The following is a 72,089-nucleotide window of genomic DNA, read 5'->3' as shown; positions in this document are numbered from 1 at the left end:
ACGTTTCCAGGTTGTTTATAATAAGCGGGTGCTTTTGTCTGATTATACAACAGTCCCCTACGGCTACTGATGACCTCCAGATAGTTGTCTTTTTTTTTAAAAAAAAAAGACTAGTCCTATGGATAATCTGAAAGAGATCAGCGAATGGAGTATGAAATTAGAACACCCATTTGGTATGATGATATCGGGACCATCCAGTTGTGGAAAGACCTTTTTCGTGAAAGAGTTAATTACACATTTGGACAGTGTGATCAGCAAACCTATTGAAAATATTGTATATGTCTATGATTGTTGGCAAAACCTCTATGATGAGTTGTTGAAACTTAGACCTATCACATTCATACAGGGTATTCCTAATAATTTAGCCGATGATGAACTGTTGCCTGTGAACAAAAATAATTTATTGATTGTGGATGATTTGATGAACGACGCATGTAAAAACACTGAAATGGAAAATGTCTTTACAAAATATATCCATCATCGCAATCTTAGTGCTGTATACCTGGTTCAGAATCTTTTTTGCCAGGGTAAGTCCAGTAGGTCTATAGCCTTAAATGCCAGTTACCTTGTGCTCTTTAAATCACCCCGTGATAATAACCAAATAACTGTTTTAGCACGTCAGATGTATCCTGGGAGAAGAAGTAAATATTTCTTAGAGGCTTTCAAAAATGCCACTGAAAAACCCTACGGGTACCTTTTGGTAGACTACAAAGCCAGAACTCCTGATGCTTATCGACTCAGAACTGAAATATTTTCCCTGAATCAGGTCGTCTATTTACAGAAAAGATATTGAAGAGTGACATTAGTCTACAAACTAATTAAAACAATGTCAGACAGGATTTACAACGCATTGCCTCGCTTGAAACTACTACTAAAAGCAAAGTCGACTCAAAGAAGAAACATTTTACACACGGCACCAGATGAACTAATTCAGGCTCTGTGTGAAATAGCCTTGAACGTTTTGAGGGGTAACATACCATTAACGGGTAAACAGATTACCAAATTGAAAAAACAAAAAACTTTAATTAAACTCTTAGCACGCAAATCTGTCAGTATACCCAAGAAAAGACGGGCGATTAATCAGAGAGGCGGCGCATTTTTGCTACCTTTATTATCTGCTGCACTACCTCTCATTACAAGTTTGTTCACATCAAGACCGAATTAAACAGTTTACTATGGAATATACCGAGAAAATGTATCTGGTACCACAAAGACAACTTGATAAGATAAAAAGTGACTCAAGACCCTTGCCACTGCGTCAGAGAGTGGAAAATACCCTAGACTCTTCCATGAGAACTCTGCTGGACCGAACTGATTTACACCCCAACGCTAAGGTGAAAGAGTACACCGCTCTATTGCAGAGGTTTTTGACATTGGCTAAATTGGGTGATAGCGAGACTAACACACTGACGTTAAGTTTACCCCCTGAGACACACACAACTACGAATGAAAGCGTCGAACAAAAGGATGTACTATCCACTAATGTGATGGCTTCTGAAGTTGTAAATAATCTACCACCAAGAAGTAAGAAAAACGCCAACTATATACTGAATAAAATGCAAGGAATGTGGGATGAAAATACAGGAGCTTTTATTTATGAGGGAAAACCCCTTGCTGGCACTCATATCTATGACTTGGTGAAAGTAGCCACTGGAAACCACTATGTCGGTTCACGTCAAACACCTACAGGATGGCACGAGTTTATGACAACTGTCTCTCAACTGAATATACCCATGTCGTTCTTCCCTAATAAAAAATTACAGGGGGAACTAAGGACCATGAAATCACCTTACACTACACCGCGTGGCACTGACACAATGACTCCCCGTAGTTCTAGGCCTACTCCACACACACCACATTCGCACAGATCTAAATATAGGATGGACAGAACAGACTGGGATGAATTTTAACAGATTACTATCACTGTTATCATTATTAGTTCTACACTATGCAGTCTATTCTATCTCTCTTTTACTCAAGTCATGGTGGTTTTTTGTTTTTTGTTTTTTTTTTGTTTTGTTTGTTTGTTTGTTTGATGGTTATGTTTTTTTGTTTGTTTGTTTGTTTTTATCTTTTCTCTCTAGTTTTGAATTATGATTGTTGTAGACTATTAGTCTACTGTTAGACCTGGTGTGTTATTATTCATTAGTATTTCTATTCTTTAGCTTTGTTTAAGTAATGTGATGATGATGATGTAAAATGTTGATGGAAAATGTTGATGTTGATGATGATGATGCATTTCTATGTATGTAATCTATTCCATGATTACTCAATGAATAAAAACAATGAAGTCACACACTGATGTCTTTTGTTCAGTCTTTATTATCTTATTATTACCTTATTACACACACACACACACACCCATTTAGTTTAGTGTTTTAGAAATCTTGTATTAGGATGTGCACACTGCACACATGTCAATGCATTATAACCCTTCTTATAACAACGTATTTTTTTCACAAATAGTGACACCATTTTATCATTTTTAGAGAAGTTACTAGAATATCTTAACATCACATCAGAGTAACTCATTCCTTTTAACATGTGAAATAGGAAAAACACACAATGTTCTCCACAAGTGATGGCCATAGGATCCTGCACTTGTCGATTTGAATAGATCACACGATGTCCAGCAGTCTTTAAAAATGAATATATTTCTGAGGGAAACAACTGTGAGCGTGGACTGTTCCCGAAACTATCAAAGAAATGTACATCACCTCCTCTAGATATAAAAAAACCCAGCCAGTGTTCGCCAGGAAGAGATGAATTATGTGTGTTTATTATTCCACACACAGCTCTACCATTATAAAATGGTGTTTCAGGAAGATGGTCACAGGGGAGCGCACCAATAAAAAGGGTATTTCCAGATATACATTCCATGATTCTTGTCAGCTGACCGGTATTCATGATTATGATTAGACCTATTATTTTAATAATAGTCTAGTAAGACCTGTCTTCTACCTGAAACTTCAATCAGTGAATCATAAACTGCATACACAAGTAGACAGCATGTTCTTGGTAGAGGAATTCGAAATCTTGTTTCCAAACTAATAGAACCACTGCGCATAGGAGAAAGGTGTTGAGTGTCCGCTTCCTCAGGACTCAGGTTGAATGTGAAGAATGTATAACCGCTGAGGTAGTCCTGCCGGTCGAAGAGTATGGACTTATTTTTCAGATGTCTACCAGTAGTCAAAATGGTTTGATAATATTCTCTTATGGCGTTTGAGTTTTGAAAATCGGGGCAGAAAGGTTTACCCGGACAAGGCTGGCCATCTCTCATCAAAGACATATACTCTATATTAAAATGTTTAAAATCGAAGGGATTGCGCCCGTAGCCGCCAACATAGCTTTCATTTTCCAGTAGGCCTATAACCAGTCTCTTTGGAAGCGTCCCTAGAAACAGGTTTTCTAGATTGCTAGTCCGGGTCCCCGTCGGCAATGAATAAGTTTTAATAACAATCCTGTCAAAATTATATTTCGCTGTAGCCGTCTGCAACGTGTGTTCATGGGCCAAACGTATCTCAGGCGCAACGCTGACCTTTTTCACGAGGAGGCTGACAGACTCCAAACGGAGTTTGTAGTTTATTGCGTCACTACGCAGTAAACAGAACGCTGATTTGGCTCTAATCATACGGATCTTCAGATCGATATTTGGAATGAGTAGCTTTTCCTGTACACCAAGATCCCAGTCCAAACTTGAGATCATATCCAGAGTGGACGACAGAGCTGTTAATTTTGCCCTTTGACAGAGTGCCGTATTAGCTCCGTCATGAGCATTGTTATCATCCATATGACCTCCCACATCTTTGACAAAGAGACCGGCACTGAATTGTGACTCCAAAGTGTCACGGTCATAATTTAAAATGGCATTGAGATACGCTCGATAGGGGTACGTGTTGCTACCTTGGGATATTAGACGGTCACCCAAGGTAATGTCCACTTGCGAGAATATAGTAGCCCCCGGATAATTGATCAAGCCTACAGGAGCATTCGCTGGTATGTTTGTACCATCAGGCAAAGTAATTTTCACCTTGGTGTACACTAATATACTGTTCAAATCCAAATATTCAGTCCCTGTTCCAGCAATCAAAAATTCAATTGGACCGTCTTGTGTAATGGCTGCTAGGGGTTGAATCTCGACATATTCCGATTTTTCCACCGATCTTTGGTACATTGGCAAGTTGAATAAATCTAACTCTGTTTTCATACATTCTTGGAGATTATGAGCCAAAGCCATGATTAAAATATGGATAAACGACGTCTTTTAGTGGACCTGGGTCGAACTTGATACCGTTTAGGTCTACGTTTCCTACTGACTGAACGTCTCGATGTTTTAACACGTCTTTTCTTTTGCTTGCTTCGGCGTGTTGTGCGCCTGCGCAACTGTGGATACTCTGTAGCATGCATGCCAAAGGATGGTGGATTTATGACCGCAAGTCCTGAACCCCCCTGATGTTCATTAGACCCACGCGACGCCATGGCGTTGTGAATCACGTCCCCAACAATAGCCTTGGCTGCATGTTTCAAATGAGGCTTGGCAATGGATACACCCCTTCGTATCAAGGGCATGGCCATACGATATAACCCCTTAAATAGTGAGGCTATATTAAAGCCACCGTACTGTGAAGCCAATCCCTGATAGCCATCTATCCCCGATCCAGCTTGATGATTATAATAATTGATGTATCTATGTGAATCTCCGTGGGGTGCGTACGAATGCATGATGATAAGAATTAGGCCTAGTAATTGTTTGTATGCTTGATAGGTCGAAAATGTAGTTTTGCTACTACTTTACCGAATCTAAAAGGAACACTGTTATTTTGATCCGTCTTAATGTCTATTGTAATCTCATCAAACTCTGTCTTGCTGACTGGTACGTAATGCGGTCTCGAAAACTCAGTTGTGACAATCTCTTGCGGTCCCCCGGTTATTTGAACACATCTCAGAAGTGGTACATAATAATCACCCACTAGTTGGTGCTGAATCACGTCAGAATAAACAAAGAGAGAATAATCACCTCCGCTTATATCAGTGGGGTGAGGTGCATATTTCAATAAATTTTTTAACAACGTTAGAGCGACTCCGTCATCAAACCCCAGAATGCGGGCCAGTTTCCCCTTAAACGTCAGCGCCACCGCTGCCCCCGTAGCATAACTCAAAACCCCCACTTTACAAAGTGTCTTATCATACACAAATTTTAGAAAATGGTCCTGTGGGCCACCCATAAGATGATTTAATTCATCCAGAATGGATTCGATGCTGGGGTAGAATCCTTCTTTAATCTCCCAATCTAGGACGTTTTGTTTCTTCTTATCATATTCTACTATGTTAAAAGATGACCTTTCAAAGGTTAACCAAGAACGAGGATATTGTATCTGAATCAAGGCCACCTCCCAGGGACCGCGTAATGTAACCGGTCTGGCCAATTTTGTCCGATAACATGATATCTTATTATCTGGGAAGTATCGGGAACTCGAATTTGACGGCAAAATCAGATGAAAACCACCTGAGCCATTACCTCCAACACCACCTACGTCCATGACCTGACTAGTGGATGCGTGTGTGCACACACACACACGCACTTAAATAGGACTGTAGACCTACTACAGCCTGTCTGTGTTTTTAAAGAACCGTTAGACCCAGATAGACTAGACTAAATGTCAAACACGTCTTTCGCTGGCAACCAACGGTCGAACTTCGGAGGCCAGCCTAAAAAACGCACTAAAACCATGCGGCGTTGTCCTACATTCTTTCTGGCTAGTATCTTTTCTACCTTGAAGACATTATCCTTGGTCATTCTTATTTTTTGTAACTCTTCTTCGTAAAAAGCACCCTCAATTATTTCATTGTCGTAGTCTTTGAGAATATAGACAGGGGGTCTTCGTGGCAGACACTCCATCACCGTGAAATACTCGTGTGTAAAATTTTGTTGATACCCCTTGTCAAATACCCCACGAAGTTTGGAGATCCTAACGGTGTCACCTACTTTATATTTCATCTTAATTTTATCATTAGACCTATTAGGACTATCATCCACACCCCCGTAGAGGTTTTTAAAGACCATGTTTTCATTGTCTTTTGTCACATCCACCGGTCGCATTTTAATGGATCTGTGTTTGCTGTGGTTGTAGGAGTCAACTAGATCGGCCAAGATGTCGTAATAACGTTTAGTATTTTTAGCTGTTAAAAATCTCCACATCCGTGTTTTAAGCGTGCGGTTGAAACGTTCTACCACCGAACTTTTGAGGTTAGAGCCCGTTGCAAAGTGATGAATGTTGTATCTTTTGATCAACTTTTTAAAATGAGAATTGAAAAATTCAGATCCGCGGTCGCTTTGCAATTTCACTGGTGTACGTCCTTCTTTCAAAATATGTTCGAAGGCCTTAGTCACAGTTTGTGCAGTTTTGTTTTTTAAGACACGGACCCACGCATACTTGCTAAAAAGGTCAATGCATGTTAACAGAAACGTGATGCCCTTGTTCTCTTTTTTAAATTGACTCATGTCAACTAGATCAATCTGCCATTGAGAATCACTTTTGTAAACAATCACCCGGTTTCTTTGGAAATGAATACGAGCTGGTTTGTGAAGCGTATAGGTCTCTTCACCCTCCAGGAAATTATCAATTTCCTTATTAGTGACAGCATGTCCAGTTTCTTCCAATACAGCTTCTTTTAATCTGTTTTTTCCACCGTAACTCCCAGGATTTGCAGGATCATAATATACACGTCTTATAACACCATCCATGTTTAACACCACAAATGAAATGAGTCAATGTTGTATAGTTTTATGAATTTTTATTAACAAGAACACACCAATGATGATAATAATAATAATAACATCTTTATGCAGCGTAGGCTACTAGTAGACTAGTAGCATCTGTAAAACAAAAAGACAAGGGAAAAACAAACACGCGCACACTCTCACACACACACACCCACACACCTATTCAAATCAGATAGCGCCTATAGTCTAGTAGGCTAATACATGTAGTCCTAACACAACAACTTCTCTTATAGGCTAATAATTATAATAAAGCTATTAGACTAATAGTAGACTAATATAGTAGTCACTAAAACATGGTAGGATATATATAGGCCTATATATATATATATATCAGTAGTGTGTAGGCCTAATCACCTCTGGCTGACTTCATATTTCTGTCGTATCCAAAAGTTTTATAAATTCAATACATGCCATCAAATGTTTCTCGACTAGAAGATTCACCATAATAGATACAGTGGCCTGTACGTCCACAGGCTCATTTCTACACAATTTGGATAGACATACATCGGTGAGAAATGTGAAAAGAGCAACCACATGTCCTCTGTGGAGTCTGTGTTTCAGAGTAGAACTAATGCATTCTGTTACATGTTGAATGGTTACATGTGTTGGTTGCATCGCAGACGTACGTTCAAGTTGCATGAGTGCGTCCCAATCGGTACTGTTTGTGTGAACGTTGTTCATACATTTTTTCATAGCTGACAACCTACAGTGTGGTGGTGGTTCACAGTCTGTGTCATATTTTGTTGTTTCAGTGGCTATGTGATGATTCAGTAAACTCAATAGATCACACTTCACTGCTCCACAATCGTTGGTGACGGTAGACCTACGGCTTCCGTAGCTTCCCATAGCAGATTTTCCTCCTTTTTCAGAACAAGGGTTTCCAAGATAGTGCTCGAGTCTTTGTCGCTGATATGCGCTTGTCGGTAGTTTTCCAGATAAGCACAGATATACGGCTCCGTTAGAAGCTCATGAGCGTAACATTCCACAGCACCCCAGATTTTGTGTAGGTTTGGATACTGTCCATGACCCCCCAAAAAATGGCTGATGGTGTGCAGTAGGGTTGGTTTGTACAGTTCACGCGAAATTTTCTGGAAATTAGTCTGATAGAAATATGCATCCGCTTCATAGATACAACTGTGTCGTCGTTGACTGGGGTGATTCACATGACAGCCTGTGCAGTCCTCGCGCATAAGTCGCTCAATGATCTGTTGCAGCGTTATACACACACAGGCTTTGATTCTTGCAATGGGGAGTTGATTCTCCTGCGGTATTGTCACAGATGCTTCGTCCGTGGGCTCTGTTTTGTGAGAATAAATGAGACAGAATGAATGATAGAAATAATTAGTATCATGTCCAACAACTACATTTAAAATAAAAGACCATAAGTCTAATACTAAAACCTTTACATATATTATAATAATAGTAATAATAACCTTCAAAACGACCACATACATCAGACATTTCCACGTCTGTAGGTACCGTTATATCTCCCTGATCAGACATTTCAATATCTGTAGCCATGGTAAGTCAGTGTGTAAACACTCGCATACAAACTTTAACAGAATGGACTGAGGCCTACCTTTTTAAAGAGAGAGGTCTTATTCTTCTTTTTGGATCCCGCCCATATCCTCCCCAACCATTTTTTCTGCATCATCGCCATCATTCAGGGTGCATCTCTCCATCATATAGACTATGCGGTCCATCTCGTCAGAAACCATCTTGCCAGACGGGTAGCTCTGTTCAGTAGAGTCTCCAGGGCCCTCATGAGGTTTCTCAGAAACTCCATCACAGTCGCATGTGAGCAGTCCATCTTGACTCTCTGTTGATTTCAGTGTTGAATCTGAACACTGTACAAACTGTGATTCCCTGATGATTGATGTAGTATTCTCATCACCACTGATGGGTCTGAGTCTCTGCAACTTGTTATATACATTAGTGTGTGAGCCGTCAACCTGCATGTTGTCAGCATCAGTTTCAACACCAGTATCATCGTCACCATCACACACCCAGGCCGGTTTTCCAAATGCATTGTACGGCCTCATGCGTTTTCTCTGCTTCATTCTGCTTCCATCTGCTGCACGGCCTGTAAAGCCGTTGGTGTGATACCCCTCCACACTTGGCATGAACAATCGGTTTTTAATTCTATGAAAGTCAGAAAGTTGCTTGGTCCATGTAAACAGACGATTTATCATCCCAAACACTTTGTTTAGTGTCGATATGTCAGGTTTTTTGAACACCACATGTTGTGAGCCGACATATATTTCAGGCACATGCAAAATGGAGCCTGAATAGCTGGGGTTGCATATGAAAATACATTCATCATGAGTACATGGAACACGTTCTCCAAAAACTGCAAAAATGTTGAAGAATTTGTCCCCGGGAAAACAGGCCTTGTAGCCATTCACTTCACCTGTGGCAAACAAAGGAGCCCAGGCCCTCTGAGCAAATTTCCACCACTCGCCAGCACTGAAACGAACCCGGGGTATATCATCATACTCCAAAGAGCGGATATCATCATCATCTTGGAACAAGGTGTACAAACACACACTGTCTTCATGTTTATCAAACATGTAGCCTCCTATGCGACCATCAGACAGCATCCACTCAAACTGTTCAGGTACGGGATTTTTCTGGATGCGTTCCAACAGACTGCTTGGCATGTCTTTTCTCGGTCTCTGCAACAGCTCTTCATACATTCTAGATGTGAGGGGAGTTGTAGCCACACGTCTAGCCATTGTAGATTCTTGCACTGATATTTTACCCGAGAGCCAGAAAACTGTAGTTCTACAAGGACCCAACACCGCATATATAGCCTAGTCTACCTAAAACAAGAAGGGGTGTAACCACGAAAGGGTATCACTCATTGCTGACATGTTAGAGGTAGCTCTGTGCGATTTTGTGTAATTTTCAGCAAACTTAGAGTGAAAAGAACCATATGTCATGGCACCCCACTAGTCACTGCACCGTCTTACCAACTGTAGCATTTACTATTGAATAGCCACAGTCTGGCCATGCTGAAACTTCCACCACACCAGGTCTCAGGATGATCACGTTGCCCCGTGTGTGTCTGAGAGAGACAGGGGTAGTACTAGTCACACTTGACTGATTTCGATTGATTTACATAGTCACTCCCACCACACCAGGTCTCAGGATGGTCACACTGCCCCGTGTGTGTCTGAGAGAGAGACAGGGGTAGTACTAGTCACACTTGACTGAATTCGATTGATTTACATTGTCACTTTCACCCCCTGAATTGTTTTCCCGGCACAGCAGAGGAAATGTTATGTGTGTGAACGCGAGAGAGAGAGAGCGCGAGAGAGAGAGAAAGACAGACAGAGGAAAAGAGTGGAAAAACGCCCAGACAATCACCAGACGTTGTCACCATACACTGACCTTTACAAAACAACAACTTCCTGATAGGCTACAGCATGCCTGGAATCGGTCAAATCCTAAATGGTTGACCAACACTTTTTACAATTAGTATTACAGACCAACACATTCTCAATTAGGACCCCATCCGTGAAAGGAAGTACACTTTCACCCCATTAGCTTTTTTCACACACCCCCTCACAGGCCTGCTTAAAAACAACAACAAACAATATCACCACACACTCTAACACACACACGCACTCACACCCCCTCACACAGGCAGACCCTAAACTCCACCCACCAGTGAATGGAATACACCGTGTAGGCCTCTTTGGCCCACAGAATCGCTGGACTCTTCACCGATTCACATCGTACAGACGCAGCAACTGCATTCACACACAGATGCGCTCACACACAACACACTTACACTCATCTGATTAATTACTTACACACTTGACACACCGTTTCCTCTTTGACCAACAGAAACAATACACACACCATAACTTCACATGCCATCTACATATCATGAATACTTGACATCTACAAGTTGACACAACGTTTCCTCTTTGACCAACAGACACACTACACACCTGGCCTAACCTGTCACACTACATCATACACTCATAATACATCTTCCTACACTCAATCAAACCATCAAACTCAGCTGTCATAAAAAGTCCGTCCTACTACTACTACTGGCTTCCTGTAAACGGATTTATGCAAAACTCCTAGTTCATCTTTTCAAATGTTCAGGTCAAGGAAGTTAATTTCATCTTTACTGAACTCCAAAGACAGCTTAATGTTCGGGTTGATATCATTCAGAAATGTATGAAATTCTTTTAGTTCCATTTCTGACCCAGACCACAGTAGACATATACAGTATCATCAATATAATGACAATACCAGACTATGTACTTCAAAAAGGCATTTTTGTTATCATTAAGAACAAAGTCTTCTTCCCATTTACCCAGGAAAAGGCCAGCATATTAGGTTAGGTTTCTTTATTAGTCTCCACGAAGGAGAAATTTGCTTTGGAGACAGGGAGGTTGCAGCATCATAAGGAACACATACAACACATAGGACACATGACACCAACACAGGAAAACAAACAAAAACTTCGTACAGTTCTTAGCAGCAGGTACGTTTTAAACTATTTCTGAAGACAGCTTACACCGATAGACAGCGGCTTCCCTATCGCGCTCACTCTCATCAATGACCTTTTTTTCCCAGAATTCTCACGCTCATAGGCAACGCAACACTTTCAACAGGTCATGGCCACTCAGAGTGGACAGTAAATGCTGCTTGAACTGATAACTGAAATTACGCACGAGAATTAATAAAACATAGCCTATCGGGATGCTTGTCATTTTCCAGTCTGCACGTCTTTACGCACAACGTAACATAAGGTGGAGCTGCCATTATTGCCGTTGTACATAAAGACCCACAGGAAGGGATGGAAGGATGGATGATTGAAGCGGCCATGGATGCCCATTAACAAAGAACATTCTTGTGTGCTTTAAACGCAATTCTCTGCAATATCTCTAACAACGATGCAATGGGAACTCTGCCCTTTTGTATGACAGTGGTTTCTCTTATGGATGTGGAGTGGGGGTGTAATCCACTACTGTCTCTCCATTCAGTCAGCGAATGTCTGATGTCACACACAGGACGTGAACCTCAGCCGTCATGGTAACGTGCACAAGAAAATAATTAGGTCTACTTTTTTTAGTTTGAGGAACAAAAGAAAACCGGTATTAACTGGTTACCATTAGTCTTCAATAAGTGTTCCTGTTCCAGAACATAAAAAATAATAACGTTCCCGGTTTCGTTTCTGTTCCCTGTAAAATAAAAAAAGTACCCGGTTTTCGTTTTCGTTCCTTGAACCGGTTCAAAGCCCTGAAAGAAAGGGATGGAATCGAGTTCCCTAGCTGTCCTTATAAACAATGATGATGACATCAGAACTTATTTTAAATGCAGGCCAATAAAACAGTATTTTATGTTATCTGCAGGGGTTTTAGTTTCAATCAGACAAAAAACAGGACATTTTAATAATTTCATGAAATGTCCCGGGACGCCCAGGACAGGTCACAAAATCAGGATATGTCCCGAATCACCATAGCAACGAATGCAAGACGGCAGGGCTGGACTGGGATCTGAAAAGGGCCCGGGCACTTTTTGACGCCTGAGGGCCCGACACCGATGCCTATCGGTATTTATGACATCGTATATAATATAGCCTATTAAAAAGCTCACACGAAAAAATGCTTCATCACTACTCACAATAACCTTCTTGGGGAGATGGTCACAGTGTACCCTCATGTTCCCTTCATCCATGTTTGAGGGTAGGAGATAGAGAGAGGTGGACAACTAACTATTTTCCTGATTATTTTCCTGGCCAGTGAATCTCAATATAAAAGTATTCATACCATTTCCCTGAAGCAAAAACTGAAAACAGGTCCTACAGACAAAAACACCTTAACATTGATAAGCAAAGCCATATTTCACACACACACACAAACACACACACACACACACACACACACACACACACACACACACACACACACACACACACACACACACACACACACACACACACACACACACACACACGCACACACACACACACACACACACACTAAAATTGACACCATAATAATTATAAAATGTAATAAAAATAATAATTTCCTAGATGTCCACAGATACTTACTAAATGGCAACACCACCCCTCCCCTTTCCCAACGCACACCAAAATGGTTCTAGTTGTTGTCTTGGCATAAACTGTATGCAGCTTGACACTGATCAAAATAGCCCAAGGCTGTCATTATATCAGTGGGGGTTTTCTTCCCTACACTCGTCATTTTTTTCATCACAACAAAACCAAGTGACAGCTTATTATTATTGCTTAGTCTTCCAACAGAGGTTGATAACGTTATGTACAATAAGCCTACGCATTGAAGCACTGTATACTATAACAAGTCGGTGCATTGAAGCGTCCAAACCGCGTCGCCTCAACCATTAAGATAGGCCTATTAAACATCCATCCAATGATTAAATGCTTTCCAGAACAAAACGTGTTTGCATGGATAAAAAAGCCAATCCGACCACCACAAGAAATTTCAACTTATGAAGGCCCTATAAAATATCACATTGCCAACAACAAAGTTAAGCTACATGTTTCAGCTATTACAATAAATGGACCGCGTAGGCGTAGCAGCGTCAGCGACTCACAAACAGCACGGAAAGACGGCTTTCTTCATCTACCATGCAAAGAGGCAGATAATGACGTGACATGCCATTAGGAAAAGATTGCAAAAAATACATTTAGTTTAAAATCATAGTTGCAAAAGACACGACAAGCAATAGACTAAAACAAGATATTTGAGAAAGTGAACGTGGGGATGCGCCGTAATTAACATGTAATACAAGACACATAGCACAGGTGGTTGTGACTGGCAGCTCACACTCGTAAAGAGATATGGAAGATTTCTCGCGCAACAATACAAAAAAGTTCAAGAAAATAAATCAATATTTGTGACTGATTTGAGCGAGTGGGGAGGGACGACATCTTCAGTTTCAGGCAATAGACTAAATGGGAAAAATGCCAAGGCGGTGAGCTAATCTGCCTGGCCAGCCAGGGTAGTTCTTGGGTAGAGGGCAGAAAGACTAGCTTCACTTCAACACAGCATCTCATGACAGCTCAAGGCAAATGGAAGATTTCTATGTGCTGGCGCAACATTACAAGACAAGTGCATGGGAATGTATCAAATGGGTACAAATAACCATGACTGATTTGATTAAGTCAGGATGACAATTTGGTCCGAGGAGGTGATGAAAGGGATGGGACATTACGAAACGGCGAAGCGGCACATAGCTACACTAGCTGGGTGTGTTGAGGGGGCTAACCTCTCTCTCCCTGGGTCTCGTCTCGTATCCGTCTCTACTCGTACCTCCCCTGCTCGAACCATCTCGCCCGCACTGTTCGCCCGCCGCCGCCTCCTCCGCCTCATTCTGCACCACCTTGCACTCGTTGATGCACCGGCGGCCCTACTGTCCCAACCTGAGGTCCAGCTGTGTGATTCACCACACCTCCCACGGCCACACGAGAGCTACCGGTCCGGAGCTCGAGCTGGTGGTGCTTTTAGCTTTGAACAAGTCAGTGATTTTAGCACATTTTGACCCGTCTTCTTTTAGTTTTAGTTTTCACTTTTCGATGCGCTTTTCATAGCCAGTCCTTTCTTTCTCCATATAGCTCCCCGTATCCTCCGCTCCACCACCAGAGTTTTTATTAACCGAATAGCCACCATTCAAGTCAACGAAACTTCGGATGATGATGCATTGCTGACAGACTAGTTGGGTCGAGCGAGCGAGGGCCTGCAGGGAGGGGCGGGCCTTTGAGAAGCTGTACATTTCATTGGACTAGGCCAATGTGCCTCAAGAGAAGCATCCAATGAGCCCCGACGTGTCATTTTTTTTTACCGTCACAGACAAAAAAAATAATGTATATATTTTTTAATTATTATTTCAGTCTCTCGAGGGCCCGGAAGACGTGAGGGCCCACCGGCCAAAGCCCGGTATGCCAGATGGCCAGTCCAGCCCTGCAAGACGGGCAAGGATACTGCAGCATTTTTTGTGAGGGAATGTGATCTAGTTATTAAATGAGATGTGTAATCTAACCTGATGGAACTGAACAGTCGGATGTGAAAACAGATATCCCTATGGGACGATAAAGAATCTAAATCTATTATTGTTGTTTTTCAGGGGGTCAGGAAGGGTGCTGTTGAGTCTGTCTGATGAACGGAGAAATGATTTCTTCATTCATTCTCATACTTGTATTATTTCACATTTGCACCTGTTTTAGCGCGCAGTTTTGCACATTACAATAATGAAAATGTTTTCAGAGAGAATGCAAATGCAATGAGTTTGTTGTCAAGTTGGCTAAACTTATCAGTCATGGGATCATGCAATCGTGCGCCAAATGCCCACACTGAAATCCCGTTTGGCCTGTTCACCCACCTCCTGATTCCTGAGGTCGAGGGAGAATGAAATGTGAAGGGAGTGGCTCTTGGCTCTGATTGGCTGCATGTATCAAGCAGAATGTTTTGGGTTTTTGCCCTTGCACCCTTAGTGAACAGTCACCACAGAAGATTAAACTCAAACAAGCCAGGCAGTTGAATTAGCTGTTTCTATTTTGGTAAGTAATGCTCTCTGTGTTGTATTTACAGTATATACATACAATTGACACAATGTGTGTCTTCCTACTCAGTCTTATTTTTGAAGAAAGTTGTAACACAGAGTCTCTCAAAGTAGAAGGAATATATAGACGTTGTCCGATGATTTTCACGGTGTTGGCAATCGACTAAATGACATTATCGCATCATATGACTAAGACATTAGGAATATTTGGGCTAATTTCTGAACTTTTGATGTCATCTGTTCTGATCTGAACTTTTTGTTGGATCTGAATCGCCTTGTAATAGGATGCACATTCTACTGAAGAGAGCCTTACAATGGATTGGACTCACAAATTACCAGGAATAATCTCAGACGAGCAAACTTCCACAGCCAGTGTGTCTGGTGCTCCGTCCATGAAGAGTGAGAACTCAAGGCATATCCCACCCAACATGGCTCCCTCCATGAAGAGTGACTGGTCAAGACATACCCCACCCAATATGGCAGAAGAGAGAAGGTAGGCAGTGCTAAGAGCATCATCAACATGTGAGTCAGGGAGATTTAGTTATGAGATTATAGACTGAGGCTTTGATTACATATTTAAGGAATGGAGGGAAGACCAATAGGATGAGATTGAAACTATTTTGAGTCATCCCTAAATTTGCATTTCATTGTGGCATGTGTTTTCCAAAAGGGTCAATTTTCTTGCATAATATAAATATTCAATAAAGAAGACGGTTTGAGGCAGTTTTTTTCAAAGGTTGATTAAACAACAAAAAATATTAAAATAGAAAACAGAAAATTGAGTGAGTGAATTGCACATATGCCTCTTTTCCACTGCAGTTTTTCTGGAAGGCCTACAGCTTGACACAGCGCGACTCAACCGCCACTTTTTGCTCTTTGATTGAGTTGTGTCGTGCCCAGTCGAAAAGCAAAAAGTGGCGCCCAAGTCGCGCTGTGTCAAGCTGTAGGCCTACAAAACCGACAGTGGAAAAGAGGCAATAGACAACCGACTACTGTAAAAGTTAGGCCTATTGTCCTGCCAAAGGTTTTTTTTTAAACTAACATCAGCTTGGATTTCAAACCAGCTGAAGTGAATGGATCGGTTATATTGTTACAAAGTGACAATGGTGACAATGGTTTGCCGAACCTTCCCCACCTCTTCCTCCCCACTTGTTTCCTGACCAATCTCTTACTGTCCTATCATAAATAAACTAATACCTAGAAGACAAAAAAATGTTTAAAAAAAAGTGACACATTGAGAAAATATGCCTTAATCAATAGTACAGATTCATGTCCGTATCATTACACAAGCTTAATGCTCAATGCTAAAAGCCAGTTTTTGACAAATTCTCCTCAATATGTGAATGCAATAATGCAAAAAAAAAAAATGCATCAATTCGCAAAACCATTGCAAACATATATTTGAAGGGTAACACTTTATTTTAGGGACACATCTATTAGCACTAATACATACAATATTAATGCATGTGTAAGGCATGTACTAAGCAAAATAAGACAGTTGTTAAGCATGTATTCACAAATGTCTTGTTCATGCCCAATTAGGGATTTATTACTAATATAACCTCAGTAAGGACCAGTAAGCCTATATTTCTATTTATTAGTAAGTAGTAAGTGGCAGAATACAATGTGTATAAGCTCCCGACACACTGTGTGAACAAACCCTGAACAGTGTGAAAACAGATGCAGAATAAGGGTCCCTATTCTAAAGTGATGCATTGGCAGTGTTTCCCACAGAAATTTTGGAAACTATGGGGGCAGGCGGGATTTTTGTCCGGGGGGGGGGGGGTCTTTTCACGCGGGCCTTTTTTTTTTGGCGGGGGGGGAAGAGGGGGGGGGGGTTGTATTCACGCAGTGTAAATGCAAAATGGCAAAACAATGAGTACAGAATGACATTGGCGCATGGAGAAACTATAGGCCTAGGCCTACATTTCAGCCATTTATATTTTGAGAAATAAGGCTACATAACATTTTACCCATGATATTAGTAGTACATTGTCATTTCTATTTATTTTTTTTTAAAAAATGCAGTACAGTGAATCATTTCTGTTTACAACACAGTTTAATTCGTCCCTCATGCAGGGGTCTATGTAATGAAAAAAATAATAAAACAAAATAGGAGCAGAGCTAAGAATTTAAGAGTACTGTGAAATTGTTAACGCATAGACAAAAAGGGTCTAAGAGGGTAGGCTATGCCTTTTCCCCACACACACACAGGCGTACACATTCTACATGAGGGGTGCTGGTCACAGGGCCATTTTTTCAAAATTCCTCCCATTAAAAGGGCTGAACAACATATTACACATTTATGTTTATATTCACCTTCATTACAGATTAATTTCTATATGCAGCCCGATGTCTCCTCTGCCGTGTCAATGAAGGCCTGTCACCTAACTCATTGTAAAACAAAGCCTGGGGAGTGTTAGTAAACTCATCCCAACTGTCCCTTCTCTGAAGGTTTTTTTTATTGCTCCCAAACCCAAGTTAACTACAACAACTTGACTAGGCTTTTGATCCCTCTGTCTTTCAAGCACTTGTGGTTTTCTCTATAAGATGTATTTACTCCAGGAGTAAAATGCGAAGGAAATCGTAATTCAAATCATTTGTAACAAAAACGGAAATCGTAAAAAAAAAAAAAAAGTAAAAAAAAAAAAGTAAAAACATATTTTTTTTTTTACATTTTCGGAAACTATGGCGGCCAAAGTTTCCTCAATGTATGGGAAACACTGATTGGTCAGCCCAGATGGCTCAGGGCCTCTGCACTACCAAAGTTCTAGGGCCCCCACACCACCCAGGCATGCACTACCTAGCCCCCCCCACTACCAAAGTTCTAGGGCCCCCACACCACCCAGGCATGCACTACCTAGCCCCCCGCCCCCCTACAAAGTGTAAGGGTATATCAAATTAATAAATCTTACCCAGCTGAGTCATCTAGTTTTCTCTTGGTATATATCAACGAGAGGGAGGTAACAAGAGCCTATATATAGCAAGGATTGAACATACACTTGTCAATGGCGGTGGGTTGGTGAGATGTAATTTTTTTTCATGTACCACTGAGTTTTAATTGTAAAAACACCCAAAATAAATGCAGAACATTAGAATAATAGTTTTGAAGCAAAACTAAACTACTCTTTTGTGATAATTAAGTGAATGTTTGAGAACATTAGCTTCAAGAAGTGCAGTGCATGATGGGTACGCAATCTAGGCCAACAGACAACCTACCCAGCTCTGAGCCTACGTCCTTAGCTCCTCCCCTCACTTGTGAAATTTAGTTGCTATCCAAACAATTTGCCATGTACGTAACAACAGAAATATTGCTGTATAGGGCAGAATTTTGTTTTGAAGTATTGTGATAAATGTGACAATTAAATATACAGTACATAAATAGAGAGAGAGAGAGAGAGAGAGAGAGAGAGAGAGAGAGAGAGAGAGAGAGAGAGAGAGAGCGACAGAGAGAGAGAGCGACAGAGAGAGAGAGAGAGAGAGAGAGAGAGTGAGTGTGTGTGTGTGTGTGTGTGTGTGTGTGTGTGTGTGTGTGTGTGTGTGTGTGTGTGTGTGTGTGTGTGTGTGTGTGTGTGTGTGTGTGTGTGTGTGTGTGTGTGCATGGGTGCATGGGTCATGTGTGTGGTCTGTTGCCAAATCACTAAGGGCGATGAGACCCACTACAGAGAAGAAGTAGACCTGCTGGCCAGATGGTGCAAAGACAACAACCTCCTGCTGAATGTCAACAAGACCAAGGAGATTGTTGTCAACTTTCAGAGGGTCCAAAAACAACTGCCACCACTGACCATCGACGGTGATGCTGTGGAGAGAGTGAGCAGCACCAAGTTCCTTGGAGTGCACATCAGCGACGACCTCTCTTGGACCACCAACACTACATCACTGGCGAAGAAGGCCCATCAGCGTCTCTACTTCTTGCGCAAACTAAAGAAGGCAAGTGCTACACCCTCCATCATGACAACATTCTACAGAGGAACCATAGAGAGCGTCGTGTCCAGCTGCATCACAGTGTGGGGAGGAAGCTGCACGGAGAAAAACAGGAAGACACTCCAGCGTGTTGTGAACACAGCGAAGAAGATCATTGGAGTACCACTCCCCTCCCTGCAGGACATTTACACCGCACGCCTCACCCGAAAAGCACTGATGATCATCAAAGACACAAGCCACCCTGCACACAAACTGTTCAGCCTCCTGCCCTCTGGAAAGAGGTACAGGCGCCTCCGTTCCCGTACCACCAGGCTTGCAAGCAGCACGATGCATCAAGCAATCAAGATACTGAACACTCAACCCACTCTCCCTTCACTGTCAGCCTCTAGCCAGCCAGGCCACTGACAACGCTCCCCCCCCTCATCCCCACCACCATATCTGCGACTGAACATTCCACCTGCACTACTACATCTGTGACTGAACTTTCAACCTGCACTAACTCAAAACATACACACACACACACACACACACACACACACACACACACACACACACACACACACACACATACACACAAGCACACTGCACTTTCTGCACTAAACCCAAACATACACACACTGACACACAACTCATACTCACACACATACACACACACACACACACACACACACATACACAGGTACACACACACAGACGCACACCGCACTTTCTACCTGCACTAAACACACACACACACACACACACACACACACACACACACACACACACACGCACACAAAACACATACAAACACACACACACACACATACTGCTGCTGGTGTATTTAATAAAACCTTTTTTTAATTATTTATTTTCTTCAAATGCTACTATTACTGTGTCAGAACGCCATAAAGGACTTTTAGAAAAAGCACAACAAAATACCTCCTCTTAATGTATGTTCTCTACAAGTCTTCTGTTGTCCAGTCTTGCACTTTAAATGTCTGTATGAGCAATGTCTACGTCCATACTGTCTATGTCCATGTATGAGTACTGTCTATGTCTATACTGTCTATGTCCTTACCTAGATTAGTCTATGTCTGCATGGGAGAGCAAGAAACGCAATTTCAAATTCTTTGTATGACCAGTGCATGTAAAGAAATTGACAATAAACTTGACTTGACTTGACTTGACTTGACAAGGCTCCAGGTTGTCATTTCGGATTGCGCTTGTGTCTGGTCTGTATTCCCATGTATGTGATTTTCCTCTCATGTTTCCTCTGTCACCTGTAGGTCTGTGGACTCTGGTTATGCTCCTTCTCAGTCCTCCTGGAGGTATGAAAACCCACATCAACTAATATCAGTAGCACATGAAAACCCTTCGCACATTACAGAAAGCCCACTTTAACATTAAACATAAAGAAGACAATAGGTGCCCTCAGGGTTAGGACGCTTCTGGTCTTGAGGAATTGTACGCAGCATTCAGGCTCTTGAGATTTGAGTTCTTTATTAAAATTGTGGGAATGTTAAAGGAACAGTCCACCCTTTTTTGATTTTCCCATATTTGCAGTATTTCCAATTATTATTCATGAATGTGCATATTCCGACGTTTTATTGCAGGAACCGTTTTTCCAGCTTTCAAGAACCGTTTTTCAAAGATCTCACACCCTACCTTTAAAGTGGTGGTTCGCTATTTTAGACATTAAGCCCTGTTTGTGTGACTTCTGGGGTGAAGTAGAGATTTTCTCATCACAATTTTGACATTTGGTGCTGAACGGAGCATTTGGGTATTCAAGACTGCAGCTCCCCCACCTTTACATTGACTACAATGGAGCACTCAAGCAATCGATCACAAAATGGCATTAAACATGAAAGAGAGACATGAAACTCACCGAATGGTCAGAGGTGGGCAGCGATACGTTGGCTGGAAAACCACCGCGAAACACGCTTCCAGAGAAGATGTATTATCATTATTGTCCGTCTTCATGGCTTGTATTCAGGGGTGCTGCCAGAAATGCTGGGCCCCATGACAGATTTGAATTTTGGGCCCCCTTAAGGGCCCCTCTCAGTGCTTGGGCCCTTAGAATCTGTACCACTTTTCTCCCCCTAGCGGGCCCCATGCTTGTATTGGTTTGACTAGTATTACTCCGCGCGACCGGAAATGGGGGTGTGTTCGTTTACGTTCCTATCAATGGTTTGTATGCAAGCTGTAGTTTTTGTAGCCAGTCCTGAATACCCAAATACTCCGTTCAGCACCAAATGTCAAAATTGTGATGAGAACATCTCTACTTCACCCCAGAAGTCATACAAAACGGGCTTAATGTCTAAAATAGCGAACCACCACTTTAAGGACATTTGGACCGTGACAAAATGATACACTGATCCTGTAATTGTGCTGTCACTCTCTCCACTTTCCGCTCGTCTCGCAACATTGTTGCAAACGTCAATGGAGTTAGAGCGTTGTTCACTCGCCTCTAAGCACTTGCAACAATGTTAAAATGAAAGGAAGATTGATTTTTTGACAATCAAATACTGTCGAAATGGTGGTGTGTCCGAATGGGGATTGCCCCCGGCAGCCGACACAGGGTTGTTTGTGGTCAAGGCTAAGGACACAGTGAAGTCCCAGCTGCTAGCCTTTTGAGGATAGCTAATAGTTCCGTCACGCTGAACCAAAGTAGCCTAAAGCTGGGCTTACACTGTGCGAGTTTTGCCACGATTTGGCACTCGCGCAACTTTTTGGGAGTCGGGCCGATTTCTTGCCTAATCGCAGGTCTCTCGTGAGTCTCGCATCGTGCAGTGTACATGGGGTAAAGACAAGCGATTTCGCCTCACGATTGTGCAATCGCAGGGTCGCAAGAAAATCAAAACAGTTTGAAATCCTGGTCTTGGCTCCTGCATAAATCGCACAGTTAAAGCAGTGCTACGAACCGATTTGACACTTCACATAGTGAAATTCATCAACTACATTTATAACTCTGTTACACGTGCGATTTGCTGTGAGCACGACCTCATCTCCACCTCAGGTGTGCATGCTCCCTCCTCTGCAGACCGGGGAAACATGCCTTTCGCGTCGCGTAGTGGAAGCATTTGGCTCGCATCCGACTGTCGGCTCGTATAGTGTGAGGACGTGAGTCATGAGATGTGAACTCTTAAATAGTGAAATTCCATCGTGCAGTGTGAGCAGGAGCTTAATACCCATGAGCGAAAATATCGCTTTAGGCGACAAAAGACTATTAATTTTTTCTGCACAAGCAAAAAAATACCTCAGACCGGTGACAGCCTTTGCCTTTCTGTCCAGAAAAGCGAACACGTCCAGGAATACAGAGTCTACTCTTATTCCTGTCACGCTAAGCTCCTGCTTAGGTACCCGGGTAAGATGGTCAACTAGCAGAGACGAATGCTGGTCTTCAGTCCAGTCTTCAAAAACATACCCTTCTTTGCTGCATGCAACGATAGTCCCGAAGTTTACTTTAGTAATTCAGCGCCCTTAACCTGCGTCCCAGGCAAGGTTCTAGTCGGACATTTAAACTGAATTACAGGAGGTAAAGTAACTCAGTGATGACTCGTGAAATCGAAGGATAGAAAGAGAATGCGCTTAAGGCCTTTTATAGTCCCGGAGGACGGCGGGAAAAGGGGTCTGCATTTTTCGCCTTCAGCAGGGATGGTAAAATTACTTCGTAAATTGTACTCCAAGGATGTAACCCCCCATAGGAGAGAACACTCGAATGAGTGACTGAAAGAGAACCTGTAGACATGGTGGCAATTCAGGCTTAGATTTATAATTAAGAAGTTTGAGGACATTTAAACTTTTCTTAATTAGTATTTTTTTTAACTCGATTCAGATTGGTTGATCATGTTGTCTTCTCTCTTACAGTGTGTCCTCTGGATCAGTGCTGTGTGATGTCTGCAATGGCCCTGCAGTGAAACGCTGTCTAACCTGCAATGACTCCTACTGTGGGATCCATGTGAAGGACCACTACACATCTCCAGACCTGGACAGCCATGAGCTACAGGATCTCCATTACTACAGCATCTGCCCACAGCATCACAAAAGGCTGAAGTTCTACTGCAGAACCGACCAATCAGCAATCTGCTCAGACTGCTTCCTGTACAATCATAATGGGCATGATGTCATCAAACAGGTGAGAAACATCCAACAGCGATCAAACACACAGGCTATGTCTCAAATGATGCACTTTTGTCAGTGCACTGACAGTCAGCATAGTGCACACAGTGCACACACTGAGGTCTTTAGTGCATAGTGTCGTGGAAAAATTTGAGCACTGTGCACTGTGTCCTCGCTGGAAGCTACAGCTGAGCATGGCATTAACTTGCCAAAATATGTGTTGCCTACTGTTTACAATGCGCAGCATCTGGTGGTTGTATTTACATGTCCTTCACCCCAAAGGACAACAATCACACATACAATACTTTGGTTGGCATGAAGAGGTTGGTGTCCCATCAACATTACTTGGGTGGTTGACGTTTAAGGGCGTAACGTAAAAAGTTTTTCCAATTCCTGGAAAAAAATGGAAAAATATAGAAAAAAATAAAGCACTTAGTGGTCCGTGAAATGTCGCCTTATTTTTGCCATTTTTGGGAAAATGTGTCCTGCGTCAACACATTGCATAGACATGTCACACCACAGGAAAATGAAGTCACGCCACAGGAAATTCACTGCATTATGCCCATTTTATGACTGACATCTGAGCTCATGCTAACTTGATAATGATATTGTGTTTAATCTATGTGTTTTCATTTATAAAAAAAACCCCCTTGTTTTCCTAATATAAGAGCAGTCACACCACAGGACACCATAAAATGAACCTAAAGCTGGGCTTACACTGTGCGACTTTTGCCCCGATTTTGCCCCGATTTGGCACTCGCACGACTTTTTGAGAGTCTTGCCGATTTCTTGCTCAATCGCAGGTCAATCATGAGTCTCGCATCGTGCAGTGTACATGGGGTAACGACAAGCGATTTTGCCTCACCATCGTGCAATCGCAGGGTCGCAAGAAAATCAAAACGGTTTGAAATTCTGGTCGTGGCTCGTGCGTAAATCGCACAGTTAAAGCAGTGCTACGACCCGATTTGACACTTCACATGCACAAATTAATAGGGCCGTGCGATTAGCTGTTGAGCGCGACCTCATCTCCACCTCAGGTGCGCATGTTCCCTCCTCTGCAGACCGGGGAAACATGCCTGTCGCGTCGTACGGTGGAAGCATTTCACTCGCATCCGACTGTCGGCTCGTGTAGTGTGAGGACGTGAGTCGTCAGTTATGAACTTTTAAACAGTGAAATTCCATCGTGCAGTGTGAGCAGAAGCTTAAGACCCACGAGTGAAAATATCACACAGTGTATGCCCGGCTTAAGGTTGCATGACAGAAACATTGCAATATGAAGACATATTAAGAGGTTAATAGTCACCATAAACTTCCACAGCACTCTCCAATAACTGAGGTACTGAATTATTAGGAGCCAGTCTTTAAGACCCTTGTAGCTGGCCTTGCAGTTGCCCATACACAAACATTGACATACATGTCACCCCCCAGGACGCAATTTGTGTGACGATATTGAACTTGTAGTTAATATTGCTGTCTTGAGTTTTTTTCACATTCACATATCTTAATATGGAGTTAATATTTATGCAATCATGCCAAATTCTTCTAACATTATTCAAAATGTTGTTGGGTAATTTATATATATATTATATTCCAGGTTTCATTAATGTTACAGTCACACCGCAGGATATTTGACATATAAACCTTTACATGAATCTTAAAAATAACAGTTTTGTAGGTTTTTAACCAATGTTACGAAAAAACAAGGCGTCACGTCTCCCACCCACTTACAGAATTAGGAGACTGCTGACCAAAGTCTTCTACTGAACTGAATGCCACATTTCCTCCGTGTCATTGTCAACATGGCCGCCGTTAAGTGCGTGCAGTGTCCATCATTCAAGCACTGCATTTGTCCGCCATTGTTAGGGGATCATCTTGGCACTTTCAGTGCACTGGCTCAACTGAAACTTTCAGCGTGAGCGCCCTAGGCACTGTAAAACAGTGCCCGAAGTGCACAAATACGGCATTTGAGACACAGCCACAGACTCTGGTAGTGCACAGGTGCTCAACTGATAGCATCATACCACCACAGACAACGACAACAATTTCAATAATAATAATAATTGCAATCAGGCCTCTAAATTAACATCCGCGAACCAAAATGATGCTGAAGAAATTTCAGTTTGGCTGGTAGTTCAGTTTGGCTGGTAGAAAACTTACAAGCCACTTTGACACATTAGTGAGAGTGTGTTCCACTAGTCAGATTATTGTCTTCTTTCAAATTCAAAACAAGTCTGGTTAAGGTTATTGCGACTTAATGAGGGTTAACACATATTTAATGCAAGGGTGTACTTACTTGCTTTGCTGTCTTGTGAATGTTTACATCTTACATTCGGTAAAAGAAATGACAATAGGCCAGTAAATGTTTAGGTGGAATTAGTTAAAGGGACACTGTGTGAGATTTTTAGTTGTTTATTTCCAGGATTCATGCTACCCATTCACTAATGTTACCTTTTTCATGAATACTTACCACCACCATAGAATTCTAAGTATTCATTATGACTGAAAAAAATGCACTTTTCTTACATGAAAAGGGGGATCTTCTCCATGGTCCGCCATTTTGAATTTCCAAAAATAGCCATTTTTAGCTTCAAAAATGACTGTACTTGGGCAATGCTAGAAAATATTAGTTTATTACTCAGTAAACTTTGATGAAAAGATCAAATTTGGCAATCGGCAGCCCAGTTTCAATGAGCACCATAGTTGCAGTACCCTTTTTGACCATTTCCTGCACAGTGTACCTTTAAAGCAGACTCTGCTTGTTCCTTCTTGTGATTGCTGAGAAGATCAGACTATATATTTTATGCCCAATTTTGAGAGAAAGGTAAGAAGGGTGTAGGCCTAGAAACTTTTTCCTATGTCTGTATATATTTGATTTAAAACATAAAAAGGTTATTGTGACACGTGATGGAAAACCAGTTACAGCGCTACAACGCTACAACTTTGAGTGGATTTGACATAAGATTGATGGAAAATGTGCGCTTTGTGTTCATTATTATCAGAAAAAGGTTGTTCTAGTTACCTAAACAATGATGGAGAAGCACCGAATGTGTGAAGAAAATGGACCAAATTTTAATATGCTAGAATTGTTTTGTTGATGGACAGTTCTTAAATCGCTTATAAATTGAATCCCCCTAGTTACTGTCTTAACAAATGCAAAAAGGCCTAAAATATTAACTTGAGATACACTGACATCTGGATGTGTTTCACAGGATTATACAGATAGCTGTTAAAACCTGATGGGCATTGCTGCCTGTCGCACCTCCTCCGGTGCCCATGGGTCAGCGAGGGAGAAATAAGACTTGTGACACAAACATTCAACTTTATTGTATCAATAACAGGCAAACATAGGAAATACACATCCATACACTTCAATACATACACTACCGGTCAAAAGTTTGGGGTCACCACACTTTGCTCCCACAATGCTTCTTTCTGGCAGTCAAGCTTATTCCTTCTCAATTTCAGTTCTGGTATAAAATCAGTGTATAGAGTTATTGTTCCCTGAAATTAATGCATGCAACAGTTTGACAGCAGTTTGATATTGGAAAAAGTATTTACTTGTATAGACAATGCATAGAATAGACCAAAATGTATCACTAACTTTTGACTAATCAAAGTGTACCTTTACTAAGGTAGTGTCTAGTCTGGTGTACTAATCAAAGTGTAGACTCCTTTGTTTAGTTTAGTTTATTTAGTTTAGTTCAACAGGGACCATGCACAATACACATTGATTACAGAAGTAAAAAGATGGCTTGTGCCAGATTATAGCTATATAGCTAATTTCCATCTGCAGTCCCTGGACAGGTAAAACAAATATTAAAATACAATAACATAGACAAGATATAAACAAGTAAGCACATCCATAGGCCATAGGTCAAACACACACACACACACACACACACACACACACACACACACACACACACACACACACACACACACACACACACACACACACACACACACACACACACACACACACACACACACACACACTAAAATGGCATACAGTGTGAGTCATATTTTAAAAACATATGATTAATGTTGACAAGACTGGTTGGTTAATATCCATTTTTTCACACCCCTTGAGAAGGCCTGATAATCAGTAATACTTTTTAGGTTACTGGGTAGACTATTCCATGTTTTGGTTGCCCTGAAGGAGAAGGCTGACTGAGCAAAAGCAGTTCGTCGGATTGGGAGACTACAATCACCCCTAATGGTGGATCTTGACGTTCTGCTCATCAATTCAGAGCAGGGTTGAACAAATGTTCTTAGGGGTGGGGGTGCTGCATTGTGAATAATTTTATGGATTAGCCGCAGATCAGAAAATTGTATGATGTTTTCAAGGCTGAGCATATTATACTTGCTCAGTATAGGACAATGGTGGTACTGAAAAGATCTTCTATCTAGGACCTTCAGGGCCTGCTTGTATAGTGAATCAATAGATTTTAAGACAGTCTTGTTGGCCTGGGACCAGCTTGATAAACAATAATGCAGGTGGGACATGATCATAGCATTGACATAAGTCACAGCAGCATCAAAACTCAGAGAGTTACGGATATGTCTAAAATTTGATATGCTATACTTTACAGTATTACCCAGCTTTTTAATGTGTTTCTTAAAACTAAGAGTAGAATCTAAGGTCACACCTAAATATTTAAACTCATCAACATTATTTAGCTTTGTTCCATCAACATATATGTCTGGAACAACATTTAGTTTAAATCTATTGTGAAAATACATTGTGACAGTTTTGTTGGTATTTAGTGTGAGACTGGAGGTTTTTAACCACATTGAGACCTTAGTTAGTGTTTGAGTCAATTTGCTGGCCACCTGTACCGGATCTTTGCCGTGTGTAAATAATACAGTGTCGTCAGCATACATCAGTATCTCCACACCCTCACATACAGATGGAAGATCATTTATGTAAGTGCTGAACAACAAAGGTCCCAATATGGAACCTTGTGGCACCCCCATAGAGCATGCTTTTAAGGAAGATATTTTATCATTTATCTTAACACATTGGGCCCTATTTAATAGATAGGACTCTATCCAGTTTAGTACACCTGGAGCCAGCTGAAAGCACGCCAACTTTGAGAGGAGTACTGGATGATTGACTGTGGCATTAATAATAGCCAGTTGCGGTTCTACAGATTCATTCCCGGGATGAGATGAGGTCCAGAATTGCCCATGAGCTCTATGAGCCCCATGCATGCAAAAGTTGATGTCTACTCCTGTCAATCCATACAATGCCGGATGATATACACATAATTTGAAAGAGGAGAATCTACACTTTCCAATGATGTATGGCACTGGCTTGCACACTAAAACATCGCTGAGACAATGCCCATTTGGGGGAAACTCCAGCCCATTTGGGAAACTCCAACTGCCATTGTCATTGTGACACAGCACACAAGTGAACACTGCACACTGCACACAACGAAATTGCATTTATGCCTCACCCGTGCAAGGGAGCAGCCCTCAGTTGCGCCCCATGGGGAGCAGTGCGGCGGGACGGTACCATGCTCAGGGTACCTCAGTCATGGAGGAGGATGGGGGAGAGCACTGGTTGATTACTCCCCCCACCAACCTGGCGGGTCGGGAGTCGAACCGGCAACCTCTGGGATGCAAGTCTGACGCCCTAACCGCTCACCCATGACTGCTCATTGTGCATGGATCGTGCATTTATAAAAAATGTTCATTCTGATGGCTAGAAAATCATGCAGCTACTTTGACTTGAATTTGTGGACAAGGTGGCAACTCAACAAATGTCATACACCTACCATTGGAAAGGGCAGACACTTGAGCCTTCCACTAGCTCCATGCATTCTCTGATAAATCAAAGAAATGTCTGTAGAAAAATGGACTAAAACACATATTTCTATGTAATAAATGGGTGAAAAAGCTTGGTTAGATTTCATTCTTCTGTCCAGTTTAACCAATTATATGGGTAATCAAACCTTTTTTCACCTGTGGCTGTTCAGTACTTTCCATTATTCCATTTCAAGCTATTTAAAAGATGTTTGCGACTTGAATTGCAAACAAATAACAAATGAAGGTGACCCCAAACTTTTGAACGGTAGTGTATGTTCCATACATTTGATAACATAGAAACTGATGAATACATGTAAATGCCTAGTGTGTGCAGCAGTTGAGACAGAGGCTTACTGAGGAGTTGTTTGTTGGTTGCTGGGGCAGCAATAATACTGAGTGAGTTTGAGTATATGAGGCAGTTGGGCTGTTTGGCATTTGTTGGCTGCTAGCGTTATCCCCTTCCAAGCAGCTATGCTAGGGTGCGTTGGTTGCTGGGGCGGCAACGGTACTGAGTGAAGGGTGTCGAATGTGTGAGGCATTTGAGGAAAAGGCTTGCTTGAGGAGCTGTTTGAGGAGGTTGGTGGACTTTAGGGAGAATGAATTTCAGCTGCAGGGTCATCAGTCAGAAACCACCATTTCGCTCCTTTAATTCTGGTACGTCTACTGGTTGCTGAGCGATGACAGCGATGACGTCTCCCTGTCAGCCCCTGCAGCGGATGGGTGTTTTCGGCCGTTAACACACTAGGGCGGTAAAGCGATGCAAGACAGAATCGATTTTTACTGCCGTCGGTGAAAATACATTGAAACCTATCTGTCCTTAGACACCAACTGGCGGTAGTCGGGCATCAGCGGTGCTGGAGCTGGCTCTACACCGCGCTGCATTTGGAAAATAGAACTCGGGCGTATTTTTCATGCCGGTGACCGGCGGTGTCTCATTCAAATGAATGGCAAAGTAGCACGCTAGCTTTGGCTGTGGGGGGGGTTTGAACAGGACTGGCCGTGCACGCCGATGCTGTCGGTGTGGAAGGCAGAGTAGAACACACCGTCCGAAACTAAGCAGAAAGACCTTGTTTGTCTCGCTTCGGTACGGCGGTATGTCTGACGCCTTCCCCTGTAGCTGTTGTCTGGGGTTAGGTGTTCTTCCCCCACTCCTTGTCCTTCCTCCTGAGCCAGAGCCAAAAGCTCCCTTTTTCAGCCTCCTCTGCCAGGGCCTTTGTTGCCTTCCTGAGCCTTCCTCCGGAGGTGTGTGGTTGACAGACCCATACAGCCCCAGCATCCGACCTCCACTGGGTAGATGGAGGTCTTCCAGCCAGCCTTCCCGCACTCAGCAGCCAACTCAGAGTACTTGTCCCTCTTGCGTTCGAAGGCGGCCTCAATCCCCTCCTCCATGGGCACTGTAAGCTCAATGACGATCGCCACTCTTGCTTCAGTTGACCACACAACTATGTCGGGCCAGAGAGATGTGGTGGTGATCTCCGTGAGTAACTGGAGCTTCAGCTTCCTGTCCCTGTCTACCCTCATTCTCCACTCCTGGTCAGGGGAGAAGGACCTTGGTCCTTTTTCTCTTGGTCTGATGCTTCTCCTGACCCTTCCTTCCGCAACAAAGTGGTGAGGTCCTCTGCAGTTGGCTTTGCTTCCCTTTGCGTCCCTTTCACAAAACCGAATGCAAGGGCATTCTGGCTTCCTCATGCCACCATCTGAGGACCTTGAAAGTCAGAATCATTCCTGAACATATAAGGCGATCAGGATCGCGAGGTGGGATAGGCTCTTCTTCCACACGTTCACCCAGAGTGTTCTCAGCTGCATTGAGGATCGAGTTCAATGTGAGAGGCTGAAGTGGTCAGTAAAGATGACGGATAGATTGTTTATCAGATCATATGCAAGGATTCGATTTGCTTGCACAACATTGCTGTCTGCTTCTTAAAATGTCAAATCTTAAGGAGCACTAAAACAAAATGGCATGACTATTTGATGTTCATTTTATACCATACTATTCCTTTAAATGGGTCAAAAATTAGTTATTTTAAATGAGTTGGAGAAAGAAGACTTGAATCCAGGTTGATGGATATTCAAAGTTCCTGGTGTTACTTTAAACAGCTTATAATGATACTGTGGTTAAATTGTATTCTTATATGATTCTTATGTAGATTCTTATATGTACATGTTTATGCAGGAATATAGATGTATATGTATGACTATATATAGCCTATATATATATTTCCAGATGTGTAAGTATTGGAATCTGTGCTTGAGTGTGAGGGCTTGTCTCTGAGATGGGGCCGGGCTAATTAACATGTGTAAAGACTCTGGCCCTGGCTCAGCCAAGGGCTATAAAGGGTAAACGATGCAACAGGTCAGCGGGCTTTTTAACTAGAGATATCACAGAGAATGATGTCTCTCGCTAAGACGTTCCCTGTTCCATTGTGGAGCAGTAATAAAATCTGCAGTAAACTCACCGGACCAAAAGTGCCTGTCTGACATTTATAAGAAAAAAAAACACAATACGGCTGATGATGTTTTTTTTTTTGTTAATACAGACTCCTGAAAGGACACTATCAGAGACCATCATGAAAACAGGTACATCACGTTTTTGTATTCTGTACCACGTTTTTATATTCTGCTGCACAAACCTGTATAATCTCTAAGTTGTCTGTGTCGTTCTGCAGGTGTTCCTCCTCCTGGTCCAATCCAGTTTGTGTCAGTGGGGACAGGCTCTGTGACATTACGCTGGTCACCTCCAGAGGGCGCTCCTGGTCACCGCACCTTCAAGGTCACCTGGACAGGAGGTCAAAAACATTGCAACCTTATGGTGACAGCTACCAGTATAGAGGTGACCGAGCTGACTCCAGGAGAGAAGTACCACTTCACTGTGGCCACCCTCAGCCAAGATGGCCGCCAGAGCACACCTGTGGAGGAGGCAGTTTACACTGGTGAGACAGGTTTTTTTTAATTATTAAACTCAGTACATAAATAAAACTTTCTGTTGGATTTTTAAGGCAGATGAAACTGTTTATGTGTGTTGTATGATTCATAGTCCATGACACATGATGGCAGGGCTTCGAACCGGTTCAAGGAACGAAAACCAAAAACGGGAACGAACAGAATTTTACGCAATTTTATGAGGAACAGAAACAAAAACGAAAACTAAATGGTATTGAACTGTTCCTGAACAGAAACGTTATTCTGAAATCCACAAAACCGGGTAATAACGGTAAATTTATAACATTTCACAACAGCATACCTTGAAGCAAACATTGAAATGTTTGCGCTGTAGAGTTAAACAGGAAATTGGAAATATTTGTCAGCAACAGACCAGCTACACCTTTTCGCACGTATCCAGAATGTGAGAGGGCTAACCTATCTGAATGTTTTTGGATGCCGCCTGTGATTTAGCCTATTATTTTTGGGGATAGAGTAGCTACTGTGTAAATCAAGGGCAAATACTAGTGGGTACGCCTATTCTAGGTATAAGGTACAGTCCATAAAAATAGACTTGATAGGCCCGCAAAACACTTCCGGGAACGATAAGAACGCAAGATATTTTGCGTTCTGAACCGGTTCAGGAACGAAATTTTGGTGGGGGAACGAATTCAGGAACGAAAACGTTTAATAAAGGCCTACCTGAACCGTTCGGAATGAAACGATTGAAAAATAATTTCGTTTTCAAGCCCTGATGGATGGACACTGACTGAGAAAGGAACTGGTTTTCTAACGGTAATACAGTTGCCTTACCTCCGGGGCTGGGGTGTCCATTTATGTTTGTTCTGGTCATAGTTCTCATGTTGACACTGTAGTGTAGTATATTTCTTCCCTACACATAATGTGTAAAATCGGGAAAAACTAAATAGCCAGAATGACTTAATCGTAACTTTTTTATCCAGCTTAACTTACCTTGCTGTCACTAGACAGATGAATTCCACAAACATTTATCTGGAAGTACAAAGTCAACGGTCTGTGAAGGCGTGGTTTGATCAAGGAGTGAGGAGTGAGTCCATGCGATTGTTGTCTGCACTATGTTTAAACTTCCCCGAAGGTCCTGAGTGGTTCGGTTGCACTGTGGTTTGGGAGCTGAAGATCCTGAAGATCCTCCTGACCCTTGTGTAAGTTCATTAAGCTGAGCAGAAATACACAAGGGTCTGGCGAGAGTCACGTTAGAGCATGACAGGAATACGGGAAAACTGACTCACACCAAAAAGTTCCCTGTCTGGGTCCTTGCACCGAATCTGTAGCCTGATAAACCAGACTAAATGTGGATGTCTAATTTACATTTACATAAATTTACATATATTTACATAAACATTTTGCCGTCCAGCGGGTGGCGCTGGTTCACCAGGCTACCGAATCTGTGTATTTTTCGTTGCCCAGACAGACCCTCACTCGTGCCTACTTGACTTCTTCTGGTTAGAAATTGTATCGAGTGAGTTCTGCTCTACATCCATGTCACATGGTGTCAAATCATCACGGGAACAGATGTTCTGCTGCGCAGCTGTGCAGCAGCTGTCGCCTCCTCTGTACAGCATGACGGCAGGGGGTGGGGGGGTCTCATCCTGACAGATAGCCTGAGATGACCCCATATCATATCTTGTCACTATAAAATGTCTTATTCCTGTTGATATTATAAAATTAGAGAAAGAAATTGTTTTAAATGTAAGATTTCCAAAGACGAAAATGTATCGATTTAGTTGAATCACCCACATACATTCAAATAGATATGTCTTCCTCCCCAGAGGTCCCCCCTCCACAGAATTTCTGGGTGGAGGTGGACTTGAAGTCACTCTCAGCTACTGTGACCTGGACCAAACCAGCTGGAGTGGACCAGGTGACTTACCTGCTGGAGGTCATAAAAAAACATGGAGACAAACGCACCGTCCAGAGAAACTCCTGCCAGTACACCATCACTGATCTGCAACCGGATGCAGGCTACACCATCAATGTCACCACTGCTGTCAACAATGGCCGTCAGAGTAAACCGGTCTCCAAAACCTTCAGCACAGGTGTGTGTAAACCAGTACCTGTTGTTGATGTCTAAACTAGAATAGCGTTTGTGATGTAGATCAAAATACACCAGGGAACAGGTAGGGTGTAGAAGACACAGGGGCTATTATGTCTTGTGGGCAATGTCTTTATTTATGTGTGTGTGTATGCTACTTGACACCTTAATTTCCCCCTGGGATCAATAAACGATACTCTACTCTACTTTACTACTCTATTACAGTACTCATGGCAAACAGTTGGTGTGTAAAGCAGGTAAAATGATTATTTATGTTGTAAAGCAGGTAAAATTATTATTTATATTGTACTGTGTGCAATATGTGCATGGACACATCAACAAGTACTACCACATTGTCACAGATTGAAAAGGGGAGACAGTATGCACCTCTCATTGTGATAAGGCTGCAGGCAGCATCACAGTAAATATGAACAGACCAGCGACACACCACAATCTTACATTCTACATGTTCTAACAATAACAACATACATACATCAATATGATCTACATGTTCTCCTCCTACAGAGGTCCCTCCTCCACAGCATCTCCAGGTGACAGCGTACTTCAACACACCCATAGCCAGTGCAACATGGACCAAACCAGCTGGAGTGGACCAGGTGACTTACCTGCTGGAGATCATGAGAGACCAAGAAGACAAACGCACCTTCCACACGGACTCCTGCCAGTACACCATCACTGGCCTGCAACCAGATGCAGACTACACCATCAACATCACTACTGTAGTCAGCAACGGCCGTCAAAGTCAACCGGCCTCCAAAGCCTTCCGAACAGCGCCCACCCGTTTACAACTAATGAAAAAATCATATGCACAGATGTTTAATTTCCAGTCATAACAATCGTTGCACGTAATGCGTGAAGTTACACATTCTCTCTCTCTCACACACACACACACATACTCAACCACACATATGTAATGGAGGCTAACTAGCAGAGTTGATCAAGGCTTGTCTCAAATTTGCTAAAAACATAACATAGACAATGCATACAAAGCTTCTGAAAGAATAGTCTGTGGACAGATGAAACAAAAGTTGAACGGGGTGTTCCGAATCACTGATGTTTTCATTTTACATGTGAAGGGAATGAAATAATATAAATTAAAGTACTAACGTCAGTTCTGGCCAGGCCATGGTAGTCAAGAAGTTTGCCGCCCTCCCCTTCATCTAATGATCCAGGTGCATTCCCTCAGCTGATAATCTTTCTTCCCTAGCGATTGGCCACACGGCTTCGGCACACCTTTTAAATTCTATCTACTTCCTCTCAACTGTATGCTGCTCGGTTTTTGCTACCCACCACCTCCCCTGCTCCACCTTGTCGTGTATGATGTGACATGTTCTCTTTTCACGTCGCTTGGCTCTGTTCATGGGGGGTTATCTCTCGCCCTGTCCTGTTGTGGTGAGAATTCCCTAAACTGCTGCTGCCCCCTGACTAAATGCTTTTCCATGCTGCTCATGGAAATAGAGGAGTTCCTCCGAACAGAGCTATACCGCCAAATGTAATTCATAATTTCAATAAAAGAAATTTCATTTATATTCTTCTCTTGTGTTTCATGACTAAAATGGTTCTGACAGAACAACTATAATGCAATCTACTGTAACCAAATGTAACCAGTCTGTGGAATGATATTAGAAAGAATGTAGTCTGGTGTAGTGAAATGCAGAATGATAATTTAGTCTAAATTACTGTACTGTAATCAGTCTGCACGTGTGTAATGGTGGAAATCAAATGAATGCAACCAATAATGTAAACACTCTGCGGAGGAGGATGCTGCCACCTGCTGGTCAGAGAAAGGGTGACACAAGAATTACAGTACATTCACACCCAGCCACTGCTGTATAGAATTACATAAATGCCATCTCTCCATCTTTCACACAGCTCTGCCTGAGCTCTGGCGACAGACAAACCCCTCACAGTACAGCACAATACAGCACAGGCAGGGCACAGTACTGCCTTACACAAGATACTTTTCAAACCCCTCACAGCACAACACAACAAAACACAATGCTTTATGTGGGATGACCAATACTTCAAAAAAAAAAAACAATACAGCGCCCCAAACAATCTTCAAGAGGCAATAATGTGTCTTCTACATAAATACCGCAATAATAGTGTTCTAAAGTCTATTCAGGGGTGCAAGTGGCATCTCCTTTTCCAGATGCAAATTGTGGCATGGTTGTTGGTGCCAGACGGGCTGATGTAACTAATTCAGAAACTGCCGATCTAACGGGATATTCACACACAACCATCTCCAAGGTTTATCCAGGAAAAAAAATATCCAAAGGGTATGTGTTCAGTGGCCGAAAATGCCTTGTTATATAAAAGCAATTGTGCTTGCTCACCACTGGAGGGAGCTCCATGTTTCCGTTCGCTAAAGAATAACAGTGCGCATGGCACCTGTAATTCGCCCTCAGCAGTTAAAGTAAAGACAACTATGTAGTGTCTGTTTCCAGTGTCAAGGATTGTACTCATCTATCCCTTGATGTTAATATACTATATAGACATTGCATCTATCCAATGGTGAGTGTGAAAAATACACAAGTTCAGTAAAGGCAGTCAGCTACTACTGTAATTATAATAATTACAATTAGTTATTATTTCCTTCTGCTGTAACAGTAGGTTTTGTTGCTTCCACTTGTGTTCAGCTCTATATCATTGATATTCAGATATTTTTCAGTGAATAGTGGAATGCCAACCAGCCTCTGCTGCTTAATAGTGGTGGAACCTCTATCTGCTTGGCTCTCTCACAGCTTTAGAAAGTGAGTCCAGTGGACCTAATCTCACATCCATAACATCTCTATCAAGGTCTCATCATGTCTGAACATTTAATGTTTTGCCATCACACATCAAATAAAATGAAATGTCGCCCAATTCAGTAGGCCTATGTGAGTGTAAATCAAAACTATTAGTCATGAATTAGTATTGCATTCGGTGCATTTGAATTAGGCAAATTTGGAAGAAGACCTAAACTAACTTTCTCAACTGCCAAAGAGTTACGTACTGTAGTTTCTCACCACACTGGTCTTGTCGTCAAGGGAACATAAACAACAGGAAGTGCTCAAGAGGGAGCCTCAGGGTTTGGCTACATAGCTATGACACACTAGCACGCACACACACATTCACACACACACGTACACACACACACTCAGACACCATAGCACGCACACACAAATTCACACACACACGTACGCACACACACGTACACACACACACACTTAGACACAATAACACGCGCACACACACACACACACACACACACACACACACACACACACACACACACACACACACACACACACACACACACACACACACACACACACACACACACACACACAGACTTCCCCTTTATTTTGAGTGAAAAGTGGTGGAATATCTACCACAGACGGTTTCGGAAAGTGAGCTAGTGGCCTTAAGGGCGGGTTATGCTTCCTACTTGTGCCACAGAGTGAGCTTGTCGCAGCCATGATGCAGTTAATTTTGGTTTATGCCCTGTTTTGAAGCACGGTCTGCGCGATGTCATTCCACGCTGAAACTGCCTTCAATACAAAGAGTAAACTAGACGTGTCGGTTGTTTTTTAGCATCACAGACTCGACGAGAATGAAAATGAAACATTAAATATTTATATCACGTGCATGTTTGATCGCACTGGCAGCCACAGTGGTAGTTTGGAACAAAGAAGTGGCTCATTTGTCGAGGACGAAGCGGAATGTTTCCTCGACCTCGGAACCACTGTTCAACTGTCCAAATAACTTCAGCGTCGTAACTTGCAAGCGCATGTGTTGTCTTTGGTTCGTGTAAATAAATCAAACAACAAAGCACGGGCAACTTATTTAATGAAGAGCTCACAGTCCGTAGACCGACGAAGGTTAGAACAAGGAAGTAGCGCTTGTTCTCGACTCGAGGACAGAGCAGGCTGGTCGAGAGGACCAATCAGAGACCTATTTTCGCCCTTTCACGCCGTCGCTCCCTGCGTCGAGACACAATTTTGGGGAGGTGCCCCAGAGTACCTGCGTGATGGGGGGGGCTTCACTACGTTAACTGCGCGGCTCACTGCATTACGACGCAGGGACGCTGGACTGGAGGCATAAACCACCCTTTAATCTCATGTAATCTCTATCAAGCACGCGCACCCAGAAGTGTTCAAGAGGGAGCCTCAGGGTTTGTGCACAAGACACCAGCAAGTTCACAGATATTCCACCAGAATGCCCCTCCACTGGTCATGTTTAAGCTTAAGACACATCTCTTCCTGGAGGCTTATGGCTGCTAGTTCCACAAGCACTTTCACTTACATGTATTCACACACACGCTCACGCACTGATGCACACACACACTCACTCTTTCCTACACGATACTCTGTGAAGCGACCTTGGGTGCTTTGAAAGGCGCTATATAAAGCGAAAGCATTATTATTATTATTATTATTATTATTATTATTATTATTATTATTATTATTATTATTAATCCCGTCATCGCGTTTTGGAAGAAATTCAGTTCACACAGTGTTGCAGCAGTCGTTGTTGTTGAGTTTATTGTCTTCAGAGAACTTGCTAACAGCCACCAGCGTACCAAGAGCGAAGAGTTGGCCAACCCGAGAACAGCTTGCTTCAGATGTGTGAAGTATCATTCGCAAAGTGATCTGATCTCCAGTGGCAAAGTGCCCACAAATATATACCCGGAGGAACTTTCGATATGACGTCTTTGGGGTACTTACGGAAATTTACAATGGAAGATTTCCATCTTATCTTTAGCCTAAAAAATGTGGTTACGCACTATGAGAAGTAAGACGTGACTGCAGACAGCAGATTTCAATAAAACTTTAGGTGATATCATAGGGACAGGCTTCAAATGCTAGCATGTGTCTAATATAGAAATGACTATCAGATGTAGCATCCTGCAAAGGGTTACACTTCAGTCTACATAAAACTTGAGGTGATGTCATAGGGACTTGAAGCATGCTTCAAATGCTAGCATATGAAACAACAATAGAATAAGTATGGAAATGACTATCTGATGTTGCATCCTGCAAAGTGTTAAATTAAAGTTCCCAACAAAGGTAACTTATCTCGGTAACAAGTATTCCTGTGTAATTGTCTTACAATCAGGTGATTTCTGGTTCTTGTTTGGTTTTTAGTGTTTTTCAGTATTAACACAGTCTATCTACGTCAGTAGGGGTAAATGGTGTAAAATCTTTGTAATATCATGTGCTCGTGTTGTACTTTTACACCTCTGTTTTCATCCTAGAAGGACTTAAAATGCAAGGATGTGAGCACTACGCCCCTCTCTCTCAAAACAGACTCTCTCTCTCAAAACAGACTCTCTCTCTCAAAACAGACTCTTTGTCTTGACACAGTCTAAAAGATTTGTCCTGCTACTTGTTCTTCACGGGCTGACAGCTTTGGATACACTTTTATGGTATGTGGCTGATTTTTTTTATTTGGCACTAACATGTTGAGTCATGAATAAGAAATAACTTCATTTCAATATATTTAGACCTACATTTGCTATTTTCTTACACATGGCCTTGCATGCGCTTCATGTCTACACAAGGTCGATTCCTAAATGTAAAGTAAAATGCTATGTCAAACTTACTGCTGCTACTGCCCCTTGTACATGTAGCCTAGTTATTGTAGACTTTGATGGGCTTGCATTGACAGCTTCTCATGTCAGATGGTGTTTACTGATCTTATTCTAAGTATGCGCTAGAATTTAGGTAAAAGACAAATTCTATTGGGTAGGTTGCAACTACATTCGGGTTCATGGCATCAATGTTTTATATGAATGAAATTGTAAAACCAGTAGTGAGCAACTGGATTGCTATTAGTGTACAGTTTCACCCTTTATCCAAACAGAGAAGTTAACTTCGTAAAGAAATGCCAAACTCTATAGGAATTGTTATTCCACAGTCTAAATAATATAAATACTTGTAATGTTTATTTGTAGTGTAGGCCTATGTGTGAAGTGGTCTTGGTAAAGTACTATCATTTCATGTTTAATGAAAAGATATATTTCCCACTTTGCACTGTGTTTTAACCCTTGTAAGGTGTTCAGATGTGTTGCTTGAGATTTTTTTTTTTTTTTATCAATTAGGCCTATTATTCTTTCACACTGATATTCATTGGCTTTGGCTCATTTCCTGTAAGGAACATGAATCTGAAAATCTAAAATCTGAATCCATTTTGGGGGTCTTATACACCAATATTTTCTTAACTCTTTGATACAATCAGGGCTCTAAGCCTACAGTGTGAGCATTTTGCTCGCATATGCCCCTAAAATAAATAATTGTGCCAACGAAATAATAGAAAGGGTGCACGTGTGCGAGTAGATATTTCAACCCTTTCAATCGTATTTTGCTCCTAAAATTAATACACCCCATATAATAGAGAATATGAGACGTTGGCAAGGGAGGACACAGCAGGCTCTCTCTTATCTGTGTACTCTCTTGCTCAACTGTCATCATTATCACGTCACGTCATGTGAATTCAGTATTTTGTTGGACACGATAGCAAACAGTCTCGGGGTGTAGGGCACGTTTTTGGTGTGCAAGCCTTCTATATTGCCAAAGTGTTATTTACAGGAAATGTATTTTGTCGGCATCCACTCTTTTTTGTTTCATTTCTAAAGTGCATATAACAGTTATATTTTCAAAGTGTAATATTCAGATTACTGAGTTGCTGTTACTGTTTCAGATTCAGATTCAGATTCAGATTACTTTATTAGTCCCATGAAGGGCAATTCAGTTTGCGGTCCCAGTCTCCATCAGTCAATGAATAGATAGTATAAATAAAAAGAGTAGAAAATGAAATACAAAACCTAAAGGAAACAAAAAACAATAAATAATAAATAGGAAACAAAAACATACACATTTTAACACATACATTCAAGCACCCTGTCCTGTCAGTGATGAGCAGCCCTCAGTAAATTAAATGGTCAGTAATGAACTCTACCCCTACAACCTTGTTTAATAATCTAATGGTTGTAGAGATGAAAGATCCAGAGTAATGCTTTGTTTTTGTCCTGACAGAATAATAGCGCCTCCCAGAGGGCATTAATGAAAATTCACCACTTAAAACATGGTCAGGTTGACTAGTGATACTTTTAGCCTTTTGGACTGCCTGTTTGTTAAACAGAGCACTCAGACTATTTAGCTGTGTTCCAATAATCTTTGATGACGTGTTAACAATACTGCTGAGACTGTTCTTGTCTTTGACTGAAAGGCTATTGAACCAGCATAAAAAAGAGAAAGTTAAGAGACTCTCAATAAAAGACTGATAAAAGTTACGTAAAATGGTTTTAGAGACACTGAAGGAGTTAAGCTTCCTCAGCAAATGAATTCTCTGTTGTCCCTTTTTGACAATTGTCTCAGTGTTTATATGGAACTTGAGGTCACTGTCAAATATTGTACCTAAGTACTTATAAGAGTCAACGATTTCCACGTCTCCCCCATGTATGACACTTGCTATTGGTTCTTCCTTTGCCTTCCTAAAATCAATTATGAGCTCTTTTTTTAGATTTAAATGTAGCTAAGACAAATTATCTGTGGTACCAAATGCAACTTTTAAAAAAAACAAAAAAGTGTAGGCCCTAACCCATGGGTAGGCTAATCATAGCCTCTTAGGCTACATAGCATAGGCCTACCCATATCATGTCATTGTATTTTCAGGACAGAAATGTAATTGCCTCTGTGGTCTCTCTTGTAAAAAATCTGCCCCCCTGACCAATTTCATCCCAGCATCCCTGCCAGGTCCTGCTGTGCTGACCAAACACCAGCTGTGGCCTATAGATATAAATATTTAATATTTTGTTTAGTCCTTTTACTGGGAGGAATTTGGAAAAGTGGCCCGAAGTGATTTTAATTGTAGGCATACACCTCTAGAAAGTGTATTTCTGTGTGGGCAGAGAGATTCTCTGTATCTGTGTGTTAATAATGAAGCTGCGACACAAAAACTCACTGTGCTCCTAAATTTGTATCTGTGCCCTTAAATGTTTTCACTTAGGGGCACAGGTGCTCCTAATAAAAAAGATAATACTGATCACATGTTGAGTATAGGATAAATTATGTGGAAAAAGGAGTGCAGATATTGTTCGGTCTCCCAATTGTGCATCAATGTTTCAAACTTGCGTGATAAGAGCACTAGTGGCTCAATCCGAGAGCTTTCTTCACTGTCTCTTTATCTTTCTCTCTCTGTATCTCATAGGCCTATCCTCAAAACATATAGGCTATAGACAGAAATTCACAAGCATAATGAAGGGAACATGAGTGTTAATATGAGCTGTGATTTATTTTCCTTTTAAAATTATTTTTCTATATATGCCCGAGTCAAAATGACCCAAACATCTAACAAAAACAGGAACACAAGATAGCTGGGCTCTAAATATCGTCATGCACAAATAATTTCTTTATTGATCATGAATATGTATAACATTTCTGTGCAGCCGTGGCTCAAGATGAGGGAGGTGGTCTTTTCTATAGATCAAAGGGTTGCAGGTTTGAGTCCCTCCTTTCCTCTCCCTACATCTCCATCCATGGCTGAGGTTCCCTTGAGCAAGGCACCTAACCCCACATTGCTCCAGGGACTATAACCAATACTACCCTGTTCCTAAATAACTAAGTTGCTTTGGATAGAAGTGTCAGCTAACTGTAATGTATTGTAATGCTATGTCTGAATGTTGATCCATGTGGGAGATACAGGGCTGACATCTCCTGCACACCTACAGTACTGACATCTACACCTGGGTGGGAGACGTGACGCCTTATTTTTTTAGTAACATTGGTTGAAAACCTACAAAACTGTTATTTTTCCTCTTAAAAACAAATGTCAATAAAGAAGATGTGCTACATTATGTTTCATATTAGTCTTAGATGAGAAGAAACATTTTTGTTAAGATTTATGTAAAGATTTATATGTCAAATATCCTGCGGTGTGACTGTAACATAAATGAAACCTGGAATATAATATATATATAAATTAACCAACAACATTTTGAATAATGTATGAAGCATTTGGCATGATTGCATAAATATTAACTTTATATTAAGATATGTGATTGTGAAAAAAAAAAACTCAAGACATGTTTGTCATTGTTTGTGAACGGGCAGCTGCAAGGCCAACTACAAGCTCCTAACCAGTCAGTACCCATAGAGGTAGAAAATAACACTAGAGAGGACACAGCAATTTGCGACAGCACTGGGAAATGGCAGATGAAGCTTTCCAACTTCTGTAGGTAGTGTAGGTACCTTCAGGCAATGCAAGTCTATGGAGAAGACGCCCACCCCTGTCAAAAAATTGACTAAAACTGTGTGAATATGAAGTAACACATTAATCAAAGACCAGATTTGAAATGGCAGGCTAAATCATATGAGTCAATAAAATACATTTAAAGCTCAAATAATATCTTTTATGAACATAGTTAGCAACACACTTCAACTATTGTCCTTTGTTTAGTGTGTTGATGGACATTTTCACATGATTAAGCCATTTTTGACAGAGTTGAGCCTCGTTCTCTGTTAATTTCCATTTCTCTGATCTACCTACAGATAATGGCCGCTACAGATTGCCATAAAAAGGGGGGCGGGGTCACCTCTAGTGTTATTTTCTACCTCTATGTCAGTACCTCAGTTATTGGAGAGTGCTGTGGAAGCTTAAGGTGACTATTAACCTCTTAATATGTCATCATATTGCAATGTTTCTGTCACCCAATGCTTAGGTTCATTTATGGTGTCCTGTGGTGTGACTGCTCTTATAGAAGGAAAAAACGTTTATATATATATATATATATATATATACATAAATGAAAACACATATTAAAATTTAACATAATATCAATATCAAGTTAGTATGAGCTCAGATGTCAGTCATGTATACAAAAGGATTAAAATGGCCATAATACAGTGAATTTCCTGTCGTCCGACTTCATTTTCCTGCGGTGTGACATTTTCCCAAAAATGGCAAAAATTAGGCGAAATTCCATGGACCACTAAGTGCTTTATTTTTTTTCTATTTTATTCAAATTTTTTCCATCAATTTTTTCAGAAATTGGAAAAAAAAAATTGCCGTTATACGCCCTTAAACATCAACCAGCCACCTACAGTACTACTGACATCTAGAAGCAGCTGAAGACCCACCTATTCATCCTTGCCAACTCCTAGCTGCCAAGGAGTCATAGTGTCCCAGCTGCCGCAGCGCCCTTACTACTCGCAACCAGCCCTGGCAGGGGGCTCCCCTAGGTGGCCGCTGGTCTCTGCCTGAGGTTTCTTCCTGACTATAGGGTTTGTTTTTTAAACCTCACTGAGCTTTTTTTCCCCCCTACAAACTATGATTCAAGCGAAAGGGAGTTTTTCCTCACCCCTGATGCCACCAGGGGCCGCACCTGAGCGCCCAATCTCTGTGTGACTATCTATGACTTATGATAGGCCCAGCCACTATGAACCTTATGCATCTAGGAATCCTGGTCCTAACCTACGTTGACCTTATGACTCTACAATCTCTGTCTATCTCTTCTTCCTCTGCCTTCCTGCTACTTCTGCCTCTCCTCTATACCTCTCCTTTTAAGTCCATTTCTAACAATGATGTTTTTTCCCATTTGTTAAGCACTTTGAGTTACATGCCTTGTATGACACAGTGCTATACAAATACAATTGTTATTATTATTATTGTTATTGTTATTATTATTATTATTATTATTATTATTATTATTATTATTATTATTATTATTATTATTATTAATATTATTATTACTTCATGCAATCAGCTCTACTTTATCAATGATGAACCAGGGGTTGTTCATGGACAGACAACATACTGTACCTGTACATCATTACATGATTACATTACATTATACTACTGTACACTACACTTTGCTGACGCTTTCAACCAAAGCGTCAATACAAATTGTGAATATATGCGCTCCTGTAAGGAAAAGGGAGGCATTTTTGTCTTGGTAGAGCAATTTAGCAATTTCAGCTCTGTCATCAGCTAGGCATCTCCTTTGCTCTGTTATTTGCAGGTCTGTCATGGAGGTCCAGGTCATGGAGCTTATACTTGACATCCGTTCAGTCTTCACACTGATAGCATCCCTATATGAGCAATTCATCCGGATGAAGGCCAACCAGAATCGGTGTAAATACCTGGTCAGAAGGGTCGAGTTTCTGGAGAGTATCATACTAGAGGGACATGTGAGGGAGGAAGACCTGAAGGACAGGTTGTTGACGCTAATAATAATGGACCTTCAGGAGACCCTGAAGGAAGCAGCGAAGCTGGTGAAGAAACAAGGAGACACCAACTTACTGAAGAGGGCATTCAAAACCATCACCCTGGAACACAAGTTAAATGACATAAACAGCCGGCTGAGTGACGCGTCTATGCATCTCTGCCTCTCACTGCTCTTTGAACAACGGGAGAGATTGAAGACTCCAGAGAAAGGGATTGTAAAGAAAGACATGGAGGCTGACAAGCAGAAATCGCACACAGGTGAGATGGGACTTGGGTTATTGAGAGTTTATTTTTTACTAATAGTGTAAAGGGCCAACTTGTCACAGACCAATGGCGGAGCGAGAAAGGTTGCAAGGAGGCCTGCTGGATTTCTCTTGCTGCTAGAAAAGAGCATTTGACCATGAAATCCTAAAACCTAAACCTGTACCTAATCCTATACCTAAACCTGTGTTTATACCACTTATGAAATCCTAAACCTAAACCTGTGTTGATACCACTTATGAAATCCTGTACCTAAACCTGTGTCAATACCACTTATGGAACACAACCAAGAGGTTCCCTAAACCTGGACAGTTATTTATTCATACAAGCATCTCAAAATGGTGCAGTCAAAGGTGCATTGTCTGAATAGAGTTTAAACACACACACACACACACACACACACACACACACACACACACACACACACACACACACACACACACACACACACACACACACATATACACACAAACACACACACACACACACACACACACACACACACACACACACACACACACACACACACACACACACACACACACACACACACACACACACACACACACACACGTATAGTAAGCACATACAGTGCCTTCAAAGTCTACACACCCCTCCTCAAATATCAGGTTTTTGTGATGTAAAAATGAGGGAAAGACAAATAAATTCACAGCTTTTTCCACCTTTAATCTAAACTATTAACCTATACAATGCAATTGAGAAACAAGCATAAAGCATTAAGTGGAAACAATAGAAAATAAAAAACTTAAATTAACATGATTGCATAAATATACACACCCTTACATTAATACTTAGTTGCAGCACCTTTGGCTTGTCTGGGCCATTCAAAAACCTCAATATTATTCTGTTGAAGACATTCTTTTGCAGATTTAGGCGTGTGCTTAGAGAAATTGTCTTTCTGAAAGACTAGTTCCTCTGCAACTTCACCTTTCTACCAGGGGGCCGAAGATTTTGTGCCACTACCACGGCCCCTGTGGAAATGTTCATAACTCCCTCCTCCCTAATGAAGGCCCCAGTTACAGCTGAAGAAAAACAGCACAAAAGAACAATGCTGCCACCACCATACTTCATGTTAAGTATGGTGTTATTGCGGTGATGTTTTGCGCCAAACATACCCATTTGAATTATGACCATAAAGTTCAATCTTGGTGAGGTAAGTTTTTCAAAAAATACTTCTGTAATCTCCCAAATGTATGTGGGACGATTTGTTATGGTCAGGTGAAACCGAGGTTGAACATTTTGGACATAATTCCAAAAGGTATGTTTGGCACAAATGGCCCTTTACACATGCTAATTAGCCCGGCCCCACCTCAGAGACAGGCCCTCACACATACTAGCCCAAGCTCAGAACACAACTGGGATACATCTATATATAGGCACATACATATCCATCTATATTCCTACATATACATGTACATAGAAGAATCTACATAAGAATCATATAAGAATAAAAAAAATAACCACACCTGCCAGTAGGCTACTATTTTCGGATAGGCTATTGTGAATAACTTTGGACATAGCAGCTGTTGTACTCTAGCTCGAAAGGTCCTCTTGGACTTAAATTGAAGCTCATGAACTTGGGTAGTTTTTCATTTACAACAGACTGTGCAGGCACATTTGAACTACAATATCTGCTGGGATTGAGTGTTTAAGATGTAAGCATTTGAGTCATTTAAGCATGTGCGCGCATGCACAATTCCAGTACTTATTGAATATTGAGTTGGGCCCGCGACTTCGGCCCAGATTTAGATTTTGGCCTACTGTGAATTTGAGTTTGACACCCCTGGTCTAAACAATGAAAAAAAGCCATGTTAACGTCTCATACATTTTCATGTTAACGTCTCATACATCTTATCAAACCTCTTCAGATTTTGTGCAAACGAAAAACACTTAAGATAAAAAATATTTTTTTTGTTTCCACTCGCAATCGTCTCAGATGAAAAGTATTGAAAAATTGAAGACGAGGCGTCACTTTTGCGTCTCCTGCTTTGATTGTCAACGTACAAACTCCTTACTCTCCTCTTACTGGTTTTGCAGGTTTGTCTGTTACAGCCATGGGGTTAGACATCGGTTCGGTCTTGTCATTGATTGAATCTCTACATAAGCAAGCCAACCGGATGAAGGCCAACAAGGAGCAGTGTAAATGGTTGGTCAGCAGGGTCCAGGTTCTGAAGAGTATCATACTACGTGTGAGGGAGGAAGACCTGAAGGATGACGTGGAAGCTACCATACTGGGACTCCAGGAGACCCTGAAGGAAGCAGAGGAGCTGCTGCAGAAAGAAGCAGACACCAACCCACTGCAGAGGGCATTGAGATCCAGCAGCCTGGCACACGAGTTAAATGACATAAACAGCCGGTTGACGGATGCGTCCCATCAACTCTCCCTCTCACTACATCTGATGCAATGCATGGTTTTAAAGGACCTGGGAGACATGGTGGCTGACAAGCAGAACTTGCAAGGAGGTGAGATGGGACTTGGGTTGTTGAGTATTTTACTAATAGTGTAAAGGGTCAACTTGTCCAATGGTGGAGTGAGAGGTTGCAAGGAGGCCTGCTGGATTTCTCTTGCTGCTAGAACAGAGCATTTGACCAGGAATACATTACATTACATTATATTGCATTTGGCAGACGCTTTATAACCAAAGCGACTTTCAAAAGAGGACATATTCAAGCCAACATCACAAGCAAATACAATGTGCACAGGAGATATACAGAACAACAAGTGCAGTTGCAGAGGGGTTCGTTTTTTTTTTAATTATTTAATTAAAGAGTAAATAACGAGTACACACACAAAAACTAACTAAACTAAACATCATGTCAGGAGTCTGCCCTGGGGCAAGGCCAGTTCAAGCATTAGTCTAGTAGATTCTCTCGAAAGAGGAAGGTCTTCAGTTGTTTCTTGAAGGCTGCAAGAGATGTGCTTAGTCTTGCTGCCTCTGGGAGACCGTTCCACCACTTGGTAGGTCCTTCAGATAAGCTGGGGCCGTTCCTGTGATGGTTTTGTAGGCAAGGGTCAATGCCTTGTGCTTGATCCGGGCGGCGATCGGTAACCAGTGCAACTCAATAAATAGAGGAGTAACATGGGTCCTTTTGGGTTGATTGAATATCAACCGTGCCGCCGCATTCTGGATCATCTGCAGAGGTTTTAGCGCACAAGCAGGTAGGCCTGTCATGAGTGAGTTGCAGTAGTCAACGCGGGACAGGACAGTGGCCTGCACCAGTCGTTGTGTAGAATATTGTGTCAGCACAGGTCTGATATTCCGTACGTTGGACATCTGGAATCGACAGGTCCGGGTGACTGAGTCGATGTAGTTGGAGCATGACAGCTCATCATCAATCATGACGCCAAGGTTTTTGGCGACTTTGTTTGGGGTCACGATGTTGGAGCCTATCTTGAGGTTGATGTTGTGACTGAGCGACTCTTTAGCTGGGATCACCAGGAGCTCTGTCTTGGCCAGGTTCAGCTGTAGGTGGTGGTCCTTCATCCATGTTGACAAATCGGTGAGGCAGGCAGAGATGCGTTCCGAAACCGTGGTGTCATCTGGACGGAACGACAGGTACATCTGGGTGTCATCAGCATAGCAGTGGTAGGAGAACCCATGTGTTTGAATGACACGTCCCAGGGAGGAGGTGTATATTGCAAACAGAAGGGGTCCCAGCGCTGATCCTTGGGGTACGCCTGTGGAGAGGGTGTGAGTCGTAGACAGTTTCCCTTGCCATGACACACTGAAGGTGCGTGCAGAGAGGTAGGAGTTGAACCATGAGTGGACAACGCCTGTGATTCCCATGGCTGTGAGTATCCTCAGGAGGATCTTGTGGTTAACTGTGTCAAAGGCTGCAGACAGGTCTAGTAGGATGAGGACCGAGGATAGTCCTTCCGTTCTTGCAGTCCTTAGAGCTTCAGTCACTGAGAGTAACGCAGTTTCAGTTGAATGTCCGCTTCTGAAACCAGATTGTTTTGGGTCCAGTAATCCGTTCTGGTTTAGGAAGTTGGTGACCTGCTTTGCAACTGCCCTTTCTAGCGTCTTGGATAGGAAGGGAAGCAGTGAGACAGGTCTGTAGTTTTCGACATGAGCAGGGTTCAGTGTAGGCTTCTTCAGTAGTGGTGTCACCCTTGCTTGTTTGAAGGCGGAGGGGACAGTGCCGGAGGAGAGTGAGGAGTTCATGATGGATGTGATTGCTGGGACCACTGTTTGGGCAATGTCTTGAAGAAGGTTCGTGGGCACTGGGTCCAGTAGGCAGGTAGTGGGACGGCTTCTTGTGATGAGTTTGGAAACGTCTTCTTCAGAGAGCAGAGTGAATTCTTTAAGTGTTGCAGGAGTCGCCGTGTTTCCCACGGGGGTGTCTTATGGGCGGGAGGTCGGCTCAGAGAATTGCTTGCTAATATTTGCCGTCTTTTCCGTGAAGAAGGTGGCAAAGTTGTCTGGTTTCAGGTCTGAGGGCGCAGGAGGGGGGGGAGGCTTGAGCAGTGACTTGAATGTAGAAAACAACTTACGTGGGTCTGTAGTGTTGCTGATCTTGTCGTTGTAGTAGGTCGTTTTGGCAGCTGTTACAGAGGCGGAGAAGGAGGCTAGTAGAGATTTAAGTTCATACATACATTCACACACAGCCAGTAAATATCGTCTAAGAGAGAAAGATATGTTAAAATACGCCCATCCAAAGCAAAGGAGTGTGCTCAAAATTCGGTCTCCTAAGGGGACGTTATTCCTCCTTCTTCTCTCTTCTCAACCTCAACACTCCAAAGGGGCATTCACCCGACGTAAAGTGCAGAGCCGGCGGGCCCATAACGCTCACTACGCTCTGTGCGTAGGGCCTCGCTTTGCCCATGACGTCACTTATGTTGAGGTAAAAAATATATATATATATATATATTAGAGATGCACCGGATCCGGATCCGGATCCGGCAGGATAATAGGGTTTTTCACAGGATCCGGATCCGGTTCCAGGATCCAGGATCCGGTAGCCGAGGCTTTTCAGTCAAAATAGTTTGAGCCAACGTGATAAAAAGGGTCCACGTGAGCGAGTAGGCTATGTGTTTAAACCCTTTCGTAGGATCCGGTATCCGGTTCCGGATCCGGCAGGATCTTAAGCAGTGGATCCGGTATCCGGCAGGATCCTAAAAATCAGGATCCGGTGCATCTCTAATATATATAGACTAATTTTAAAAACGACAAACTTATCTTTGATTCCGTCACGTAACTAGGCCTACAGTACGTGGTTCACCCCATCTTCTGTGGTTAATTTTGGATGGAACAGGAGTGAGAATCTCACAACAATGCAGAGTTCCTGCCCATGTCTTCGATAGTCAGTGCGCATTCTGTTTGCGTTACCGAGGGAACTTAAGTCCGCCTGTGTAATCGAATCAACAGGGAAGAGTGAAGGAAATTATGTCTTGCTGTCAATGTCTTACTGCTGTTTCGAAAGTTGTAGTAGCTGCCTAGTTAAGAAACATCAGCTGACTTCTAACCAACGAAACAAGCGCAAGCAAATCAATGGAGGAGAGTATGAGCTAGTAAGGGGTGCCTGTGTGTCAACGCGTGCTTGGAGGAGATGAGAGGAAAGGGACGGGTCGCGCGTCTGTGTGTTTGGATGTGTGCGCGTTTGACGCTGCGATTATGATCTTTGGCGAGGGCGCGCAGTGTATTCACTTGCTCACCTGCTTTCACATTACCACCACGTCTTGCATATGCAAGCCTTATGTCTTTAGCTGTGCAAGCCTAGCCTCCAATATCTAATTTAGGTCACTCTTAGGCAACACCTGTATATAATTAAAGGAAATGTATTTTGTTGGCATCCAGTCTAGTTTGTGTCATTTCTAAATTAATGGGAACTTTTATGGATAGACCATGTTTTTTTTGTCAAATTCTTTAGATTACTAAGGACTTGTATGCCACATTGTGAGACTCCCATGGTACCAATGCCATTTTTCATGTTTAACCTTTGTGGGCCAGAAGTGTAACCTGGCCCTAAGATCTGAAAAACTCTAGCTAGTGTGGGATCAAATGCGCCTATCGCTGCCCAAATACTTGCTGGGAAAAAATGTGTGTGTGTGGGGGGGGGGGGTCTCTCTCTCATATACGATTCTCTGCAGCCAGGAATTCCAAAATGCTAGGTGGCTAGGTGTTTATCATTGGAAGTCCCATTGGACCAGTGTAGTGCGTGGTTAGAACCTGTTTTCTAGTTGGCTGGATGTTGTAGCGGTTTCTGTGGTTTCTGTACTCCTACAAACTCCATTCTGGGATAACATCTTAACGTTAGTACATCAGAATCAATTATTGTGCTTTGTAAATGAAGTTTTATTTTATCACACCAATCACAAGTGAGGAGGGCGTTTGAGTGACGGCAGCTTCCAAACAATCAGAGGCTGTCTCCGATCATGAAACCCCGCCTTGTCAGCAGTGTCTAACACTTTACAACACAATATAACATTATTTAGGAAGCATCCTAAAGAATTCAGAGAGACATGGTAGTAAATTAAAGTACTAACGTCAGTTCTGGCCACACCATGGTAGTCAAGAAGCTTGCTGCCCTCCCCTTCATCTAATTAATTCCTAATTGATCCAGGTGCATTCCCTCAGCTGATAATCTTTCTTCCCTAGCAATTGGCCACACGGCTTCGGCACGCCTTTTAAATTCTATCCACTTCCTCTCAACTGTATGCTGCTCGGTTTTTGCTGGAGTTGGTGCTGCTGGTTGCTTGTTTTCTTATGCCTTCTGAACACGTTGTTTAGCGTTCTCTTTGTCGATATTGTTTCATCTCTGGTAGGCTGCACATTTTTCTTTGAGTTGCCTCGTTAGTTCTGCCTCCGTTCCGACAGGGAGTAAGCCTACACCTATGATTTCAAAAGTTACGCACCTCAATTTGGACAGTTGATTGTTTTCTCCGTGCGGTCCGGTCCTCTAGGGCGTTAAAACAGATTTTTGTGATGCCTACCCCAGTTTATGTATTTTGCTGGCTCTTTGTCATTGTCCACCCTGATGGTAAACCGGATTTTGGCTTGCTGCTTTTTCACCACGCATGTTTCAGTTGCTTACAATATGAATTCATAATTCTTGCGGAGGTGAATATTTGATGGTTAACTTGTTGCATTTACCGTCTGCTGAAGTTTGATATAGGTGCTTAATTGACCTTTGCCGTGGGATGATAAATCCATCTTCATTTCACATTCACGTGAAAGTTGTCGCATGGAGTAGCCTACTGTAGTCTATTTTGCGCTTTGGATTGAGTAGCCTATGCTTCCTTTGTCACAAGGTAAGGGAGACGTCATGCGATTCGATTTCTAAATTTCAGTAATATGTTTGTTCCACCGTCCTCGCCGGTCACCTGTCACTTTGTAACAAAACCACAGGTGTTTCTAATCGAGCGTGGCTCGAATTGATTGTTGCTGGAAACCGTGCTTCGGGACTTGTGGTTATTCATTTATTTTTGCATTCTTTTTATTCCGTGACTCTAGCTGTTTAGCCTATATGCTGGTGACTGCTGCTTATCCGTCTTGTTTTTAGCATTCCTGGTGTTCAACGCATTCCCCTTGCACCCCCTGTGACCATTTGCAGTGTGCTTGCTCTAGGCCTATAGCCTAGATTGACGTGCTCTTTGTAGGTTATCTACTGCTTCCTGGCTATTCATCTGTTAGTTTTTGGGGAGTTGCAATTAGCATAGTTCTGAGTTGTCTGCAATGTTCGGGATGTTGTCTCTGTTGCTTTATAATAGGCCTACTGGCCTGTTTGGCCAAGTTGTGCTAGCTCTGTATCCTAGACTAGGATATAATGTTCTAGTGAACCATTGCTTCCTGGCTGCTAGTCTAGGTGCTTGCAGTGTGTATAGTCATAGTCCTGGCTGGGCTGTGTAGGTACTCTGGCTGTGGCCTGGCTGTAGTGTGGTCGCTGTTTCTCTCAGTGCTGGTGCCTTGTTGTGCTGATATGTAGTAAGTCCTGCTGTTTTGGCCAATGTAGTGTAAGTATTTTGTCTGGAGCCCGCCATTACTAGGCCTACTAGCAAGGGATGCATTGTCTTATGTTACTGGCTGATGTAGGCTGTGTTGGCATGGCTATATTGCTCATCTGTTAAAGCCTGGTTATATGCCTAACCGTGACCTTGCATGGCTGTGTATCTTTCTGCTAGCTCCGTTTGGTTGTGCAGTAGTGCTTGTGCTGCCTGTATGGCATTATTAGCTCTTCCCCTCATTCCGGTCACTTTGGTTAAACTATCTGCATCGTGCAATATCAACTGAAGGCTATTCTGTTGGGTAGTGGTGTGCATGTTGGGTCTTATTTAGCATGTTTAGGTCTCGTCATGCTCATGGAGCCATGTCGTGGCCTCTGCTGGGGGAGGCTGCATCAGTGGTCATGTTGGCCTTTAGTGTAGATCATGTTGCTGTAGTGTAGTGTAGAATGTTGCCGTGTCTGGACAATTTCGCTGATTTTGTCTGCTTTTGCTGCCAACTGCATAGTATACATAGGCCTTTGATAATGCTGTTAGCTTCTCTGGTCTGTTGGCATTGTTTCCCTGTGTAGTCGTGGTGGCACTGTTAGCTCATAGTCTGAATTGGCTCTGCTTGCTCGGCAAGTGAACTCTAGTGTTGCTCATGTTTCGTTAATGGTCGCTGTGCTGCTTCATAGGAAGGTAATCGTGCTGTCTGGCTAATGTTCGCCCTGTGAGCATGTTGACTCTGTTGTTCATGGTAGCATTGATTGCCCTGAGTAGTCCATGTGCTGCAATTGCTATTGGCTCATACTCTGTCTAACTACAGCTGGCTCCCATATAGTTTAACTGCATTGGGTCCTGCGCCTGCCTCCAGTCATTATCTATATGCTGTCAGATCTGCTGGATTGTATTGTGCAGCTACCGTAACTGCAGTGGGCTCACTTGGTTTAGTCTAGCGGCTGTTCATTGGTCGGTTTAGTGTCTAGCCAGCGGCTGCCTGCTCATATTGTTTCAATGTAGCTTCTGCTGACTGTTGCCATCTCTGGTCTCCCTGCTGCTCTCGGATAGGCTTTACCTACAACTGTATCTGTCCATCATTCTAGCTATTGGTTGCCTTCATGGAGGCCCAGCTTATTGTGTGCTGTCACGTGGTCCTTGTCAACCTGCTGTTTTTCCGGATCCTAGAGTAGCACTGATCCTGTGTGGGTGTTCAGGCCATGTTAGCAGTGTTCTCTATGTTGACGTGTCTAGATGATGTAGTGATTTCGCTGTCACCTTGTGCTGCCAATTGCATATTCTATAGTCCTTGTCAAACAGCTACCGTTCTGGGCTCTGGAGTAGAGCGGCACTGATCCAAAAGAATCAGCCCATTTGCTGCTGCCGTCCGAATAGTCAATTTTGATGCTGCCTGTACGCCTAGTCTATTTGATGCCGCCCGCTACCAGAGACAGCCCACGTAAGAGACGGAGCACTCAAAAAAGCGAGAGCATTTGGCTACGCAAACATGGCGCTGGCCGGCGTCCCTCCCACCTGTCCGGTAACGAGAGCCAATTGCTTGCTGAGCTTATCCAATCATCTTGCCTAGTCCATTTTGCTGTTGCCTGTCCACCTAGTCCATTTTGCCGCTGCCCGTCCACCTAGCCCATTCACTGTTTTATTTATTTATTTGTTTGCCATCCTAGCCCATCTAGTGCCACGGTCTAGTTTACGTTATCCTAACAACTCTCGGACAAGTCTATTAATCATCGTTGACACGCCTATTTTCTGCCTCCCATCTGCCTAGTTCTTTTTTGCTGCTGCCTGTCCACCTGCCCATTTTACTGCTGCCCGCTACCTAGCCCATTTGGCTGCTGCTTGCCCGCCCAACCCATTTCTGCTGATGCCCACCTTGCCCATTTATTTATTAAGTCATCCTAGCCTTAGTGCCTCCAGTCTGTGTACTTACTTATCCTAATGACTCCCAGCCAAGTCTATTTAACCACTGTTGACACTCTATTTCTCTATGTGCATCTGACTGTCCAGCAGCTGGCCTTGTCTTTAATAATACGTAAAGTCTACTTTACAGCTGGTGATGGGGCACTTAACTGCCACTGACAGAGGATGCTGCCAACCCCAAATTGTTAACTGCGGCCAACTTATTGGTTATCTAGTTACATTTTATCCTTTTGGCTGGGGTCGTTCATTTCACCTGATTTCTACTGGCCTATTTAACTATCGACCTATCTAGTTTTCTCTTTCGCTACTGCTGGGCAAGTTTGTATTTTTGCTGCTGCCTGGCTATGTCCTATTGCTGCTGCTGTGATCCTAATATAACTGCTGCTAAACAAAAGTCTGGTTAATAGAAATCTGCCTATTCCAGTTAACTTGACGATTTATGCCACATTTAGCCAATGACTGGCCCAGCCTTCTTGATTATACTTACTACTGGCATAGTCAATATGACTGCTCCTCTGATCACATGCATGATTTACTCTGGACTAGTGCATGATGTTTTTGGGGGGGATATCTAAATTCGACTGCTCAACCAATCCTCTCATTTTAACTGACTTTGAGAGGATTATCAGGTATGGAATTCTGCTGCCTATGCGCGCTACCTACGGCCGGACATGCACGCCATTCTCAATGCCCAGAAGCCATGTACCCTGCTGCCCCTGGTGGTAACCAATAAGTGTCTGCATCTATGCGTCGTGCTGCCATCTGCTGCTCCTGCTGCTGCTATGCCCCCCCCACCCCCCTGCCTTTACCAAATTTAGTTCCAAATTTAGTTTTAGATATTTGGTTTGGGGGGCTTATCTCTATAGCTATGACATCCTCTCATCGTATTCGAGAGGATTACCAGGTATAGTCTGTTTGGGGGGTTATCTCTCGCCCTGTCCTGCTGGGGTGAGAATTCCCGAAACTGCTGCTGCCCCCTGACTAAATGCTTTTCCATGCTGCTCATGGAAATAGGGGGGTTCCTCCGAACAGAGCTATACCGCCAAATGTAATTCATAATTTCAATAAAAGAAATTGCATTCATATTCTTCTCTTGTGTTTCTTGACTGAAATGGTTCTGACAGAAATTAAAGTACTAACGTCAGTTCTGGCCAGGCCATGGTAGTCAAGAAGCTTGCTGCCCTCCCCTTCATCTAATTAATTCCTAATTGATCCAGGTGCATTCCCTCAGCTGATAATCTTTCTTCCCTAGCAATTGGCCACACGGCTTCGGCACGCCTTTTAAATTCTATCCACTTCCTCTCAACTGTATGCTGCTCGGTTTTTGCTACCCACCACCTCCCCTGCTCCACCTTGTCGTGTATGATGTGACATGTTCTCTTGTCACGTCGCTTGGCTCTGTTCATGGGGGGTTATCTCTCGCCCTGTTCTGCTGGGGTGAGAATTCCCGAAACTGCTGCTGCCCCCTGACTAAATGCTTTTCCATGCTGCTCATGGAAATAGGGGGGTTCCTCCGAACAGAGCTATACCGCCAAATGTAATTCATAATTTCAATAAAAGAAATTGCATTTATATTCTTCTCTTGTGTTTCTTGACTGAAATGGTTCTGACAGAACTTCTAAATGGTGTCACTGACAGTACCGCGTGCGAGCAAGTGGATAAAACCGCCAATTAACAAGACAACAGGTTCTTGTCATGAACTGTGCAGGGCTCCCCCCATGATAAACACCAAGTCGGAATGCCTGGCTGCGTGCGCACTCAAAGGTTTGCCAAAAAAGAGAAAAGTATGAATTCCTATACCTAAACCTGTGTTGATACCACTTCTGGAACACAGCCAAGAGGTTCCATAAACCTGGGCAAGGATTCTCAAAATGGTCATCGCTAACAAAGATAGTAAAGTTCTTCTTACGTAAGAGCGACTCAACTATTTCTCAACAGCAACGTCCTTATGCTCAACATTCTTGTGAGTTACCTTTGGATCTCCTTTGTTCTCCTTCTGCAGTATATAACTCATCTCATGAGCGTCTTGCCATTTGTTTTATGTCTTGTCTGTGTCTGGGTACATTCCAATATGCAACCTTGCGTCCTCCTCTTGGGCTTGTGGCCTCACGGTTTGCTGATGCCCGCCTCCGTGGAGAGAACAATCAAGTTTCCCTGCTGTCAGCCTAGCCAAAACAATTTCGGGGGGACTGTTCTTCATTTACCATCCTGTTTGAATTGAGTTTTTGCAAGATATTGAAATATAATGCCGTTGTCAGTGATGTCATCATGAAATATTACTTCCTGGTACGAGGTCACAAGCACAAGTGGAGGATGCAAGGCGGCATATTGGAACGCAACCACTGTGGGTCCTGAGAGGGGGCCAGGATTTGGCTGATTAGCTTCGCCGATTAGCAAGGCACTTCCTCGTCGCAATTCCCACAAATTTGCTCATTTCCGACGCCACTTCACTCAAAGACGGTGGATGCGATTGGTGGGTGCGCGACTTTAGTATTGGGCACACATACAGTTGAGGACGATAGCCCCCCTCCTGAAATTAGACATCTCTCTTGATTTCTCAGTGAGAAGGACCATTACGAACCGTTTCTGTTATTCTGGAAACAAATACACTGATGGAGATAATGTCCAACGAGTTTAATTTGGATTTTTCCATTTTCACAATGAGTTTAAACAGAAAAGGAGGTGCACCGAAAATTCGGCCGAAAACGCAAAAAAAGACGCTTTCGGTTTTCGGCCGAAAGCCAATTGAGCCACAATGTTTCATTTCGGTGCACCTCTAGAGAATTTATGAACCAAATCTGACATCAGGCACTTTGATTAGTTGTTGACTATGTTGGCACATGCCCCAGGGATTTTGGCCCATTTTTTCATTGCAAATAGTTAACTTGATCCAAATCGCATGAATGTCGAGGATGGACATTCATTTTCAGCACTCCTCAAAGACTATCTAAAGGATTGAGATCTGAACCTGAACAAGATCATGGTTTTAGTAACCTTGAAGAACATTTGAACAATTTTGGATGACAGTTTTGGGTTATTATCTTATTGAAAGATCCAGTGAAGATCTTGTGGGAAACTCCCTGCTGGAGCCAGTGTTGTGAACAGCAAGTCCCTGCCAGAACATGAGTGCCCTCATTGAAACCAATGACATTTTTTGAGAGAAAATTATACTTATTTTTGCAGAATTAGCTACATAATTAATTAACTAAACATATGCTTATGAAACATTACTCGTCCTCCACTTAATATGACATCTCCCTCCTCCCCCCTGAGCACATCGAGTCCCTCCCCCTTGTCATCCAGCGCTAAACTTCCAAACTGGAAGAAAAAGAGTTCTGGAAGTCATTGCACCGTCCACAGTTCCACTCTACTCCACTAAATTATAATGGTTTGGGGAGTGTAGGAAAAACAAGCGCGGAGCATTGAGTGAACCGTGCGATGAACAGCATCGACCCTGTGTTGTATCACGTATTAATCCCAAGGGAAATGAATAAAGGACAGCATAGTAACGCATGGATCTACATTGAGCTCCAGTGCCTTCCATGTTACACCTTACGCCAGTTAGGCTACGTTAACTATGAATCCGCCTTTATAAACAGCACTAAGCTTCTGGAAGTCTTTGTTCACGCCAAGTTTTATAAAATGATAAAATGTAGCCTTTTAATTGTAATATTTTCGGGAATGTATGAGAGAGCACGGAGTGAAACGCCAGATGAACAAAATACTAGAAGCTACCTGTATGGTATTTTTAATATGAGTCTAATTTGAATGTGTTAATTCTGAGTGGAGGTTGCAGGTTATTTAATTTCTAAACATCGAGCTGAGATGGGTGCCCAATAACAGAATGAAAACGTTGCGTATTCTTTAACTGGCACGTTTGAGGCGCGCGGTCTTGAAGCGCTTAAAAGCATATGTTTTAAGCACATGTAGGCCTACATTTGCTTATGTTGCGTGCTTGCTGGATATCTACCATCATGAGGTTGTGAGCGTCACTAGACAGAAAATATATGCCCTATAACCTACATTGTTTAGCATTAACCTAACAGTAACAAGACTTCAAACTGTCATGTTGAATCAAATGGAACCCAACGCAGTTGCAGACGGTGTAGGTTCAGACTCGGAACAGGTCAGTCGACTACGAGCAAGTTTAGTTTAAAAGCAGACAGAACCTCGGTGGTTGCGCTGCGCGCAGATCTCTTTAAAAGACTGGTCACTTTGGAGGGTGTGCCAATGCTTTTTAATGTTCAGTAGTCTACGTACTTTTCCTTGGTGGCTATATAGGCCTATTAGGTTTTTTGTAGCACCCATCTTTCGATTTTTAGAAATTGGCACCAAATATCTGGTTTTTAAACTAAGATAGGCCTACCGGCCGAACCCCAGGGGAGACACTTAACCCTTTAATGCATAAAATGGGTCTAAATAGACCCGGCTGAGTTTAAAATTTCTTTGTCATAATACAATTTTCTTAGTCAGCACTCCATGAATTCCTCAATTGACTCGTTTTTGTCCCTTAGATGACTTAATTTCTTTTTATGCATCATAACTTTTTGCTTAATGTCTCTTAGCCATATTGAACAAGGATTTTGATTCTTTTACTAAAAAATCAACTTTTTTATCATTTATGGAGTATTAACTCCCAACATCAATAGTTATTTTAAATACTTGATGGTTATTCTTTGAAATAGAAGTCATTTTATATAACTATATGATATTTAGACACATGGGTCTAAACAGACCCGCATTCATTTCCTATGTAATTTCATCACAAGCTTAATGTCTCTTAGCTATATTGAAAAAGGACTTTGATTCTTTTACTAAAAATTGAACTTTTTATAATTTATGGAGTATTAACTCCCAACATTAATACTTAATCTAATCTAAATACTTTATGGTTATTCTTTGAAATGTTATACAATTATATGATATTTACACACATGGGTCAAAAATGGCCCGCATTCATTTTTTATATATAGTTCAATGATCAGTTCTTTGCAGAGTTTTTGTAACAAAAATGTATTTAATCATTGAATATTACAATTATTTCATTTGGCATTGATAATTTTATGTATAAAAGTATAAAACCGTACAATGACTCTAAATGACAAAGCGAACCTGTGAATAATGAACAATACCGTACATCCGTAAGAAAAGTGCTCTATATAATATTAATACCTATTAACACCAATATTAACACCTATTTTTTGCATTAAAAACAGCCTAAATCACATCATTTAATCCATTAGCTACTAAAATACTGGAACTTGTAATAGTGAAAGTCACTTAGACTTCCATTAGAAATGGATGCGGGTCATTTTTGACTCACGTCTAGAAATGAGTGTATTAATTCCAAATTCATGTTTATTTGTAAAATAAAAACATTTATCCCTCCTGTTATCCTCAGATTTAGGTTATGTCCACAAAATGAGTTGAAGCAAAAACTTTTGCACCGGTTTATGCCTTAGATATTTACTGTTGCTCTGTTGGGGACAGATAAGGACAGATAAGTCCTATCACCCCCACACACAGCCCACACACCAACAAAACGAATCCATGACTAGGCGAAAATGTGCAACAACTGCCCAAAAGTTGCCTTAAATTAGTTTTGGCCCTCGTCCACATCATACATATTGTTAGTTATTAGAGCCCTAAATAAAGCAAAATGTTCTGTTCTAAATAACTTATGTTCATTTATTTGACATAATCTAGACAGATTGGAACATGTAATACCAAAATATGGATGTTCCATTTATGTTTAACACACTTAAAATAATTTGAGGTCCAATTGACCCCAAAGGAACACAGATGTAACCAAAATGTGTACAGCACTTAGGGAAAACATTTTTGTGGAAATTGAACTTTTTTCACATTGACCCCATATATTTAGGAAAAGTCATCAAAGATGAAGCAAAAAAATATGTACTTAATGTATTTTTCAGACTTTAAACATTGAATGGGGTCAAATAGACCCCAAGGATAACAGGAGGGTTAAAAAAAAAATTGAATTAAGGACCATCTATAAAATTACTTTTAGAAGTATTATAGGGTAAAATATATTGGTTTTAGAAGTTGTGAGAGAGATTACAAGATTAATGCTCAGAAATACATTGGAAATGAATGCTGATCTTTTTAGATCCATGTTATGCGTTAGTGTGAGTCCAATGGCTTATGCATTAAAGGGTTAATAATTCATAATAGACCCCATGCGTTAACAAATACAATGTTGTCCTTATATTAATTTCCCTCGGGATTAAATGATACTATAAACATCGATGTGCTCAGGGGTGAGGAGGGAGATGTGCTAAGGGGGATGGAGGGAGATGTCATCCAGACCTGCCCCCTCCCCTGCACACTGCAGTTGAACATACTTGAGACTTGTGGTCTTAAAGCGCCAACCTGTGGACACTAAGTGTACTGCGCCTATTTTTCTTAGTATAAACCCCTTAAGTGCCTAGTTCTCACTTATAGTATCCTGCTATTACTCAGTCCCTCCAGTTTTTCGCGATTCAGCGATCGCGTGGATTCATGCAAATTCAATGATATTCCGCATAATTTCACGATGCCACGTAATTCCTATAAAGCCGCATTTTCCCCGCAAATTTCCCCCTTTGTCCCCTTCAACATTCTGTGGAGTTTATAGGCAGCCGGCATCCAGCATGTTGCATTGCTGCCACCTACTGTTCAAACTTCAGTGACACTAAATGTGTGCTGTAGAGGTGCGCGGTTGACGTATTATTTCATCTGCAACCGCTTCTCAGAATTTCTAATCCACCCGCTATCCACCCGCCCTAATGTTTTTTCTCCAATTTCCAAAACCGAATCCGCCTGCCATTCGCCTATTAGTTAGATGCCTGAGGCACATAGTCGATCATCTTTTTCAAGCAATGTAGGTCATTTACATCTTGCCAGCCTATGTTTTAAAAAAATCTCTAACTTATAGCGATTCCCAAGTTGTCTCCACCCATCGCACAACGTGAACGTTGAAACGTGTGGATGCTTTAATGCAGCCTACATTTTAACAGTTTAAATACCTCCAGTCCAAGCAGCAAAATCGAAACTATTGGCTATCTAGCTTAGAAGTTTGGCTGGTATCCAATAAGACGAGTCAAGTGACAGTATGGTCTTGCGAAGAGTGCAGAGAATTGCGTCGCGCGTGTGTGTGTGTGTGTGAGCGAGAGAGGGAGAGAGAGGGAGCGATTCCAAACTTGTCTCCATCCATCGCACAACGTGAAAGTTAACGTGTATGCTTTAATGCAGCCTAAATTGTACCAGTTTTGCCTCCTCTCCAAGCAGCACAATCGAAACTATTGGCTATCTGGCTTGCAAGTTTGGCTGGTCTATCCAACAAGATCAGTCAAGTGACATAGGTCTTGCGAAGAGTGCAAGCGTCGCTTGTGTGTGTGTGAGCGAGAGAACTAGAGAGAGAGCGAGAGAGAGGCGCTTCCCAAAAGCACTCTGCAGAAAGGGCAAGGCGAGGTCTCCAAATATATGACAAAATGCAGCTTATTTTAGTAAAGTAGACATCAGGAAAGTATTTTGTTTAATAGCAAAGCCGGTTCATATTGCTCTGAAAGACACTGAAGTCTATGCCTATATTTTAATGGGTTTACGCGCGCGAGGTCACCTAACTGTAGTGACGCCCAGTGGTAGGCTATTACGAGAGGAAAACGATAGCACTTGGGCAAACAGTAAAGTCAGTTTAGCCATGCATACCTGCCTATGATGAACCAGTTTTGTTGTTTGAAAAAACACTCTTCCCGGCGCTAAAACAAACTGCCATTTCTGATTGACCCAGAAATCGCATGCACGGAACTCCACGATTGAGATGACATCGCATAGGCTATATTTCCCACCGCTTATCACAGTAGCCGACAGTGAAACATTGTTCTTATGAAGCTGGAGGGAGACGTGCACATCTTAAGCCTGCTTAGACTGATTGTGGTTTTCAGTTACCAAAAAAAAACCCAGAAAGGGGTGCAAAATCTTAGCAAAAAATGAGAAAATGCCGCAAAATCTTTGCAAAAAATGAGAAAATGCCGCCACAAAATCAGACATTTTGACCGCAAAAATCACAAAATCCCAGTGCAAAATTCTGGAGGGACTGACTTACTTGCCACTTGCAGTAATCCGGTTTCTTGTCTTCATGAATGTTACTTGAGGTGCAATTATATTATTATGTATAATGTTAATGTAACTTGATGTGTAGGCCTATATTAGACTACCTAATTATTATGAAGCTGTATATTCTGCATATTTTGGTATTGTGTAGAATTGGTCTGTATAGTTTCTAATTACTCCTTCTGTATATGTTTATCTTGCAGAAACCACACACACACACACACACACACACACACACATGCACAGTTTGTGCCTTGATTGTTACCATACATTGCAAATGTATGCAACCGTTCAATGAAGAACCCCTTTTGATGCCTGAATGTCGATAAATCTCTTAACCACTTAATCCTCAGTAGAATTCTATAGAATTTTAGCATGTTTGCACTGCGCCGACTCCAGGAGTTACTATTCCTCCTCACTTTGTCCTAAACTAACATGCTTGGTCTTTTTAGAAAGCTGAGACTCTGTGCAATGTCACTAAATAGTCAGAATAGCTATCTTATTTACTGTCAAAATAACACATGAACGTAAACTTTTTTTTTTCTTCCACGCGCAAAAAAACATATGTAAACAAATGTGAATGTAATCCACTGTTACAGTTATTATCCCTTGGAAACACAACTGAACACTTGCACCAGGTCTTAGGAAGCAATGTGTAAAATTTGGCTTTGTTAGCATGAAGGACACTCTTTCTGCAATGTTTTATGTAGAGAGATGTCCAGGCGTTTTGCTCAGTTCCCTTTAGAATCTTCAAGAATAACATTCCACACACGTACGTAGTTTTGTTTACATTTAGACTGGAAATGCTGAAAATGCTAAAGTTGAAAGTTGACACGACCGTAATGAAATGTCTGGTCGCTGGTCTGTAAATTGATTTCAATTCTGACAACCATCGAGTGTTCATGACAAATAAATGCACACACAAAAGTGTGGTATATGACATATATCTTTATTAGGATGGCTCCGCATCAAAAAGTTTGCTCGTATGCAAGCGTTTGACAAGCTAACCGGATGTCGGATTGAAAAGTGAATGGGCAACAATAAGAGTTGCTGGATTGAAATAGCATAGCATCGACATGTTGAAATGCTTTTGGAAATTGCCGACATATGTGCTGAATCTTTTCCATGTTCACCACAGTCGAGTGTTCCTTATTCCTGAAAGAGGCGCAGCCAGACCAAATTATAGTGTAGCATTCATTGGGTGGCTCATAAATCAAGACGTATTGGTCGTATTTACATACCGGTTAGCATTATGCAACCGGAAATATCTTAGGGACTCATTGCCGGTCGTGAATCTGCGGACAATAAGCAATCAAAACAACAATACGGGATTTGCTACAGATAAACTCCGCAACGCGCTGGCTTTGCCCACGGCGTTTGCTTTGTATGAGGCGTTGTATATACTTGTAAAATGTTTTTTGAATAAAATAGTGTTTACATTTTATTTCTTTTGACTCTTGTGAACATTTTGAGACCCAACAAACAGCGTGAACTCATTGATAAGGGTACACACAATTGCGATGTTGATGAAGCTCAACAAGGGAAACGGGATATGCCGGAGGTATTTTGTTTTGACAGTTAACTGGTTAATATCACCTGAAGTCGCAGCGGTTCTCTTACCGGAGCACATAGTCAGTGAGGGGGCGACTAGCCATCAACGTACACGTCCATCACAGATCTTAGCTTCCTATATGATCATATTTTTGCATGGTCACCACATTAATATAATAATAATAATATTAAATTTTATTTTTGAGCGCCTTTCAAGATACCCAAGGACACTTTACAATCAAAACTAATACATAACAGTAGGGAAAGTAAAACAAAGCTTCAGTGAATTAACAATAGGAGAGTAATTAAAATGCAAAAATAAAATAGAAATAAAAGTACAATAAAGATAAATGTTTTCAAGTAAGAAAAAGAAGTAGAATGCATTTGAAAATAAAATAAAATGAGGGAAAAAAAAAATAGTATGTAAAATTAAAAATAAACTGATGATTAAAATAAAGTGGAAGTGCCTGTCACTGAAGTGGAAAAGCAGAAATGAAAAGGTGTGTCTTCAGCTTAGATTTAAAAGTAGATAGTGTGGAACACTGACGAAGAGACAGTGGGAGTGAATTCCAAAGTTTGGGGCCAACAACACTAAATGCCCTGTCGCCCATGGTGCGCAGGTGTGTGGAGGGAACTGTAAGGAGGAGTGAGTCAGTGGAGCGTAGTGTGCGGGTGGGATTGTATGGGGTGAGGAGACTTGTGATGTAGGAGGGTGCAAGGTTGTGCTGGGCCTTGTATACAAGGAGGAGAATTTTGAAATGGATACGTGAATGGATAGGAAGCCAGTGTAATTGATAGAGGATAGGGGTAATGTGATGCCAGGGTCTGGTGTGTGTGAGTAATCTAGCTGCTGAGTTCTGAATGTATTGTAGACGGTTAATCAATTTAGTAGGGAGACCAGTGAGTAGGGCATTGCAATAATCTAATCTGGAGGTTACAAAAGCGTGGATGAGGGTCTCAGCAGAGGTAGGGGTAAGAGAAGGGCGGAGTCTGGAGATGGTTTTAAGGTGGAAAAATGCAGTTTTGGTGAGGTGTTTGATATGGGATTCAAAGGAGAGCGAAGAGTCGATGATGACGCCCAGATTTCTTACTTCAGAGGAAGTGGAGGTAAAATAGTCAGGGATAGAGAACTGAGAAAGGTTTATCTTTTTAAGTAATGATGGAGTGGCGATGATGATGGCTTCGGTTTTGTTTTGATTAAGTTTAAGAAAATTTTGGGTCATCCAATTACTAATTTCATTTAGGCAGGTTGTTAAGTTAGCGAGGGGGAGTGGATGGGAGGGTTTGGTGTGAATGTAAATTTGGGTGTCATCTGCATAACAATGAAAATTTAGACCATGTTTTCGGAGTATGTTACCAAGGGGAAGAATATAAATGATGAAGAGTAGGGGGCCAAGAACTGAGCCTTGAGGAACACCATGTGTGAGGACTGAATTTGGAGACCGGAAATCACCAATAGAGACAAACTGCTCTCTTCCAGTTAGATAGGACCTGAACCAGGAGAGTGCAGTACCAGTGATGCCCAATAGGGTTTCCAGCCTTGTGAGAAGGACGTTGTGGCAGACTGTGTCAAAAGCAGCTGTTAAATCAAGTAGCAGGAGGATACTGAAATGGCCTGAATCCGCAGCTAACAAAAGGTCGTTTACCACCTTGACTAGTGCAGTTTCAGTGCTATGCTTAGCCCTGAACCCAGACTGCAGTTCCTCCCATAGGCTAAATGATGTCATGTGTTCTTGAAGCTGTAAGGCCACAGTACGCTCTAGCAGCTTGGAGATGAAGGGAAGGTTTGAGATGGGACGGTAGTTTTTAAAATCATCTGCTGCAGCTCCAGTTTTTTTGAGGACAGGCGTGATGGCTGCAATCTTTAGGGAGTTTGGAACTATGCCTGTCAGGAGAGAGGTGTTAATGATGTTAGTAAGGAGGGGACTGAGAACTGGTAGACAGGCCTTGACAAGAGAGGAGGGCATAGGGTCCAGGAGACAGGTGGTAGGCCTGGCTTTCGTGGTAAGATCACAGACAGTTTCAATATTAACGGGAGAGAAGGAGGAAAATATTTGAGGAGGTGTCTGAAGAGAAGGGCTGTCATTTAGAGTGGGGGAGGGGAGAGACTGTAGTTGACTGTAAATGGTGTTGATTTTGTTATTAAAATAGTTCAAGAACTCACAGCAGAGATCAGTTGAAGGGGTAAGTGGGAAGGGTTGAGATGGTTTGAGGATATTGTTAACAGTGGAGAAGAGTGCTCTGGGATTGCCCTGGCCTGTACTGATAATAGAGCTGTAATACGAGGACTTGGCCTTGTTTAGGGCTTCCTTGTATGCTAGGACATGGTCCTTAAAAGCAAGCGCATGAACAGTAAGCCCAGTCTTTTTACTGAGACGTTCAAGCCTACGGCCAACTGCCTTCATTTCCCTAAGCTCAGAATTAAACCAAGGAGCAGAGTGAGAAAATGAGACAACACGCGTTTTCAGGGGGGCAAGTTTGTCAAGTGTAGAGGAGAGGTTAGAGTTATATGATGACACAAGATCATCAGAGCACAGACTGGGAGGTAACACTGACAGCTGAGATTGTAAAAGCTCTGTTAACTCAGTTATGTTGATGTTTTTAGTATTACGGTATGTGATGGAGCGAAGGCGGCGGCGGTGGTGCTGGGGAACAGGGATAGCAAGATGGAAAAGAACAGCTATGTGATCAGAGATTGACAGATTTTTAGGCATTATGTTATATGGTGATGTACCACTAGCGCACACAAGATCCAGTGTGTGACCTTTGGAGTGTGTAGGGAAATGTATGTGCTGGGTAAAGTCAAAGCAGTTTAAAACATTTAAGAATTGAATGGCAGAGTTACAGTTATGAGATTCAACATGAATGTTGAAGTCACCAAAAACCAGGATGGAGGAGTACTTGGGACATACATAAGAGAGCAGCTCAGTAAATTCACTAATAAAGACAGATGATGCCTTAGGGGGTCTATAGACAAGTAATAAGAGTAAAGGTTGGCTCCCAGTGAACCCTACAGCCAGACATTCAAAAGATGCAAATAGCTGCAGCGGCACAGACACAACATTAAAAGCACTGCGGTGAATAACAGCCAGACCTCCCCCGCGCCCTGAGAGGCGGGGCTTCTCAATAAAAGAATAGCCAGGAGGTGAAGCTTCATTTAACGACATGTAATCATGAGGAAGTTGCCAGGTTTCTGTCAGACACATGAAGTCCAAAGCCATATCTGTAATTGCATCATTAATAAATGGTCCTTTGTTATTGAGGGACCGAACATTTAAAAGAGCAAAGGACGAGAGTGTGGCAGACCCAAGATTAGAAGAGGGCTCCGAAAGTTTTACACTACACAAATTGTCCACATTTACAGAACGAGCAAGCGACTTACGAGAGACTCTGTTGTTGCATTTAGTCCGATGATTTCGAATGCCAGGGTGGTGGTGGCGCATTTCAAGGTTCAGTTTCGAAATCACACGTGAATCCGTAATTGCCAATGGATCAGAATGAAACGCTCCAGTGGACCGTGACTGGGCCGTCAGAGACAAGATAGTCACATGAGCAGGCACATCTGCACCACCACCATCCAGATGCTGGACAGGAAGAGACGGATGAAACGCTCCTCTGGACAATAGACATCGGCCGACAGGAGCAGTCGCAGACGTGACGATGGATGTAGGGGTTACAGTCTCCGCGTCGTTACCCCCCAGTTGCTGGCCAGCAGGAGCAGACGAAGACAAGCCGACGGAAGGGGCAGACACAGTCTCTGAATTTCTGCCATGATGGTTGGCACGAGCAGTCCAGGAAGAGACGAACGGATAGTCTGTGTTGGCCAGACCACTGGCAGGGGGAGAGAAGGCATCGGAGAGGTGAGACCTCTCCAAACAGACCTCAGCCACTGTAGTAGACCATAGCGCACCGGTCACTGGATCAGGAGAGCGGATCTCATCATCCCTCCAGGAACTAGACTCACAGTTGCTTTGCGAGGCCTCCGGGCCAGCGCGCACCGACAGGGACTTCACAGTTGAAGAGAGACAATTGATGAGACATTATATCATTATATTCTGTTTTTATGGTGCCGTACACCCAAACAAGGATTCCTGTGGCTGAGGCTGCCACAGAATGATGCTTCCACCACCATGTTTAATTGTGGAAACCATGTTATACAGTTTTAAGGACTATCCCTTTCTTCACCTGACAGAAGCAAAATTCATGCATCAAAGCAGGTGTCATTGAATCTCATCAGATGAAAGCAGAGACTTTCAAAACTCATTTTTTGACTTTCAAATGTTCATAGACAAAGCTCAATAACACTCTGATATGCACCACCTTTAGTAAAGGGGTTCTTCTGTGATGATGGCCCCAAAACCCGATATGATGAAGACCTAACAGCTGTCATTCTTGAAATAAAAACTCCAGGTGTGGCCAGGTCAATAAAAATCATCTAGGCAGGTGTCCAATGCTTCTTTGGTCTAATGAGACTAGGCAGTTTCCACAGTTACACATAGTGGTGGGGGCATCACATTTCTAGACAGTTATTCAGCCTCAGACACAGGGAGTCTGTAGTCTGGATCTGGATTGCTGGGTCCTCCAACAACATTGTAACCCAAAGTAAACATTTAAATTAGTTCAGAGGTTCTTCAAGGACACTAAAACCATGATACTGGAATGACCCGCTCAAAGTCCAGTCCTCAATCCCACTGAGAGTCTATGCTCAGCATCCATGCACTTTGTACCAGCTAGAACACCAGTGAAGAAATGGGCCAAAATCCCTAGTGGGGCATGTGCCAACCTAGGTAACACATTATCAAAGTGCCTGCTGTCAGTTTTGGTTCATAAATGGCGTCATATTGACTATTAATGATCAGGGGGCTAATAATTTTGTCCTTGTCATTTTCCCCCTTTTTTGTTTAAACTCATTGTAACGATAGAAAAATGCAAATTCAACTCATTGGACATTGTCCCCATCAGTGTATTTGCTTCCAGAATAACAGAAATGGTTCATAATGGTCATTGTCACTGAGAAATCAAGAGAGATGTCTAATTTCAGGAGGGAGGCTAATAATATCGTCCTCAACTTTACCTATACAGGTGTGTGGTTGGGCACCTCCTTGCGTCCAATGCCCGTCTTCCATAGCCTATATCTTTCTGGTCAATCGTAAGTCAGTCATTAACGTGGAACGGAATTGGCTGAGTAAACTGTTGGTGGAAACGACTCCATCTTCGAAGCTGAAAAATTAGTTCAATTTTGCCTGAATTCACTAGCCTAGCATTTCCCATTGAAATGACTGGCGGCGGGACTTATTCACTCTCTCCAGTTCTTATACTACCTCCACAGTTGTCGTCTCCCTGCTATCGCTCCATATCGCGTCTTATTAGCTCGGCAGGACATTACCTGTGGCGAAAAGCAAGGATGGTCCTTGACAGCTAAGAGCGTTACAGCGCAGCATTTTTCAAAAACAACTGTGAAAAAGTCACCAAAAACGCATACAAAGCGAGCAGAAAAGTCGATCCACTTGATGATGCTAACGTTAGGTACTTGTACACAAAAGTAGAAGAAAGCATCCTAAACAGCTTTCAAAGTTCATGAAAGTTTAGGAGCTCCTGTAAAGGCAGCCAAGCGGCGCCATCACCATAGCAACATGTGGGCAATGAATCTATAATCCATGAAAGTTTAACATTATTGAAGGAGTTATGGAAATAAAAAATTTAACTTTTTCATGATATTCTAATAATGTGGCCTGGATCTAAAGTGGTCTTAGGTATCCATTCCCTGCCCCCTAGTCCTCCTCTACCAGGTACAGTGCATTTGTGTGTGTGTGTGTGTGTGTGTGTGTGTGTGTGTGTGTGTGTGTGTGTGTGTGCGTGCGTGCGTGCGTGCGTGCGTGCGTGCGTGCGTGCGTGCGTGCGTGCGTGCGTGTGTGTGTGATTGAGAAAGACTGTGCTCTGCTTTCAAAGTTACAATTAAAAAATGTGTGCAGTGCATTTTTAAGTGAATAGGGCTGTTGTATGACCAATTACCTGCACAGTAATGACCTACTGAGCTTCATATTATTCAAATCTAAAACTCTTCATCCTCTCCTGCCCCAGGGCAAGACGCCGCTGCATTTCTGATGAGGAATAGGCCGAAGCTCATCCAGCGTGTCTACGATGTGATGTTCATAGCAGACCAGCTCTTCGACCAAGAGGTCATTGGCCTGGAGACCTTTGCCAACATCCAGGCTGCTGCCACCAGTCAGGACAAAATGAGGTACATGTTAGATGGTGTGTTCTCAGCTGGGGCTCAGGGCAAACTGGCCTTCTACAGGATTCTACAGGAAAACCACCCCTCACTAGTGGAGGAGCTATGGACTGCATCACCACAGTTGCGCAGTTTACTCAAGTCGTAGGGACTACCACTTAAGCTCCTCCTTCACACTGTTTCTCTGCCAAATAATGATCTTCTGTTATTTTTACATATGCTTGGGACCTGTTCCTGTTCCTGCAATACTCAATAGTGTTAAAAACCAAATTCTTTCCACTCTGATGGGATTTATTGTTAGATTATATGTTTTTCAAGCCCACTCTTTGGATAAAAGCATCTGCTAAATGTAGCCTTGTAAGTGTTGTTAGGCCACGACAGGGCCTAAATGTAATGTGAAAAAAATGTGCCAAATGCAGTTTCAAACTTTTGTGCTAACTGTTACATATTTTACATAGATTTTTGACAATAAAGTACACTTGACTTGACTTGACTTGATGTTCTCTGAGCCTCCCTCACTGAGTGAGTTAACCAGTTCTGCCATAACTCAGGCACCCTTAGTATGCTACCGTTACACCACACTGCTCCCTTGGGGAATAGTTTGGGGGGGGGGGGAGTCGGGTGAGGGGGGTGGGGGGTGTCA

At 42.3% G+C, this 72,089-nt stretch overlaps 1 protein-coding gene across 1 annotated transcript; it reads left to right on the top strand.

The window, feature by feature from the left end:
• The first annotated feature begins 15,312 nt into the window (after positions 1–15,312).
• Positions 15,313–35,681, top strand: LOC134439823 (fibronectin-like). The gene is made up of 8 exons (XM_063189726.1): positions 15,313–15,347; positions 15,634–15,842; positions 20,542–20,583; positions 23,123–23,390; positions 31,726–31,765; positions 31,855–32,118; positions 33,916–34,182; positions 34,704–35,681. The coding sequence occupies exons 2-8, from the start codon at positions 15,664–15,666 to the stop codon at positions 35,030–35,032; spliced, it is 1,389 nt and encodes a 462-aa protein (XP_063045796.1). The 5' UTR covers positions 15,313–15,347; positions 15,634–15,663; the 3' UTR covers positions 35,033–35,681.
• The last annotated feature ends 36,408 nt before the right edge of the window (positions 35,682–72,089 follow it).

The sequence above is a fragment of the Engraulis encrasicolus genome, chromosome 23 (assembly GCF_034702125.1).
Source record: "Engraulis encrasicolus isolate BLACKSEA-1 chromosome 23, IST_EnEncr_1.0, whole genome shotgun sequence".
Lineage (NCBI taxonomy): Eukaryota > Metazoa > Chordata > Actinopteri > Clupeiformes > Engraulidae > Engraulis > Engraulis encrasicolus.
This window is presented reverse-complemented; position numbering and strand designations above follow the sequence as displayed.

What these genes read in the sequence shown, in the direction of transcription:
- LOC134439823 (XM_063189726.1), top strand. Translation starts at nt 15,664, where the DNA reads ATGGATTGGACTCACAAATTACCAGGAATAATCTCAGACGAGCAAACT. An exon ending in CCTTCTCAGTCCTCCTGGAG is followed by an intron (nt 20,584 to 23,122) that starts GTATGAAAACCC and finishes TCTCTCTTACAG; the next exon opens with TGTGTCCTCTGGATCAGTGC. An exon ending in AGAGACCATCATGAAAACAG is followed by an intron (nt 31,766 to 31,854) that starts GTACATCACGTT and finishes GTCGTTCTGCAG; the next exon opens with GTGTTCCTCCTCCTGGTCCA.